The sequence below is a fragment of the Channa argus genome, chromosome 23 (assembly GCF_033026475.1).
Source record: "Channa argus isolate prfri chromosome 23, Channa argus male v1.0, whole genome shotgun sequence".
NCBI classification, from domain to species: domain Eukaryota; kingdom Metazoa; phylum Chordata; class Actinopteri; order Anabantiformes; family Channidae; genus Channa; species Channa argus.
In genome coordinates this window covers 8,179,422-8,251,510 of record NC_090219.1, presented here as the reverse complement: position 1 = coordinate 8,251,510, position 72,089 = coordinate 8,179,422, and the positions used below count along the sequence as shown (strand labels likewise).

The 72,089-nt window shown below is 39.7% G+C and overlaps 2 protein-coding genes across 4 annotated transcripts; both read left to right on the top strand.

Annotated features, from left to right (window-relative positions):
- Positions 1 to 34,708: 34,708 nt before the first annotated feature.
- hsd17b12a (hydroxysteroid (17-beta) dehydrogenase 12a) lies at positions 34,709 to 52,590 on the top strand. Of its 3 annotated transcripts, none has more exons than XM_067492838.1 (11): positions 34,709 to 35,002; positions 44,429 to 44,475; positions 45,276 to 45,351; positions 47,088 to 47,195; positions 47,999 to 48,063; positions 48,335 to 48,379; positions 48,813 to 48,847; positions 49,690 to 49,771; positions 49,926 to 49,991; positions 50,907 to 51,056; positions 51,364 to 52,590. In XM_067492838.1, exons 1-11 carry the CDS (start codon positions 34,825 to 34,827, stop codon positions 51,502 to 51,504), a joined length of 993 nt encoding a protein of 330 aa, XP_067348939.1. In that variant the 5' UTR covers positions 34,709 to 34,824; the 3' UTR covers positions 51,505 to 52,590. The 3 variants fall into 3 exon arrangements, with proteins under 3 accessions (XP_067348939.1, XP_067348940.1, XP_067348941.1); XM_067492839.1 differs by lacking the exon at positions 34,709 to 35,002 and adding an exon at positions 35,218 to 35,362; XM_067492840.1 differs by lacking the exon at positions 34,709 to 35,002 and adding an exon at positions 42,927 to 44,267.
- Positions 52,591 to 53,681: 1,091 nt separating this feature from the next.
- On the top strand, positions 53,682 to 64,459 carry alkbh3 (alkB homolog 3, alpha-ketoglutarate dependent dioxygenase). Its single transcript, XM_067492841.1, has 10 exons — positions 53,682 to 53,793; positions 55,754 to 55,839; positions 56,145 to 56,245; positions 56,351 to 56,385; positions 56,519 to 56,566; positions 57,770 to 57,873; positions 59,439 to 59,527; positions 59,815 to 60,024; positions 60,621 to 60,719; positions 63,331 to 64,459. Exons 2-10 carry the CDS (start codon positions 55,764 to 55,766, stop codon positions 63,454 to 63,456), a joined length of 888 nt encoding a protein of 295 aa, XP_067348942.1. The 5' UTR covers positions 53,682 to 53,793; positions 55,754 to 55,763; the 3' UTR covers positions 63,457 to 64,459.
- The last annotated feature ends 7,630 nt before the right edge of the window (positions 64,460 to 72,089 follow it).

Genomic DNA, 72,089 nt, shown 5'->3' with positions numbered 1-72,089 from the left:
AGACGGTTCAGTCTCAGTTACACTTGTAATAACCTTGTAGTTACTATCACGTGCAGGCCTGCTGTCACAATTCAGGCCAAAGTTTTCAGCACAGTGAAATAACAAAACCCACCTCCCCGTTTCCGTTCAGTACAATTTTTTAAATAGCTGCAGCAATTAGGATGTCCGCTGTAAACCCAAGAGTCACATAAAACTTAAATTGATAGCAAATGTGAACAAGATGAGATACATATGTATAAGTTGTGCTGACTGGATATGGCAGTAAGACTGTTGGAGACATTTTATGGCACCTGTTTTGCATCCTCCTTACAAAGTGTTTGATGGTGCGTTCAGGTGTTTTAAGCCCCTACTCCTTAGAAAAGATGGAGTGATCACAGTGGCTTTGACAATCTTGTGCTCTTGGCTGGGAACAGCAACAAAATGGATGCTGCAGCGGATGTTTTAGCATGTGTGTGTTGTGTGTGTAAAAAAAAAGTCGCAACATGCTCGAGATATGAAATTGCGTGGCAGCAGGTTTGGTTCCTGTTTGTGTTTGGTAAATGATCCAGGCTAAAGTCATGGTAAATGATTTTATGTGACTGTACTTTTACCATGCAGCTGTTTGCATTTTCTTGCTCCAGATTTTTAAATTTACACCTCTGACATTTTTTGCCTTCAATGCAGGTGAATAGTAGTTTGCAGTGATTACACAGCATTGAAAAAAATACATTGACATTGTCCTCAATTGTCTGGTTATTGCAAAAAAACAAAACAAAACAAAACAAACACTGTCACCAGTTTTCCATGGGACCGTTTCTTCTGTAGAAAGTAATTCCTATGAAAAACATCAATGGCGAGGCCTGTTTACTATCCAGAGTAACATTGACGCTGACTTTAGAAAGATATGTTGCTGGTAAATGTCTAAGCGGATGTTCCAATGCTGCGAACACTATAAATTAAACTTCACCTCCACTGGATGTGTCTCAAAACTTGTCCTAATGAATGTGTGTAGCTAAAGTTCACAAGCAGCGCATGAGAAAACATGTTTATTTGGAATTTGTGTAACTTAACCATTTAATTCGACGTAAACCAACAAAGTAGATTCACACTTACATACAAAAGGAGAAGTTACCAGCCTGTATGTGTTTTTGTATTTTTAACAGCACAAAAGTATTTTGTCCAAATAAAGTGATTTATTTATATAGTTCACTATTAGATTGGAAATTTAATTCTTCATTTCTCTGTATTGTTCTCTTATTGCATATTTTTAAACGTGATCAACATGTGGATGCTTCTTTCTTCCGCATCGGGCTCAGCACAGCGAAATTGTCACAATGCTTCAAGTGGGGATGCAAAATGGTCAACCATAAAATCGTTTGAATAGCTTTACGCCGATGCGGCTGCCGTAACACTTTGACATAATTTAACAGGCATCAGATGGACAAAAAAAAACCCCATCCTTCCTTAAATATCTAGTCAAGCTCTACACGTACTCCCCGTATGTATTTGCTGTATCATTGATCAGGAGTATTAGAAGTATTATGCAGTGTGTTTTCCCTGAAACAGTGTGTGAGTGTTAAAAGGTGTTTCTGTCCTCATCTTATGTGGATGAGAAATCCATGCGCGCTCCTAAAAATCCACTGACAGTCGTTTCCTCTCGTTTGAATCAAGCTACCAGTGCAAAGCTATATTTAGGGAGATGACGTCATGGTTAAACCTGAGACCAAGGGGCCTTGAAGACGTAGGCAACACTTGGTGCTAAAAACACAACACACACAACAGTATGTGCTCCATCGTAACTTTAGATTTTTTTTAGCTATGCATTTACACCTACGCCATCACATGGTGAGCAGTATTGATTTGTTTTCAGCTGAGAAACGTCATAGTGTGGTTGAACATTGATGTTCTTGAAGACACGTGGTAGAACTGAGGGACTCATTTTTTCAATTAATGTGATCAATGTAGACAGAGACTCGTTTATGTATGTATTTTTACTAGGAAATGTAACCTGGTTCTTCACCCAAGAGGAGATTAAAAAAAAAAATTAAAAAGTCACATGTCCACTTGACGTCTAACCAATCTGTCTTTAGTTTAGTGTGGAGTGTGTAGCCAAGCTGTGACCCATTTGTTTTTTAGTGCTCAACTACTGCAGAAGTTGCAAAAATTACATTTTCTTCTGCTGCTTTAGTCATTTTACAGAATTTAACTGGTGACATTTTACACTTGCACCATGTTCCTTCATTACAAATATGTTTTTTTTTAAATTCTTTGTTTTTATTATTATTTTTCAGTCAGTCCCACATGCGACATCCTACTGACGTAAATGCTGCAGTGAGCCAGATGTTTATCAATCTGCAACTGAAAATAGCGCTCAACCAATACGCTATCTATGTTGGTTTGAATCCCTTTTGCTAAAATCTACAACGTGGAGGTGTTTTAATAAATCAGTGAGCTTTTTTCAAATGAAGCTGTGTGTTTGTGCAATGCTCACAAACAGGATAGGAGAGACTGACTTATAAAGAAAATATAATAATGCCATTTTTAGAATCATGCAATGACAGTGAAGTGAAATGGTCTTCACTTATATAACGCATTTCTACCTATTGGTACTTAAAGAACTTTACACTGCTTCTCTTTCACCCATTCGCACTCACACTCACACTCACACACACACACACACACACACACACACAAACACACACACACACACACGGGAGTAACTAAGTTGGGGTTCAGTGTCTTGCTCAAGGACACTTCAACATGTGTCCGGAGCATCGCTCTACCTTCCTGCGCCACAGTCGTCTCAGCTTCTTAAGTGACTTTTAAAAAAATAGTAAGCAGTCATCTTGCTAAATGCATTCATATTTCTTATAGTGCAAATTTTCATTATAAAATCTGTACATTTTTCTTGACATGTTTTTTTTAGATCACAGTTTTGGTTCTAAAGTCTACTTTTTTACAAAATGCCCCATTCTTTATATCTTACAGACGGTGAATGTAACTATAAAAGGTCCTAAAATTGTTCATGTAATTTTCACTGGAGTCAGTGATTGGGATTAATATTCAGATACATCATTTTGATTATTGGCATGGACATAATTGTAACTACTTTTCTATAAAATAAGTGCCTCTTTTGAATCACATAGTCTACAATCCTTTGGACAGTTAGTGGCAGAATTAAATCGGTATGAATGTTTTGTCTCATGAAGCTACATCACAACATCCCAACTAGATTGAATCACAAAGCAATTGTTTTTGTATTTGGGCAATCAACCTAAATATATATTCAGAAACGTATTATGCAGGATATAAAAGCAAATATTGTTTTTCAGCATAAACGTTGCTTCTACTGTCCTGTGTATAGTTAGTTGCCCTCAGTTCTTGTTGCTCCTAACTAATCACGGCCTTGTCTGCAGCGTGTCTCCTCTTTAACATATTGTATGCACTCGCCAGCTGCTTCTTTCACGAGACAAAGCTTCGTACGTAAGTTATGCTCCTATTCATGCTGTTGCAGCAGATCCCGCCTTAATGCGTGAAGTCGCTCCAAACAGCCAGTAGGATTGGATGTCCCTCCCTAGCTTCCCACTTGGAAGCCTGGCCAGTTGTGTTTTCTGCAACAAGTCCTGCAAATTTATTTAAACCAAATTCAGTGCTGTCTAACATAATGCGTAAAATGTTTTTCTGGTCTGATGTTTTTTCAATCGCGTTTTGTTGCTCGTCAGTTTGCAGCTTGGATTAGGCTGTTCCTCTGTACCACATACCCCCAAATGCTGTCAAGTAGCTGTTGAAAACACTGCAGCCAGACACACTGATCCACTCAAAGTTATATGTCTTTTCTCAAACACGTGTGGTCAACATTAATAATGTCCAAACTGATGTGAATTGCAACAACTCCATCACAGATGTCCCATGTTTGCAGTTGACCGGAAACAGTACTAGTAAATACAAAGTCTATTCATGTGGGGCCGAGTTTGTTAACAATGTCTCAAAAATATACTACATATATTTATGGGTCTATAATGGAGCCACTTGACATCCTGTTTGCTCCCATCGTAGTTACTGTATTACACTTAAACATTCCTCATGTCAGCTTTGGGGCACTTGCTGAAAGGCCTGATGCTCCAGAGGAAGCCAGAAGTACAGCTGCAGTGGTGAGCTAGGGTTTGTTCCTCCACATCCACCACGATTAAACTTCACCTACATCCCTCGGGACGATGAACAGGATGTGCAAAGTTTGACATCACGAGCATAGTTTCTCTGAGCCCTTTCAGACATGCATATCTGAGCATGATTTGTGACACTGCAAATATTTAGTCAAATATTATAAAGTCTAATAAGCAAGCGTAATATCCAGGATCATATCTTCCAGTGCACCTACAATAAGAACAATTGTCATGGTGAAGTAGGAGACAGTTTTAAAAATAACAATATTTACATATTCAAGAAAGAAAGGAGGTTGATGTGCTTAGGAGTTAATATTTTTCTTACACACAGTGCACTATTCAAAGCCTAGTTATTTTAAATAATAAATATGTCTTAATGCATGACTAGAGGGAACCTCGAAGTAAAAGTACAAAAGCATCATGTAGTAATACTGTTACAAGCTAAAATCATTCATTTAAAGTTTTACTTGAGTGAAAGGGTGAAACATCCAAAAGTACTTACCAATGCAAAGTACCCATTCTAGAAATACATGATGAATGTCAGTGTTTTTTTTTTTTTGGTTTGTTTTATATGGAATTTTATTACGTGTCGTGGTACGTTCATTACCAACTTTCTGCTTCCGCTGAACAATGTGTTTTGCTGTTGTGGCGTGTTTGAGCTTCGCTTTGCAGAGTTCAACTTTAGAAAAAAAGGTATGTAATTGAATTTTAAGGAAGAAGGCGTCTCTGTTGTTTAGCTCAGCCTTGTTGCTGTAAATGTCAGGGGGCAAAATAATGATGAAACATCCGTGAGTACAACGCAATACACTTCAACAGCAGCACAAACTATAGGCTCCAAAATGACCACGGGTTAAAATCTGCATCTCCCTCAAATAGTTTCAACAGAACGTAGCATTATAATCCTCACGACGGGACGATTAATAGCAGGGCCGTTGTATTACACTGCTTTAGTTTTAGTGCTGTAATAACCGATAAACTGTTAGATACAGTGAGAGCTGCTTTTCAAGTTTCTCCACACAAACATTTAATAAATGAGCATAAATGTAACAATTCTGGGGGAAATGTTCAAGCCAGTCACCTAAAAATGTATTTTACAAGCAATAAAATTGCAAAAGCAAATATTTATGATAAAGAAACATAGTACTGACTGTACTATTATTATTTAGATCAATATAATGAGAACAGTTTGTGAAATTCGTGTATGTCTCTCTGCAATGTTAATAATGCACATAACATATTTAGTTTGTCTTCTTCAAGGACCTCAAACTGTAAGGCACAGTATCTAACAAGTACAGTATTATTAAACTCTTTCCGTGTTTGTGTTTAGACTCTCGCAGCTCCTAAAGACCTAAACACCTCCACTGATTTCCAACTTGTTTCTTTTGGTTCCAGTTTGGGTGGTACGTACACATAAATGCCAATAAACGTCCCTCTGACTTCCCCATTTCAAAAATATCTCTCTACTTCTAGCTGTACAAAGCCTCCAGATGACTTTTCTTGGAGGAACCTTCAGTTCAGATGATGTCATCTTGTTGCTCATGCTATGGAGTTTGTAATCATGGTCAACCTGCTTGTCCAGAGCTCCACCACGTGACATCATCCGAACTCCCAATGAGTAAAAACGTATCCAGGCGATGTCACCTGGAGGACTTTTTCAGCTAGAAGCACAGGAACATTTCAATATAGGGAAGTCAGAGGGAAGTTTAAAAGCATCAATGGTTCATTTATACCCTAAACTAAAGCAAGTGCAAAATTGGTGAAGTTGACCTTTATTCGATAGGGAAAGATTAGGGTTTAATACAGAAAACAGAACTAGACAGGACGTATTTATTAACATTTCACCAACAGTACAGGCGTTAACTCTGACCCTAACACAGACAGTGATAACTGTTTAGCGATACAGAAATGTTATTTCTCTTGGACATTTTATATGTAATCTCATATGCTCGTACTGTGTTATCACTGTTACTGCAAGGTACTACAGTCTCTCCTTTCTTCCTGTTGTGATTTCAATGGGCAGGGGTTGGACACAATAAGTGCAACACGTGTGCAATGTGGCATTTTAGGGATAAAGACGGAGCTGCTGTTCTAGTCGATTGTATTATGTCAAGTTGTCTCGTGGTTCACGTGATATTTGCTGCACCTAAACTTCATTGTAGTCAATAGTACCAAAGCCTTTTGATGAACACAGTGGTGGTTGTTGAAAGTGTTTAGTCTGGCACGAGGGCAGTCAGTGCAGCCAATGCACCATTTCAGTCCCACTGACTTAATGTGGTGACGTAGTCAGACAGAGAGATCTCACTGATTTAAAAATGAGTTACATCGACCCTTTACTGTGGCTCCTACGTCCTCCACCCTTCGATTTTCCACAAGCACAGGGCGATGTCATGAACACGCCACTGTAATACAGCAAATCATTCTCTAGCGACTTCAAGACGGTTAACCTTTAGTTTGTCCTACATCCACAATATTACACTGACTAGATTTTCATCATACTGGTTCAGAACATCTTGAGGGAGCTTGAGAAGCTTGGATTAGATGTGCTGGAAGTAAAACTGTTGCATGTGTCACATCTGGACTTCCTTCTGATTTGCTCTTCTGGTAAACACAACGTCTCAACAGGTTTACATCCTTATATTAGATAAGGTTCTTATATCAAGATTGAGTCTTCACATACATTCAGTTAAACTAATTAAATCCAGGTTGGAACCAAACAGTGTTTATTTAAAAAACTTGACTTTTTATCTTGAATTGTGTTATGATGATCACTAATTGAAAACTTATTTCTTGTCTTCTAAAAGGGTAAAACTACTGACATCTACTATATAGACATCAAATTCAGCCCGTTACCCTGATGCTGATTTTGACTGATACACAGGTGAGGTTTGTGTTGGTCTCTGTTTCACCTTCTAACATGTGGTTATATGAAAACCCGCCTTCATCTCTATTTAAAGTTCTCAGACTGTCAATCAGTATGTTTCTTATATCAGTGGATGGAATTTATAGTTTTATTTTGTTGTAAAAAAAACAAATTGGAGAAGATGCAGCATTGTCTTGACATGTTGGACATGAAATGGACGTAAAATGTTTTCACACAGGTAGAAATCATGCTGGTGTCTTTAGAGTAGTTTCTGGTTTGAGACATACATACGTACAAACATGCTGTAGATTTATCTGTCAGAGCAAAATAAAACATAAATTATTCCGGCTTGTGGTGTTTCCCAAGTGCGTTTTTCCCGAACTGGAAGACGGGGCTTGACATTTTTCTTATGAATCTGACAATCCCCGAACCTGGGACCTTGTCCTGCTCAAAACGTTTCAAAATGTCTCACTTTTGTGAAAAGTCCTAAAAGCACCAAAATTTCATGTAAATGCCGAAAAGCTTTACGCCATTCCAACGTTTTCATTTTTACTTTGGATTTTTATTTAGAGTTTTATATTTTACTCACCCAGCTTTAACTAAATTACTGTATCCGTAAACAAACAGTTTCACGTGTCCAGACCGAAGTCGTGTGAGTCGTGTAATGTAATCCGTGCTTCATTTATGAGACAGCCCCCTTGTCTGTCAATGTAACAGCAGACATTCACTGAATGACACTGTGTTAAACCAAGTGGCAATAGAGACTGGCCAAATTAAAAGCAGTATTTTGGTAACACACCAAATCACAGTGTAACATTCCAATTGCACTCATTGTATGACATCATATATTTTCGTCCTTCTGGGTTCATTTCGAGCATGATATGACATGAGCAGTTTGACAGGACACACGCATTGATACAGTAAAAAGTAAATGCATAGAAGTTTTTGTCTTTGTTAAATACAGCAGATCCCCGTTTTGGCTGGTATGTATCTGAGTAATGTGAAAAAGATGTTGCAAAACATGGCAAGAGGATTTAAATCATGTTAAGCTGTGCACTGTGAAGGAAAATGGTTTGTGTCACATTAACGGGACTTCTCGTAAACGTATTCCCCTAAATGCAGATTTAAAACCTAAAATATATTTACATATGCTGCTAAAATGCCATGCAGGTAATATGGTGTTGGTCTGTGTGTTGAAGAGAGTCTTTATCTGGAAGTCTTGATCTCTCTGTGCTGAGATCTGGATGGTACTCTCCCTCTCAGCATTTGAATGGGAAGAAGAAGGTGTGATTGTGTGTGGTGCTGGTGGAGGAGGGGGAAGGGGTGTATCGTCACCACCACTCCTGGTCGTGACTCACAGCGCACAATGCTTTTCGCTCCTCTCCCGAGCCCTTTATTTATTTTTAGCTGAGCAACGCTGAGCAGCTCCAGGCCTGCAAGCAAGATGACACACACACGCACACGCGCGCGTGCACACATGTGATGCCGAACATAAATCTGTTTATACACACACTCATTTCTCTGATACTGTTTCTGTCCATCAGTCATCAGAGGTCGGTCAGACTCTCTGTCTCTGTCATATACACCAAAGTTATTATTTCCAAGATGTCACTCTGTGTGTGTGTGTGTGTGTGTGTGTGTGCAGTTTGTCCCTCTTTGCAATGTTTGCAGATTACTGATGTCAAAACAGATACTGTACTGACTTACGCAGCTTTTCTGCTTTAATGTTTGGTCTATTGATTTTTATTTCAATAATCATGCAAACAGAAAGTGGAGCTTGATTACATTATTGCATGGACAACTGATAAGGCCCATTGGGCCCAAGTCGAGGGGCCTAAGAGAGTATCAGGCCCATGTGCCAGAGAATCTTGCTTTACAAGAGTAATAAAAAAGGCACAAAATGATACCAACTGCAAAAACATGCTAAATGACCCACAAGGACCTAAAACTAACAAAAACCAATGCAAAAGGACCAAAAACAGAAGCAAACTAAAACAGACAATAGCAGCAGTACCACGGTACAAATTTAAAACAATACAAAATGACTACAAAGAAACACGGACAAGGAAACTCAACATTGGGGGACCCTTCCTCTGTCTGAGTCAAGCCAGTTTTCATAATCCGGCCATGTTAACACTGGATAATTTTTGCTGACGCATACAATGGTTTTCTGCAGCACTGCTTAAAAGAATACTTCAGTTGTTTTAGCCCCCGTGACAATTGACCGTGTCGTGTCTTAAAGTGGTTTGCTCAGTTTGAAAGTCAAAAATGTATTTGTTTCCTTTTTGGCTTATTCCTTGAGTTCAGGGTCACCACAGCAGATGTAGATTTGACACGGTTTTTACACCGGACGCCCTTCCCGACACAACCCTCCCCAATTTCTCCCAGGCTTGGGACTGTCACTGTGCAGCTGGGCATGGGGATGGGATGTTGGGGGTTCAGTGTCCTGCCCAGCGACACTTCGGCATGCGGTCGTGAAGATCTGTGATATCTGTAAGTTAAAAAAAGGTTCTGCAGAGATTGTGGAATTTGTCCCCAACCCCTCCCTTTAAAGGTACGTTAAAATAAGCAATGAAGAAGAAGAAAAATCACACAGCCATGGTCTTAGCATTTGGGCAGCTGACTGTTATTTCAAGAGACATTTCAAAAGTTGGGGTTGTGTTCAGATTCGTTCGGACTTCCGTTGTTAAAATCCTGCATGTTTGCATGTTTGATCTGAGCCCTAATATAATCTGAAAACAGGGGACACTGACGCAGTATGAGATGACATGTGCAGCTAAGACCAGTTCAGACTCTCCACCATTCATCAAATTAGTCATGGTCAAATTACTGTTGTAGTCAGACTTTACTTCGATATAAAAGGCTGTTAGAGGGCTACAGCGGCTATAAAAAGAATCCATGCTCTTTGGAATGTTTCACCTTTTATTTTTTTACAGCACTGAATCATGGCAGACTTAATTTGGATTTAGTTTTTTCCACTAACCAACAGAGACTCTTGTCCAAGTCAAACATATCTTACAAATATTAAACTGATTGTATAAGTATTGTAAATGGCCACTTATATAGTGTTTTTATCCAAAGCAGTTTACGATGTTGACTCAATCACACACACCGGTGGCGGTGGGTGCCATGCAAGGTGCTCACCTGACCCACCAGTGCCCACGTGCCCAAGAACACTTTGACACGTAGCCGGGTCTGGGGATCGAACCACTGACCCAGTTGTCTGTGGATGACTTCCTTACCAACTGAGCTACAGCCCAGCTACACTATTCAGTCCCTTCAATTGGTGTTTGGTTTTTGGATGCATCTTTTATTTGCCCCGGTGTGTCTTGATTAGCTTTGAACATCTGGACGCTGCATTTTTGCTCAAACTCTGTCCAGTCGCACTAAAGGTACTTTTCAAGTACAGCTACAAATTATTAGTTGGACTGAAGCCTGGTGTCTGGCTGTATGGTTGGGGTCAGATCCTATCCTGAGTCACAGTTCTCTTCCACACTGCATCGGGTTGTCCTCCAGGATTTCCCTGTGTTTTGCTGGATTCATTTGACCTTACGCTTCACAAGCCTTCCAGGGCCTGCTGCAGACATTCATCCCCACAGCACTGTGCTGCCACCACCATGCTTCACGGTGGCAATGAAGTGTTTGTCATGATGTACAGGGTTTGGTTTCTTCCAGACATAGCATCTAGTCTGATGACCAAAATGCTCAGTTTTGGTCTCATCAGACCAATAGCTGACTACAGGTTCTTCAACATACCTTCCGACAAACGCTAGGTGAGACTTAATATTAGCTATTTTTTTCTTTTCCCCTCTCCCACAAAACTTTGACTAATGGAGACCCTCCAGTCTCTTCCATCTCAGCTACTGAAGCTTGTAACTCTTTCAGAGGATTCAAAGGTGGCATGCACTTCACTTTCTAGACTCCATCATGCCCGCTCACTCGCTTTTTGAGGACAGCCTGGTCTAGGCAGACTTACACATATGCCACATTGCCAGTGGCTTGTAATCCTAGAGTCTGTTGGGGTTTTAGGCAAACATGTATACATCATAAACCCGCTATGATATGGAAAATACAGTAAAATAGACACCACACCGGCCAATAACACAGTAATACACTGTAGTGATTTATAGCACACTTGTAAATTTCTTTGCTTCTAAATTTCGTAACTTAGCATTCATAGCTTGTCAGTCATCTCAGTCAGACACAGCTTTCATCAGTTTACTACAGCAAAGCTGGACACATTATGCTGCTCTGCCAACTTAGTTAGCTGAGTTAACTTGTGGTAAATGTCAAAGTGAGCAAAAGAAACAATGTGACACCAGTTATTCAACTGTCTTCTCACCACAATTACAGCTACACTAGCAGCATTTAGATAAAACTATGTAGTGTTTTATTCACTCGTTTGTATGTGCTCCACTTACCCCTATCTTGCTTTTTTTTCCTCTTCGTCTTTTTTCTTCTTTCTTTTTTCTCTCCCAGATTGATAACTTGTCTTCTTTTTCATCAGCTGGTTTTCGTTGTTCTATTAAACCTGCTTGTTCACACTGAATCTTGCGCTACTTGCAGTCGGGGTCCTCTTAGGGAGGTCTGCAACTGGTAGTGTCATTGCAAACTTTGCGCACAGTCAGTGCACATTTTGGGATATTTTGTGCCAGTTTTGGTCAGACCATGTTTGTTATTGGTCATTTATGGTTGGTCATTTGCCATTGTTTTCTTCCTCTTTCCTTATTTTTGGCTTAATTTGTGTGGTTGTTGTGCTTCTGTGCTTCATGATTTTGCCTCCGGGGTCATTTTATTTCTCTCATTTTGTGTCTTGTAAGCAGGCTCTTTTGAAAAAATTTTTTAAAAAGTAGCTCCATATGGAGGCTCTGGGCCACGGGTCCCCTGACCTCTCGTGCACCTGGGTCTGTGCCGTCTGTGTATCTGTCTATACAGTCGCAGTATGATTGTATTGTCACCATGGTGCTAGTGGTTTTTCCACACAACATCTTTATCCTCGTCTCTCATTCACGCGGTTTCTCTCAGGGGTCTGAGGTGAGGATTGACAGGGGAAATCTTGACTGACTGAAACCCGGCTGAGGACTTCTCCTCTTTCTTCTTTATTTCCTTCCATCTAGTTCTGCCTGTCTTTCTACATACCTTTCTCCTCCTTCTCTACAACCTATGTATCTTCTCCTGCTCATTTTTTTCCCCTTTTGTGCTGATTAAGGTACATTCACACCTCCCCAGCTACTGATCTAGATGCATATATGTGACGTGAGAGACTAAACGTGGCACTATAGCCTCCACTTTTTTAATAAGACACATAATAAAGCCTCAGTCTTGGCTTCATTTCATGTCAGCACACCTTTTAGTCCCATTTGCCTTTTTAAAAAAATGATTTCATAGAACAATGTAGGCTACAATGTATCACAGATATGTTAAAAAGTTTGTGGTGATGCATAGTGTCACGTGAAAATGAGAAGAAATGTTTAAAAAATTTTACACCCATTCTTCTCTGGAGATTGAACCTTTAACAACACCACAGACATGTTTTGTCTGAAGACACGCTGGCAAAATAACGTCACTTTGTACTTGAATATTTTCGACGGGTCATCAAGTATGATCTTTACAAACTGTCAAATAGGGAAATTTCTGTTCAGCCCCTGGCGTTGAAAGATTACGAAGAAATGGGCCTACGTCAAATAATTTGGAGTAATTTTTCATAAACTAATCACGTTATTTTGTTTCTGGCCTTCTAGTCATAGTTTTCATTTTACAGCTTTCTCATGCGGCTCTGTGCCTTTCAAACATCAAATCTGATCACTTCATACAGAAGCTTTGGCCCAGGAACACCTGGTGCAGTCCCGTTCAGTAATCTGTCCATAATGTCTGGGCTCATGAACCAAGTGGGAGTTTAACTTACACAATCCACCTCTTGAGGAAATAAAGACATTATATCTAATAATCCAGCAGGCAAAATTACAACCTGCACTCAGGTTTTCAAATACTGAATATTGTAGGCGTCATAGCGGTAGACTTGGTTATAAACGGCTGTGTTGGATTTAATTTAACTGTACAGGTGTCCAGTACCTAACAAAGTTTCCAATGAATGCGGTGGAAACTTACTTACTTAATATAACTGATTGTTCTACTACCAGTTCTGTTGTTCTAATACCTTGTCCTGCAAATTCCAGTTTTGTTGTCTGGCAACAAGAGACAGGTTTTCAATGTTTTATTAAGACAAAGGATGGTTGTACTGTGTTGGTGTCTGAAGTACTTTTAGGCAAAAATATAATTTACATGGCATCTCAGTTTGAAATGTAAGGCCGGCTGTAGCTCATTCAGTAAGGCAGTCGTCTATGGATGTGGAACCCAGTTGCTCCCAGTGGGCCAGGTGTGGCAGCCACCCCCATTGGTGTGAGAGTGTGTGTGTGAATGGGTGAGTGAGACCCAACATTGTAAAGGGCTTTGGATGAAAGCGCAATAAAGGAAGAGCATTTTTTCCAAATTCTTTTTAAAAACCTTTTTAGAAAAGTCGTTCCGGTGTGTTTGCAGCATTCATGCTCCATCTGCCAAGTTTAAAGCTTGTTAAAATGAATTAGAATGGGATCCTAAGGTGGGGTGGAGTTTTGAATAGTAAATATTTAAACTTCAAATTGACTTTAAATTCTTTTTAGGTGTCAGAAATGCGTTCAGCTCCTGTGGAGTAGATGGAGGTTGTGGTTTTGGACGTGGTGGACTTTTGTAGACTTTTTGTAGACTTTTGCATGTAAAACTTGGATTGCTGAAGCAAGTTAACTCAAATGCACTGTGATCTTCAAAACAAACGAGTGAACTGAAGCTGTTCCATCCAACAAGAAATTATTACAAATAGACAGAAAACCATATTTGTTAGGATAGTGAGCTGGTTGATAGCCACATAAGTCATTACTCAGCAAGCAAACATGAACAGTGTGTTTTACTGGTGTGCATTTTGTGATTAAGAGCTGCTTAAAACAACGGAATATTATTTTTTGATAGTGATAGACAGATAGCGATCATTTTAGTCATTTGTTAAGCAAAAATACCAAACATTTGCACAACTTAACTTCCCACAAGTGATGATTTTCAGTTTTTCTTTGTGTGTGTGTTTTGCACTGTTGCTTGGACAAAACACGACATCTTGGGCTCTTTCTTGAAAATTAAGAAAATCAGTAAAAATGAAAATAGTTATTATTTGCAGCCCTACTAAGCAGGTTGAGCTCTAACAATGGAAACAAGAACATCCGTGCGTCTTGGTTTAATTTAACCAGCTAGAACATGCATTTTAACACAGACTTAGCAGCTCCCTTAAGCTTGAATGTCTCGTTCGGTCGGCTTTGAATAACCAAATATTATGTTTTTTCAAAAAGAATACACATGTAAAACAAACAAAAAAACAAACAAACAAACAAAAAAAATATATATATTGTTTTTGGCCTGCATATCACACTTGTTTAAGTTGCTAATTAGGCTGCAATTAACTTTGTGGTGTCACAAATCATGTTTCTATGTGAACTTTTTTTAAAATTAACTCTGAGAAAGTTTCTTTGTACTATTATCCTCATCCACTCACCATAGGAAAGCTAAATTCATAGGAAGAGGAATTCAGAGGAATTCATGTTTTGATTTGTCCTCCGCAATCTTCTGCATATACAGTACACGACCAAAAGAAGTTTCCCTGTTCACTCCTAACTCTGTTTTCTGTTGATTTTGTATATTTATTTTGCAATTCCTTGATTTGGTAACGTTGATGTGGATCAGTTTAAAACCAAATGTTCCTTTTTATTTCTTTTTATTCTTTTTACGTAGGGTTTGGAGTAGGCAGCCCCACGACCCTGAGGTGGCCAAACACTTGGTGGATGATGGACAAGAGCGTCTCCTTTTCATGACTGCAGGTACGACAGTGGTGATACAGGTGTGACATAAAACAAAAGGTTTTTGTCCTTGCTGATTTCCATCTTCATTCTAGTGCTTTGGTGATTAGTCCATGGATCAGATAACAGAAAATGAATCAACTTTTCAGTTGTTAGATTAACAATATTTGTATTTTCTTCATAAAATGTCATAGTAAACGTATTCGATTTTGGAGCAGACATAAGACGTCACATTTGACAGACCAGCTGATTAAAGGGTAAATCAAGAAAATTATTAGTAGAATAACTGATAATGAAAATTATTACAAGCAGCAACTCTGCTACTGCTTCATTCAATTTCAAGTAACAAAGTGAGGAGGAGGAAAGAAGAGGTTAGTGGGGAATATTCTTCTGCTGCAGTGTTTCTCATCACAGACGTATGGGTGTCTCCGATAGATAATGACCTATGTTACAGTCAGCAGATACTCGGTCCAACTAACTCTACAGTCACCAAAAGAAACACTGCAGAGCCCACGAGGATCATTGTTGTGGAGACTGTACTAGGAAGGCATAATGAGAGTTTATTGAAAGTGTTTTTAGATGGATTTATCAAATAAATTCAGAATTTGAAAATGTATCCATTCAAGCTGCTTGATGGATGACACACACACACACACACACACACACACATACACACACACACACACACACACATAGTCATTTTAAATCTTTAGGGTTTATTTTTATTCAACTTGTGTTTCGGGTCTTTTACTTTAGACTTTTATCAATGAATCAAAGGTTTTTCAATGAAGTTGCTCATTTATGTCCCACCAGGATTTAAATGGGCCGGTATAATCCTCCTCTCGCTGTTTTTACGTCTTGACTTGACGTTGTTTGTCTCTTTTCACATGAACAACAGAGTGCAACCTGTTTTGTTTAGTTTTTTTCCAGGAGATCTGGAATTGTGCTGTTTGACATTATTCTCACTTTTAGTGACATCACATCCCCGCTCTCCTTCTCTGTGTACCTTCAATGTTCCACCCTTCCAGTGCAGCGATACATACTTTTAAGTTGTGAAATGGCAACAGACGCAAAATCGTCACGATGTGCACAAATGAACCGGGTTTTTAGTCCTGGGAACGTGCATGTATGAAGCAGGTAATATTCAAACATAAAGGAGCACAGCAGTTGAAAAAAAAAAAAAACACGGTGCAAAAGAGCAAAAAGTTGTGAGTTTTTTCGTAATTGGTAATTTCCTCCAACACTCCTGTCACATATCAAGGTGTGCAGAGACTTTGTTTGTTTTGTGGACACAGTAGTTAAAAGGATCAACTAGTTAATAGAAGCAGCTGCTTTTATACTGGTGACCTGTCTGGCCAGCAAATTAGTTTATGAGCTTGATATGGCCTCACAAATCAAACATGATAAAAGAGATTAGTCATCCATTTAAACATGTAAAACGATCAATGCTTACGTTTACGAGACGAGCACCTCGGGCTGCCCTGTGAGTTATAACTCACGTTTTTCAGAATCAAAAGCAGAGGTATCAGTTTGGTGTTAAAGTAGTGTTAAAAGCTCTTAGCAAGGAGCTTCGTTCATTTCTCACTCTCAGTTCTTACTATAACCACAACCTCAGTCTTTCTCTCTGATCAGGACGTTAAACATAAGGCTACAACCAGCAGCTAGTTAGCTTAGCTTATAGCATAAAGACCTGAACCTGATGGAAGCAGCTAGCCTGTATCAGTCAGAAGACACCTGTAGCCAACATTACTAATTAACACCACATGGTTTGTCAGTGGTTCGGGTTCTGCTTTTCTTTCCACTGCCCTCAGCTTGCTTCAGAGCTGAATTCCCCGGGTTTCAGATTGAGTTCCAGGAAGTTTGAGGGAGAAGGCGGAGGTGCTTGTGCGGCCGTCACTTATGATTGGTTATTGGTAGTAGAGCTGTTGCCTCTCCAGCATTAGCATAGCATGCACGGTGTGAACAAACTGACAATTACCCTACACGTTCAGGTAATGTGAAGCCACGCTTCAGTTAAGTTCATGCAATAAAAACCCACCTGAAGACATGTTATGTTAAATGTCTGGTCCTGCTTTAGCCGCAAAGTACCTACACAGATTCTTCTCACTTAAAACAAGTTGGTAAAATCACAAAAGGTTTAGTTTTTCAAAGTTGATCCTGTTACTCAGTGGTTTAGTTGCTGTTACAGTTCGGTGTCACTTTGTACCTACAGTACAGTAGTTGAGCCACCTGCCACAAGTTCACTAGTTACACCTTTATTATATGTTAGATATTCAGTTTTAACTCCTGCTACGTATTTATTACATTTCCTTTTATGTTGCACACCTCCTGTGTATAGACTGTGTGTAAGACTCTTTCATCCAGTGCCACCAGATTTAGGTATCGAACCTTTCGTGCTGCGATTTCTTTATTAAACCAACGGATGGTTTTAAAGTTGTGTTTGATTTTGTTCACATTACTTGAATAGTTGACGCCTGCCGATTCTTTCATGCTCTCATTTAGTCACCAACATGTTTTTAAGTCCCAGTCACTTGTGTAGTAGTTGTCTTACGTGTTACTGACATCATGTCCTGTGGTTGTCTGATGCAGAATGTGCAGCTCGTGCCTTCATTTTAAGAATCAATACACGCTAGGAGTTTCATTCCGTCTCTGTTCGTCATCATACTCGTTAATGTTTGAGAAGAAGCCTCTAACCCCTCCACAAACACAGCAACCACATCTGCCTTTTCACGTCATCGTGTCATCAATTCATTTAATTATTACCAGGTTGTTTGCTTAATCACTGACACCAGACCTTTTGCTGTACGCTGAAGACGTTTGGGTCCGAGATCAAAAAGTTATTTGACAGTATTCACAACTGGATGCATTAAGAAAGCACCTTGTGTCAGATTACTCAGTTTTCCAAGGAAGCAAAAGTATTGGAACAATTTAAGTGGAAAAAAAACATCGGCTGCAGATCCCAACTGCATGACGCCTGAGACTCGGTGCCATCACCAAATGTTTTGATATGTTTTTCCAGGATCATTGTCCTCCAGCATGATGAAGCTCCAGGATGAATTTCTCTAAAAACTTGCAGACAAAAGGGGTCTGTACACCTTTGAATTCATTCTGCTGCTACTATCATCAGTTATATCATCAATAAAGATCAGTGAGCCTGTTCCAGAAGCAGCCATGCAGCCCAAGCCATGGCACTACCTCCACTGTGCTTCACAGTTCCTTCATTTCTCCACACTTTGGCCTTTCTACCACTTCGGTAGAGGTAAATTATGGTCTCACCAGTCCTCAAAACTTTGTTGCAGTACTTTTGTGCACTTTTTCTAATCTCTTTGCATATTGTGTTCTGTCCTCGGTATTTCTGTTCCTGAAGCTTTCTTCAGTGGGTGGATTATGATACCCTCACCCCTGCTCTGTGGAGGCTGTAGTTGATGTCACTGACTGTTTTTTTTTCTTTACAGCTGTCATGATGCGTCTTTCCTGACATTGTGTGTATGTTGCTCAGTACACCGGTGGTTTCTTTCTTTTTCAGGGCATTAAACATTATTGTATTCCCTATGTTTACTGTAACATTTGTGCAATGCTTTTGATTGTTTCCCCTGTGAAGTCTTATTTATCCCTTTTTAAACATCAAATGCAGTCTTCACAGGTGAAACCCGAGGCTAAAACCAATAGTATCTGTTTGAACAATTAATCTTACAGGACAGGTCTGACGAAAAACCCCTGTTGGTCACACGTTCCAATACTTTTACTCACTTTTTTGCTCACTCAAATTTTGGGTGATCTGATACAGAAGGTGCTATGCTTACATTGGTCTGATTCAAGTCTTCACCTTAAACACAAATGATGTCTGTGTACAACACACACACGTGAACTGTCCCTACTGTTCCAATACTTTTGGAGGTGTCAATAAATAGCTTTATATAAAGCACAGAGGTCCATCAGACACTCATCTGCTCTCATCTGCTGAATCCCTTGGGGACCCTTCACATGTAGAAAGAATAGTTGTGTATTGTCATCAAATGGCTGATGCCACTTTGTATTGGACTGAGAGGTAACGGCAGTAAACCAGGTAATGCTTTATTTTACAGGTCCGCAAATTTCCTGCTTAAAAAACTGCTTTGAAATAATAGACCTGTAAAGTACAGTGTTACTGGCATCTATATCGCATTTGCTTGAGGTTTTTATACACTGTTTGAAATATTACATTTTGTAAAATCTACAGTTAAACTGTATTTTGGATCGTGATCCACTGAGAAATTTCACTGCAGATTTTCAATGTTCCCAACTTGGAGGATGAACAGTTATATCACTCAGTGTTTCAATATAGTGATTAAATGAGCAAAAATATTTCCTATTTTCAAACAAACAAAAGCCTAAAAAACAAATTTACATGGTATTTTGCTGAGCTCTGCACCAAAATTTGAAGCTGTACGGTGTGGTGGGGGGGACGCTTCCAGATCGAAGCATGTTGCTGTGTGTGTGAGTGTGTGTGTGTGTGTGTGTGTGTGTGTGTGTGTGTGCTACCAGAGGGGAAAATGCCACGTCAGTTTGGATTGGAGGTTCCTGCTCTCTGCCAGAATGTCCTGTAGCAGACTCCATGCCCCTGACCATGGCAGCATTGTTGTTTAGTTCCTCCCAGATTTACAGTATACAGCATATGATGTTGAATTCCATCCTCGTGCAGCATGTGTCATTTAAGGTTCTCTAACTGACACACGCACACACACACACACACACACTTTATAGTGCATGAGTCAAAAGAAAGCAGCAATTTTGTCCCATAGGTGGTAGTGGAAAATGATCAAGGTAAAAGGTAACTCTGTAGCCCCTGATGTGGAAACGCACACACACACACAAACACACACACAGTGGCGATAAATAGACACACATTTACACTGAGAAATCACACACTGAGCAGGGTATATCCAGACGTCATCGGTGCTGCGTCTGTGGCTCCTTAGACGTAGGTGAAAGAAACTTTACAGCATACAGTCCATTTAAATCACACACACACACACCTACACACACACCCACACACACACACACACAAGTAAGATGTTGGACTAATAATAGTTTTTCCTGTTTTGTGGCTGTAACATCAAGTACAAGGCCATTAAAACTGAAAAAATTGCTTCCAGTTAAGTTAAGTTGACTATTAATTTAATCCATTTAGACAATAACATAAAATTATTTGGATTATGTTCAAATATTTTTGTTTTTTTTTCTTCGTTTTCATTTTTTTCAACAAGATTTTTTCATGCACAAGTTGAGTCAAAAGTGATTTCAAACTCTTTGTTTCTCACTTTGTCTTAACAGTTAATGGACTAACACATCTCTCTCTCTCTCTCTCACACACACACACACACTCACATACACTTGCATATGTCAAGAATACACAATTTCGCAAGTAAATTCTCACTCGTATGCTGACGCACTCATGCTGACACTGACTCACGCTCACACTCTGTCTTCGTCTTTGATTTCTTTAAAGTCTGTCATGAACTGACACACACACACACACACACACACACACACACACACACACACACACACACACACACACACACACACACACACTGTACTGATGAACTAGTCAAACACAGCTTTATCCAACTTTGTCCAATCACTGATTTGCCTTTTTCCATCATTTTAACTTTAAATAGTGTTAGTATACATGAACAGAGACACAAATAATTTCAGAATAATTTCATCAAAATCTTCTGTAAACAACATAAAATGTAATTCTGCTCCTTCAGCATTCGTCACATTTTATCTATTTTAGTTCCAAATAACACGAGAGATTTATTTAACCAATTACATGTACCCTTGTACTTTCATCTGCTTTCTTTCCCAGTCTGAATTAAAAATAATTTTTTAATCTGATTTTGTTTTTGTTTTTTCATTTTGGACATGTACATTTTCCCCAGACCAATTTGATTCCCCTTCACTTTTCAAATAATTGGTGTGGAAATGCTGCTTTCTGTACAGTATAACATTATATGATAATCCTGTGAAAGAGCTAACTCAGATTTGATGCACATTTTAGATGCTGAATCACAGTAAACTGCTCATAAAGATAAACACAGTTTATTCACTCTGGTAAAACAGTAGAAAGCATCTGTAGCATTTTAGTAACAAAGCAGCTCAGGTCTGAATAAGCTCTGCAGTTGGGTTTTGTTTTTTTGTAGATTAATATTTCCTTTAGACCTCCTTGATTCTCTTCTTCTACTTTTAAATGTGTCTACCTCTCTCAAAATGCTGTATTTGAATTAAATAACATTATCTCATAATTGTAGAGGTGAAACACATGTAAAGATGATTCAACATAGTTAGAACACCAGTGAAAAGCATGGTACAGCTTTCAGAAAACATGAATGAAATGATAACGTTGGGCTAAAAATGCTCAAATCAAGGAAAAGCACATCTTCCCATTTATCACTGAGTGGGTTGTTGCATGATAAAGAAACAAAAAAATATCACATCTTTCTCTCCATGATGCCTCTTTTAAACAAGTTTAAAGCAGATGTGAAAACATAAGTCCGGAATTTGTTATGAAAACATTTATTAACACTCTTTAAATGACTCTGGTGGTTTAAATGAACTCAAACACACAAATATGAAGCAAAATAAGTCACTTAAACGAAACAAACAAAAGTCCACCAGTGCTTCATCCCTAATCCTTGTGCTGCTTTATATTAACAAATATGAATTATGTTTCATTTAATGGGGCAACAAATTGAGGTCACATTTGGCCTGTTTAAGAACAAAAAGTCTCTTAACTTAAAGGGTAAAACTGCCAGTGACTGCCACAAGATAGTTTTCATAAATTAATACCTCTCCTATTGTCACGGTACTTCAGAAAAATATGTTTTTCTGTTTAGGATTCATGCTGTAGGTTATTTAAGGAAATCTGTCCCAATGACATTTTTGCATGACAAAAAAAAAACCTGTGGTCTTTCCTGTAGATTTTGAATAATGCTTACACCAGCTGTTTTCTACCTTTATTTCATATTCAAGGCGCTTCATCATGTAGACAACTAAATAAAAGGAAGCAAATCCCCCTGTTGGAGTTGGCTGAAACTTTAAAGTTCCATTATGTGTTTTAATGTGCACCACATGTAATAGGGTTTAATCCCTTGAGTTGAAGACCATTAAGCCAAAAAAGCAACAAATATATAGCTTGTAAAGAAAATGTAAGGAAATTAATATAAGAAGAACTATTATTTAAGGGTTTCCTGTATTCATCACCATACTATGTGGTGTTGACTGAGTAATCTACTGATTTGTCAGTGTAAACCCTATGTCATCACGCATTATGGCTTTTAAAAAAATAATGCAGGTAAACAATTTTTTTTAACCAGGGTATAGTCTCCTACAGAGTGAATGTCACCATTTCAAAACATGATATCTCAAATTTGGAAAATTCAAACACTTCTGTTTAGAAGGAAAGTGATCACGCTATGTTTTTAATAGCAGCCTATTCATTTCTGTTAGTGGGACTGAATGTTTTTCTGAGTAGACCTCCGTGAAAAACTGTGAGGCAGCTGATGTTTAAGATTTAATGATTTGTCCCTGAGTCCTGCTGGACTCTAAACAGATTCTAGCTGTTGTTATTTGCTGAAGTTATAAAATACATAACACAGTGTGAATTATGTAAAACTCAACGACTTTAACAAATTATGTGATAAAGAAGCTTCTCATAAAGAAGCACCGGTACAAATTCAAAACATTCCTGCAGCATTTTATCGGAGTATTGAATCATTTCCTGTGTGTCTGACACGACACAGTGTTAGTTTAATCTCTAGGACACTTTTAAACATCTTAAAACAAGTCAGACAACAATTATAAAGTAGAAACTTAGTGTCATGTTTGATTCCAGCCACAAAATCACATACACATCTGTCCCAAGTTTAACTTAATAGATGTTGCTCATTCTGATAATATCTATATTTTTTTGTTTCTAGTTTCCCACGGAATGCACCAAGAACTAAAAAATAATAATTCACACAAAATCACAGGCGCAACAAAAGGTATAAGATGCAGCAAATGATAGTCAGATAATTCATTGATAAACTATACAAACATAAAACACAACGTCTCTAAAAATCAGAGTATAAGTCAAACAGTAATGTTTGTAATGTTGTGCAACATCCATACACACTTTTACTACAGTCCAAACAATCTTTATTAGGAACACTTAAGTTAAAAGTGTTAAAAGTTAATCTCGTGGTAGCAGCTGGACACACAAACTCACTCTGAGTCTGTCTGACCGACAGATGTTGATCTCTCAGCAACATTTTAGGCTGCACCATTAAAAACTGAAGCTCAAACACTGGCCGCAGGTCTCTGCCTAAATATTTTCAGCCTGTGTCTCGTCACTGTTCTGGAGATTGATGATGTAAATGACCAGTAACCCACTGTGGTTACTGCAAACATGTAAACTCTCGGCTAATTTAAAGAAAAATATTTTATTTTTCTCACTACTCGTGCATTCATAAGTAATAATTTGAATTTCTACAAAGTGTTTGTGTTTTGCAGCGTAAATTGTTCCGATACTAACTGATGAATTAACATTAATTTGATTTGAAGTTTACACACATTAAAGATGAGGTCCTATAAAACTTTACACGCTACGTTAACACACACTTTGCTGTGCATTCATGCAAAGTCCATAAGAGATGAATTGTGAAACAAACTGTTTATATCGCAGTGTTTTAACCTTTCCTGCCCCATGACTTAGTTTTTAGTCTAGTTTATCATCTTCACTGCAACAAATATCAACGAATAAAGTTGTTTAAATTGTTTGACAGATGTTTATAACAATGATGACGCAGAAATAGATCTGTTTTTTAACAACACACATTCACCTGCACAGAGTCCAAGCAGAAACGTGAATCCTTCATTTTAACAGCATACAAGACAAGTAAGGAATCATTTAAATACACGTCTAGTTCCAGGTGTGTGTTCTAGACTAGGACACATTCATTTTGCTCCGGATTCTTTCCTCTTCTCTCCTCTTTAAACATCTTTTCCTGTTTCCACTGTTGCACATCTCTAGGAAACAGATTAGAGTTGAGCATATGAACAACATGCCCGTTGATATTCTACAGCATATGCTGTATCAAGATGTCTTGTTTCAAACACAGGGTCCCTTTTAGAAGACATTTTAGTCAGAGGATGTCTTCGATCTGGTAAAATGAGAAAGGCAGTTTGTTGAACTTCTTGGGGTTTATGACAGGAGCCATGTTGAATTTAAAATGGTCTGAAATTCTAAAACCAAATGCACAAATATGACATGTTAGAGAGTGAATAGTTCTCCCCTGATTGTGTTGATTAAATAATATCTTTACTATTACTGGGACTGTGTAAGCTTGATAGCTTGTACTTTTCCAGTATTTAATACTATTTATCAGATTAAAATATTTATAAATGTAAGTTTGATTTGATAAACTGTTAACAAAAGATGTCGAGTTTTAGATCCTAGACATTCTGCGTGTGTGTGTATGTGTGTGTGTGTGAGAGAGAGAGAGAGAGAGAGAGAGAGTTTTTGAGAAAGTCTTACCTAGACGCACATTAGAGGCACATCAATTTATGTAGTTTCGTAGTTAAAGTCTTTATTTTATTTAAATGTATTTATTTATTTCCACTGGTGAGTTTGAGGTACTTTTGTCCTCAGTGAAGAGAAGATGAAGGAGGAAAACCTTTACACATTATACAGAAAAACCATCTTTTATAGACATAACTTGTTTTGATTGAAAACATATAAAGTAAGTATTTAACACCTTTTGTTGGAGTTTGATAAATTAACAAATTGCATGTGAGCTGTTTTGGGATCTTTAATCTATGTCAGTGCAGGAGTCAACAGTGTTAAAATGTTGTTAATGTGTGACATTGTTGATGATGCACAGCAGCAGTTTTATTTCTTTCTTTGTTTGCTTTACTTTGCCACATGGATAAGAATCAGTGTGTGTAGACAAACAAAAGATGAATTAGTTAAGTGTGTTTGTCTGCACGGAGGTGGGGATATGCAGTCAGTAACATACTCAGTATATGACAATATTGATCTCAGTAAATGTATTTTCCAAACACAAGTTCATTAAGTTCATGACAGAGAACACAATCATGGTCGAAACAGAAGGAAAGAATCCTGCAGATTCATACAAAGAGTTGCTTAAAAAGAATATTGTGCAAATATGCAAATAATTTACTTTAAGTCCCTTCTCTCAAATTTTAAATCCTATACATAATGGAACCCCAGACACAGAGACAAACTTTCTCTTTCCTTCTTTCTTTTTATATTTAAACTTGAATAATCAAACAATCACGGACTGAATCCATCTAAAACTGCATCTGCATGTTCGGCTCTCACTCAGACATGACTCTGTGACTTTGTGGTCAGGAGTCTTTGTGAAACTCGTGTTTTCAGTGGCTGATTCTAAACTGGTGCAGTAAACAGGTTTAATGGACTGTGTGTGTGTGTGTGTGTGTGTGTGTGTGTGTGTGTGTGTGTGTGTGTGTTTGTACGTGCAGCTGTGGCCAAATGTTTTTATGCTTTTACAGGCGGGCAAAGTTCGGTCAACCTGTAAACAATGTTTTTAACCCTGCTGTTATCCAGGGTTACTTTGGACATGCCAAACTTTTATATCAGCATGAAGTCAAACGTTTGCAGTTTCACACTATGTGCAATATAACAAGATGACAGACATTCAAATGTTTTTCATCCAAAACCAGTAATTTAATATTTATACATCAAATATGTTTGCTTTAACAGAATCATTCTTAGTTATGCTTGTTAGACTCTAGATGAAGCTTCACCAATACTTTAGTTTTAATAAATGTAGTATTTTAACTGTTTAAGGTGTAAAATACTGGAGCTGCCAAAGTAACTTTGCAGGTTAAGAATAAAACGTGTAAAATCATGGGAAAAACTATGTGTGTCTCCCCCTCATGTGTATTCAGTCCAACACCAGCGGTTAAGTTGAAACCATGTCTAAACTTTATCAATATTTAACAGGTGGCAGTTCAAAGCTGATGAACAAAAGCATTGCACATGAAATGCTTTAAACGTGCCAAATTGTGGGGATTTTCAACAATTTATGAACATGAAAATCAACTATAAATTTCACAAAGTGAAATTTTCACTTTCTCATCAAGACCCAGAAGTTAGTCTCTACTAATAATGCTTTTTTAAAATCCTATCACTCTGCTATTGCCCACAATAAAGGCTGTTTTAAATTGTCCAGTGGCCACGTTTTGTTCGATCTTGATCTTTTTCTAATATTGCAAGAACAAAATAGTGCTTCACAGTCCCCCTCCTCAAAATAAAACAAACAGTCCAGCCGTCTCACAATTAGCTGCATGTATGGAATGGAAGTGAAATTAGTTTATTTGTGTTTATAATGTACTTCTCAGTTGTGTATTTAAAAGTACATATGCAGTTATCCTTAAAGATGCAGGTCAGCCATTTTGTTGTGACCACTCAGGCAGTCGGTAGTCTGGCACATGAGCGTTTCTGCTGAGGAACAATTGGAAGATAAAAGCCTCTTTTGGCATCATTAGAGCTGTTGTTTAAACCAGCTACATGTGATTTCCACATTGTCTGCTTATGGGAGTGTTTTTTTTTTAAGAGAAAGTGGTTACAAAAGCCCTGGTTTCATAACCACTGCAGCCTCAGTGAAGCCTCCTCATGTCTGACAGAAAATGGCTGACTGTGGAGCAGAAGGCACAGAGCTGCACTCTTGCATCTCAGAAACATAACACTAAATAAGTTCATGTCACTTTCGTATGAGATAAAATTTATGATATTATAGACAATTCATGCTATAAAAGAAGGAACCAGACAAAAGAAAATTAATTCGAACAAAGATTAGGGAAACATATATTTGTTAAAGTGAATCAGAATTGTGATAATGATATAGTGGCAATAATATTTATGCAGTGCCTGTTGGTTATAAGAGACATTAACATGCATCACATTTAAACACCTACAGAAACAAGTAGCTTGTACACAACAACAAATGAAATGCAGGGAAAGATGAGAAGAGGGAAAAAAAAACACAAGCTCACCTACTGTAAAAACAAAAGAGATATTGGGCTGATGCATGAAATTCAAGTTGTATAGGAAAATCTTGCCAGTTAATACTTAAAATATCAGATGTATTCAAGTGCACAAGAAATTAATATGGGTGCAGGTGTCAGAGCAGCACAATGGTTTTTGTTTTGTTTTTTAAAAAGGGAAAAAAAGATTGGACAGGTGGAAAACAAGTGTACTACAACAACCGCACGTTAATATAAATGTTACACAGTAATATAAAAATGCACAATTTGAAAAAGGTGATATATACAACTAGTTTACAGTGGATATTCTGTGTGATGTGTATAGTGTAGATAGTGGTAAATTTGCCAGATGAGCCCAGTGAATTAATGTTTAGAGAAATACAAAGTTCATATTAACATAATGTGCTGTATGTCCGTTACAGTTTTTTAACTACCATTTATTTTACTGCACCACTCTTATGTGTTTTTCACAGTAACGAAACAAAAACGAACTCGTATGGGTGTGTTTATGTGTGTGTTGACTTCCTTTCATGTCTGTGACATTACCTCTGTTCTTTTTCTACGTTCGTGTGCGTGCTTACAAGCAACACTGTGTCTTTTATCCTTATTAAAGGTGTGTGAGTGTGTGCATCCCGCCGTAACCCAGCAGCAGATGCAGAGTCAGTCTGGCCAAAAAGGTAAAATTGTGAGCAGTCTGTTCTAAAGGCTGCAGGGCTTGAAAAAAGCAGGACACCCTCCACTGTTGTTCCACCCAAAAGGGGAGTCAATCCCTTGTTTACTGTACATACTTTTTTACAGGCTCCAAACACCTTTCACACCTCTTCATATGCATTTTTAAGAGCCTTATTGTTGCATGCAATTGTTTGCTATTGATATTGTCTCTCTCTCTTTTTTTTTTTTTTTGTTGGACTCTTAGGATGAAAATGATGATTGTAAGAACAAAGAAAATGGAAAATAACACAGGATATAAAAGCAGCAGAAGAAAGGAACAATAAAGGTCCTGAAGCGAGGGCGGCGGCAACGAGACAGCTTGGATTAACCATCACTGTTTTTTTCCTGAACGTCGAACTGGTTTGATTGAGACACACCTGTGCAGGGAGAGCCAGGTAAGTGGGTGTGTTATAACTTAATAGTTTTCAGCTAAAAAAAAAAAAAAAAAAGCTACACATTATGACAAATCCCTCACATGTTTCTCCTAGCAGAATCAATAAACAATATTTTTTGTTTGATACTTGTAGCTCCTAAAACTGACTCTACAATGTTCAAACAAAATTCTCTGACCCAGTCTGTGTGTGTCCACAAAAATGTTAAGTTAGAGCTGAATTACATTTTTCTTGGATTTGAAAACCAGTGCATCTACAGGTGAAGAACAGAAAAATAGGTGGGAAAGACAAGCAGAAAGGTGGAGCGAGGAAAGGACGAAGGATGGTCCAACAAGCACAGCACAGAGGCAGTAATGATTTCAAAACACGCTTGCTTGAGCCAGGTTTAAACCACCTGGTAAACCTTGTCAGGACATATAACATTTGTCAGTTGAGTTGCATTTGAGGGAATTAGTAAATTCACAAACTGTTTAGCGATTAAACCAATTGAACAGCACAGGTTGGATTGATTGTTCTCACCCAGACTTTTGCTGGATTCATTAATTTCATCAGGTGATGATGTTTGGCTGTGTACAGTAGCACTGGCTTTATCTTAAAGCACCATAGTTCTCAGATCCGGAGTCATCAGGGGGTCTTTAAGGGACTCTAGGAGGTCTACTCTCCTTCCCAGATCTCTGATAAGTGGATGGGACATAAAAGCAACGTGTGAGTCCTCTTCTTAACGATTAGGGCGCCTTAACTTTCCCAAAAGAAAGCACCACACATTCCAAACACACATTAAATCCTTACTCTACAGTATCAGTTAGCGTTTAGCCGAATGTCTGATTTTGTCTGACAGTCAGTGCCAGTGCTAGTATGTGTGAATTAAAGCTGCTTACGCCCAGTTTATTAGGTACACCTAGCTAAAACAAATGCAGTACAATAGCGCTGCCATACGTCCGCCCTTTATGAAGGCGACGATGTTCAGTTTTGTTTCAGCGATGTGTTGATTCAGCTGTATCGACATTTTGGAGACCGTAGTTTGTGTTGCTGTGTTCAGCTGTACCACCTTATAACGCAAGATGTTTCTGTCGTTTAGCTTAAACTCACTAATTGAAATGTGAGGGCAGAAATAATAGAAACGCCTCTCAGTCTGACACAAGCTAAAACTGACACCTGACGCCTCGGTTTCAATCACACTTTATAACCTAAGAAAGGAGCATTTATGAAACAGTGGAGTAACTACGCACAGGGTTTGTTCAATCATTTAAATCAGTTCCTGTAAATAGTAAAATCCTTTATTTGAGAGTAAGATTAAATTAGCTCCATGTGTGTTTGATAGCAGGTTGTGATAAAAAAAAAAAAAAACTCCATCACATATGTGGGTTAAATTACACTGAGGCTACACGATTCAGATTACATCTAATGTTGATGTCAGACACTTTAGGGCAGCACGTGTGTGTGTGTGTGTGTGTGTGTGTGTGTGTGTGTGTGTGTGTGTGTGTGTGTGTGTGTGTGTGTGTGTGTTAGAAGATTGTGTTGGCTGACATGTGAGGGAAGGGTGAAGGGGTTTCACTGCAATGTGCATCATTTAAGATGTTTCCCACAGTAACTACAGTGGGGGGAGATGATGCACTTACAGGCTCCTGTACATGAAATGTCAAACTGCAAACCAAATGTACAACATCATATAAAATGTAAACAGGGCACAAATTTGAAATTTGCAAAAAAACAAAAAACAAAAAAACAACAATTTTCTAAATATAAATTTTGGAAAAAGTAGGACATTTTACGACCTAAACTAGTGCTGGTTTTCATGTTTAATTTAGCAGTTTTACTACGAGTGTGAGTGACTGTCCGTGTGTGTGTGTTTCTGTGCATCAATGTGCATAGGAACACTGCATGAGTAATGTGCTGATTTTAAAACATGCAGTGAAATAATGGGGGTAACACACACACACACACACACTCTCTGTGACACGTCATTTAAAGTGTTCTAAAATCAGATGCAGAAGTTCAGGTAATTATGAAAGAAACAAACACTGTCATGCAAGCAACACACTTCTTCCATGTGGTCCCATGAGTCACTAGAGTCACACGACTGGAGCCGTGTGTGTGTGTGTGTGTGTGTGTGTGTGTGTGTGTGTGTGTGTGCGCGCATGTGTTTCTGAGCATCGATGTATGTGGATACTGAACGTGTGTATTGCTGACTTTATATGTGTTGGTGGGGGGTTTATGCTATTTTATTATGGGTGTGCGATACGTTGGTATATTTTAAAAGATGCAGGGAAATAATGGGCACAACGCACACGTACACACACACACCCAACGATATGTTATTTAAAATGCTACAAATGTAGATTTGAAAACTACAGATAATTATGAAAGAAACACACGGCGTCATGCAGGCAACACACTTCTGCATGCGCTTTCGTGGGTCACACACTGTGTGTGTGTGGGTGTGTGTGTGTGTGTGTGTGTGTGTGTGTGTGTGTGTGTGTGTGTGCCACGCTCAGTAGTAAAACCTGAGACACAAACTTGTCTTAACACACAGCAACTTTTCAAGACATATTTTATTACATTATAACTGATTCAATTAGTTCTGCTTCAAATTCTAGAGCTTGTTTAACAGTAATTTTATCTTTGTGTTACAGAATGTGGCGTTAATTCTATCAAACCCACTCTTAAAATGTAAGACCACATCTCTCGTTTTATTTGATATCAGGGACAAACCTGCACGCTGATGAAACTCACATTTAGGTAGAAAGACCCCCTTGTTTAAAAGTCAGCAGGCTATAACAAAAGACATGTTTGACTCATTTTTATTTGAGAGGACTTTATATGTTGCTCATGTGTTCAGATGCTTTTTGAATAAAATTCAAGTTTTGTGTGTTAAAAGTTCAGTGTGTGTGAGTGAGTGTTTGTGGGTGTCTGTCTAAATTTGTGTGTCTTCACAATTTTGATCAAGAGTGTGACATTATCAGTTATCATCTGGAGGCGTGTGTGTGTATGTGTGGGTGTGTGTGTGTGTGCATGTGCTCACCAGCTCTTTTATTTCCAAGTCAGCACAAGGCGGAGTGTGTGTTTCTTCCGTCACTGTGTTCATAAATGGCATCTCTTTATTTTCTTGATGTTGCGGAAGCTCCCATGTAATGCAGCTGTCTGCTCAGCTGGATTTAACACACACACACACACACACACACACACACACACACACACACACACACACACACACACACAGCTAACTACGTATATATTGTATGTTTTATGTAAATTACTGCAAAAAAGAAAAACAGCAATATTGTGTCAGGCTGCATGTAACACAGATGCCACCTACATTTTATGCCTGAATTATTTAAAAAAAAATCTGTAACATGTAATTTGATGAGGCCACAGCTGAAGTGAAACTTTTTTAGTCTATTTTTTATATAGAAACTAATGTAAAGGCTAAAATTGAAATTACTATATACAGTGGAAATTACTGCATATAATTCATCTGCTCACAGTTTATTAAATGCATTTTGAAGTGTAAAAATTGAAGTAGCTGGACTTGTAGCTGTCCCATCCCAGACAATTACTGATATGCTTCAGTCATCTTCATCACTCACATTCTTAGACGCTACACACATGAAAATAAAAAAATGAAATGGCTCATTTTGTTTCTGTGTATCCGCAGATGCAGCTGCTGGGAGGTCCCTGACGGTGCAGGATGAAATGTATGTAAAAACGACAATAACCGTCTACACCTACTGTCTACGGTCTATAGTTTATCTCTCAAATGTCAGATACTTTAAAGGCTTTGGATTTGACTCACTGAGCACATATTTGTCATATTTCGGTGTTTAGAAAGTAAAGTTCGAAGGGACTTTACTACTGCTGGACCTGCTGGTCTCCGCTTTTTCTCCGGCATGTTTCGGCAGACATTTGAATGTGTAAAAGGGGGAATTGTGCTGTCTGTTTGATGCATCGACGTTGGGGACATAAATTTTATTCTTGGAGAGCACTTTTTTTGGCTGATGCAAGCCCGTTGTGTCACAGAGGTTAACGGTGATTATTATGAGCTAGGCCCAGAGTTGTCACTGTAGTCTGTGTGGAAAACAGAGCAGGAGTGCACTGAGGTGTGTGTGTGTGTGTGTGTGTGTGTGTGTGTGTGTGTGTGTGTGTGGAAACTGCGTTGAAATCGATCAGTTGACTCTTGAGAAGTGTGTGTGTTTACGGGAGGTCTTCTGTGTGTCGCTGTCCACTTCTGCAGTGCTGAAACGAGCGGCGCAGCACCACTGAGGCGCAAAGCCACGCGTAAAAGGCACAGAACAATCTCACTGTCCTGTACATTTTGTCAAAGCCTGTATGTGAGATACTAAATTGCCAACAATAGTTCAGCTTATGTTAATGTAATTTTCGAAAGGAAACTTGTTGACATGCGTGATGGCGGACGGGATGTTTCTATCACTAAGAAATTAATCAGCACAAAGGACACATTTGTCCTGAGCGCTGCCCAGATGTGACACACTTATAGCCGCTTAAGCACAGCTTTGAAATTGTTTGTAATTATTAGTAAAATCAATAAAATACACAATGAAATCTGAACCCACTGAGGTGAAAGGCTGGACAGAGAACGTGCCAGTGGCGCAGTGTGTTGCGGTGTCAAAGTGGACGATCGGATTTGCATGTGTGAGGAGGATATTAGGGATTAGTGTGGACTCTAATAATGAGGTTTAAGAAAGTGTGTGTGTGTGTGTGTGTGTGTGTTTTGAGAAGAGGGTGGCAGGAACGTCAGTATAAGAAAAGCTTTGTGCTGCAGGATATAGGGGGAGATGGTGTGTGTGAGTGTGTGTATGTGACTTGGCCTATCGATACTGGGGTGAGGGGGTGGGGGTTAGAAAAATGTACTTTTCGTGTACACAAAACAAAAAGTAAATACTAGAAAAGCACGGAAGCTTGAGTGTGTGGTATCCTTGTCGGACACGCCGGTAATAAAAAGTACAGAGCTAAATTTGACAAAGTTTGAAAATAAAATGTGCCATAAAAATCCAACGCTGTGTGTATTCAAATTGTGCAAAATTGTGAGATAGGATGATGTTTTGCCAGGTTTGTGCACTTGTTCAAAGTCTTGCAGATTAACAGACATGTGTAAAGACTTTCACAGGGAAGTGTGCTCCACTAAATTCACATTTTCTCTCCTGTTTTCAGCTGTTGGCCTGCGAGAACCCGACCGACACATGAAGGTGGACCCTCAATACACCTGATAGGAGTGTGTTTGTGTGTGTGTGTGTGTGTGTGTGTGTGTGTGTGTGTGTGTGTGTGTGTGTGTGTGTGAAATACTATGATATGTCATGTTTAAAAAGTGTGTTTAAACATTGTATTTTGTGGAAAATGACATATTTTTATCCTGAATGTAACTTGAGCAATGAGACACATCTGGACAGTAATGCATTTGATTTCATCTCGTTTTAAACTGTTACACAACTTCCTCCTCTTGTCACGTTGACTTCGGTTCCTCCACTTATGTCAAAAAATATGAGCACCTGCATGATGCCAGTGAGCCTGCAGACACATTTTTATACTCCTGTCCCTCTGCTGAGTACATGACGGGCTTTGCTTTGTGCCACTCAGCCCCAGTTTGTCTGAATTTCATGTTTAGTTTGTTTCTCTGTGTGTGTGTGAGACTGAGTGAGTGAGAGAGAGCATGGCGGCTTGAGGGAGTGTATTGGAGGCTAAAATGCTGTTGCAAGTAGCCTTTCTGGGTCGGAGAGGGGAAGAGAGAGCACAATGTTTGGGGAGAACATCGTGACAACACTCTGCGCTTAAACATCGAGCGTCTGTGAACATGACGAGTTTATTCATGTGCTTGGAAATGTTGCAAACAGTGAAATAAAGCGATAGAAACCCACATGCATGTCTCAGTGTTTATATAACGCGCACATCTCATCCCATTTCCCCCTCCTCAATGTTTTGGACGGAGAACTTACTATGAGGCAATCTCGCGAGATTCTAAAAAGGCGAGAGTCGGGCTGGGCATTGTAGTTTTTCTTTTCGGGAGCCCTCTACGTGACCACAGTGCAGCCTAAGCGGGAGTGGGAGAGTTATCTAGTGCACCACGAGTGAATTCGTGCACCACGATGGCTCACTGCACCTGTTTCCACATCTTCCAGTAGTTTTCAGCAGTATGATGCAGACAGAATACTTAAAATAGACGAGTGACTCATGTCTAGGTGGGATCAGATTGACCTCACAGACCGGCATCACTTTAGCCAATAAACTGCCTGCGTGCGCTCTCCAAGGGGCGGGAGGGCACCTACATTTTTCACCAATGAGAGCACCCTTTCATTCATAAAGTGGTGTGGGCAGATTTTTTTTTTCCAAAGCGTGGGTTTGGAGGGTTTCATAATCCTGACTGAAACCGACAAACCTGTTCTGGTGAGAGCCAATGACGAACTCCGGATGGGAGCTGCCGTAATGTTTCACCAATCCTTGCTCATCCCGGTTTTCTTTTGGACCCGCCCTGCTTCATACAGAAAATCGAATGAATGGGGTGGGGGGAAAGCTCTGGAGTTGACTGGCGTGTAAATGCACAAACCGACGGCGTGGATCGGGCGAGCGACAGCAACTGCAGCCAGTGAGGAGCAGCGGTGGGCGGTGCACTTTAAATCAGGCTAGACAAGTGTTGGGGGAGTGTGTGTGATGCTACAACCTCCGTATAAAGGGACTCTCTCTCACGTTGTGGCTTGGAAATTAGAGCACATTGCCTAAAATTGAGGTCTCCACGTACACACACTCTCACACACGCCGAGTCACCGAGAGCCGCTGCCATGAACTGGATGAACGTGGATGCGATGCTCCGCAGGGCCGAGACGCCTCTCTTCTGGGTCGGCGCGTTCACTGTGGCCTCCCTGGCGCTGTGGCTGCTCTACAGGATGCTCTCAGGGTTTAGGATCTGGGTCTTAGGAAATGGGCAGCTGCTCTCCCCGAAGCTGGGCAAATGGGCAGGTGAGTTGGGTCACGTCAGTTTTCACGCCACCGACATCACGGTCACGAAGAGGGCAGCTCAGAAGAAGGCAGGTGGACTCGATTTGCAGTCACCAGAGCGAGGTTATTGGGCTCAAACTTCACTTTGACGCTGCATTCTGGTGCGTTTTTTTTGTTTGTTTGTTTTAATTCAAGGGGAAGTTGGTGTTGCGTAACAGGCGCAGGTAAGCACCTGATTGACTGACTAGATAATGGCCCTTTTAGCTCAATTTCGCTTTTTTCGTTCCCCCCTTCTCGCGGAAGACGCAGCACCGTCTGCAGCCGGTGGCTCCAATCAGCGTTTTCACCCACATTCGGAGCAGCAGGGGATGCCCCACATTGGTGAGCCAGGAGCCAAATTGCGCAGGCTATGCGCACTTTTCAGAGAGCCGTTTTATGTGGGTGAGCTCTCAGCCAGCGCACTACTGAACCACATTAGCCCATCCGCATGATGTAGGACAAACCCATATGCTCAATTAAAACGTGATCTTCATCTAAATAATATTTTATAGCTTTTAACTTCACAATATGTGTCACACTGTGTCGTCAATAAGTATTTAAGCTGGTATGTCAATTATAGTTTACCTCACTTTATATAGAAATCTATTCAGTCCATGTTTTGTCTTGCGCTTGCTCGTGTCGACGTCTCCTTGTCACATTACCTTTCCCGCTGTTTGCCCTACATATTGTCAAATGACAATTTAAAAATCCCTTTAATTGGATTGGACTTTCTTTATTGCGCATTTTGACAAATTCTTGGGCAAATGAGAACGAATTACCCTTCAGATGTAATGTTGTTGTGGTTTATGTTATTATTTTTTTTTGTTGTTGTTGTTTTTTGGAGAGACTAGTCTCATAGGAATCGCCCTGCCATGGCTTGACCCACTTCTCCAGTCTCCTGTTTGGAGAAGGCTGCTGTGTCGGGTGCCTCTCGCTTGCTGCGCCATTTGCCGAGCGCTTTCCTTTCGTTTTTTTAATCCCCACAGCTCTAGATTTCTTGTACCATATTATAAAGATGAAGAAGGGACCATTGGATGGATTGTGTGGTTTGTTTGTTTTTTTTTAGTTTTTTATAACCTAGATCTTTCTCCACACCGGGACGCCTCTAAATCACCGTTTTGTTTATGAATGGGGTGTTTAATTGATAACCTGTGCGCCATAGGAAGGGAATGGAACGCGTGACGCAAAGGTAGGATGCCTTTAGGAATGACTAATGTGCGTTCCCCCCCCCAAGATTCTGCTGGAATATGCGGAGGAATACCGGTGCACACCAATGAGTCATTCGCTTCTCCATCTCGTCGTCATCCATTGGTCATATAGAAAATTTCGATCGCCCCCACCCCCACCCCCACCCAATATCTTCTACCACCGGTATCTCGTCAAATGGAGCTTCAGCATCGCACTACAGGTTTTCTGCAGGAACTTTTAGCAACCAAAAGCGCTTTTTCAGGCTTGGAACGCATGCGTGCTGTAGTAAAGAACGTTCTTCAAGGTTTTCTACGTCACGTATAATGGGTCAAATGTGTCACAGTTGTTAGTTTAAATGTAGATGATGCTCTGTCAGCAGTTTTCAAGAAACATTTTTACAATGTTTATTTGACTTAACTGAGGGTTAATGAATAGGAACTTAAACTACCACAGTATTATTATTATTATTATTATTATTATTCATGTCCCATTTCTTAAGATGCGAACGTGCCACTCCTTGAAACCAGTTGCTGCCACCAGTCCGACAAGTCACTCAAGCTCATTTTCAACCACACGCAGGTGGAGGGGGTGGTGGTGGATGTGTGCTAAAGGATGAGGTGTCCTCTGCAGCTGGTAGTACCAGGTGTGCAGGTCTGTCCAGGTTCTATAGACTTTATGTACTGGGAAATGTCGGTGTAAACCAACTGTATGTTAGTTATGATAATGTGACTTGTTAGTCAAACGCCTGCATTTTACAATAATCTTTGTAGGGATACGATCAGCCTTTCATGTTACTGAATCAGTTTTTTTTTTTTATTTATGTATTTAAATGTATTAATGACTACTCCTTAATGCACATGGCTGTTAACTTCAGGAAACAACTGGTATGTCACTTGTCAGATCTGTTTGTGGTGGCTGAGACCGATCTGGTCTGACTCGTTGTTAAACCTGGGTTTTTAAATGTCTGATTCACGGAAACTCCATTTTAGCACTGGAGCTGAGGATCTCGACACATCTACATGTAGAGCAGGGATTTACTCTGGAGTTCCACTGCAAGGCACTGGCCTTCCCCCTAGTGAATGGGACTCCTAGTGGCGCAACAGGAGCACTGCAGCATGAGTCAAGGCGGCTTCCCCAGCCACTCTACTGCACCGTGCACTATCCGTGTCTAATGTGGAGCTTTTCTCTTCCAGTTCTTTTCAACACGAAGAATTGTTTTTTTTTTTGGGGGGGGGGGTTGTTAAATATTTTAGCACATTTTGAAATGGACGAATGTTGCAAGAAATGACGGGGGGGGGGGGGGGGGGGGGGATTCCTGAACATTTCTAGAACTGTGCTGCATTGGGTTTAACAAATGCATGTAGTTTTTTTGAGTTAGGGTTTTGAAAGACTTCTAATCATATTCGATGATTTTTATTTTTTTTAAAGAAGATTTGATGATGCACTGTGCAACATTTATTTCCACTGGAGCAGATTTTTGCTGTAATGTGTGCAATACTCAGCCCCCCCCTCCACTCTTCACTCTCAGTCCCCAGTATGTCATGTTATATAAGGGAGCCTGTGTGTATTGGTGTTGAGTAAAACTCCATTATAAAGAAGGAAATTAGACCAGAGCTTTAAGCAAGGGTGGGGAGGGGGTAGTGACATGTGCCTTAGAAGCGCTCCCTTTGACATTAGAGTTTATTGAGAAAATGGTCCCATTACATAAGAAGGATGCAGCCATTCATCAGCACAGCTCGGGAGTGAAAGACTTGGGTCAGCACTTGTGCAATGATTTTGTTGAATTTGATTTGGCTCCAGGAATAAACATTTTGTGGCGTGTGCAAGTTTACCAACACAAGCTATAGGCGAATCACAGTGACAGGGCGACGTTAATTATCGCGACAGAATCATTCTATGAAAAAGGCTCCATTCATGGTAAAGAGGATGCACATGTGAATGAAATTTATCAGTGTGCTTCAATTGAGGCAGAGTTCTTCCTTCTTGTGAATGTGCTTCTCCCTAGGTGGTGTGTCTGTGTGTGGGGGTGGAGGGAGAAAGGGAGCACTGCTGTTCATTTGGTGAACACGCTCTGTGACACGTGCCAGAACCAGGGATGCTGGGTAAAAAAAAAAAAAAAAGGGAGGGGAAGGAAAAAAATCCTCTGCATCTTCCTCATTTCAAGCACTTCTCAATCCCTCCCTCCCTCGCTTCATCTCACCCAACTCCCCATGTAGCCTGTGTGAGTGGACTTGCACTTCTTTGGTTATGTGGACAAATTTTGGTCCAAAACCATCAAAGTGAGAAAATTTTGACTGGTCCTCACAAGCTCAAATGGCAGATGCTGGGAATGATTGTCCTCACAGCTCTAGAATGACAAACATGCACATTTTAGTGCCATCGGAGTTTTATTTTTGCTCCCCTTCTCCATCTTCTTCCTTTTATTCATTTCCTTTCGACTAACTTCTTCTCACTTTTTGCGGTTTACTTTAGTATTTCCTAAATGTTAAATACTCAAATGGGTTTTCCACCAAGACCAGGACTGGTGTTATCAGTAGAGCATAACACACATTAAAAGATACAGATTACACTGGATTTTCTTGCCACTCCTGAGACCTTTAAGTCAAACGTTCTGTATGTAGAAACTACTTGTTGGGCATGAACTTAAACACTTAAAGCCTAAAGTGTCAGTTTGACATCGTCTGTGTTTCCATCCAGCTGTCCAACACCTAAAGATGATTAAGTATACTGTGTTTTTTTTTTTTTTTTAAGTTTCTTTATTGAATACCAAAGCATAGTAAAGATGAATAATTGTAGCTTTAAATAATTAATTTGAAGCCCTGACAAAGCAAACGCAAATGCCTCCAAATAAAACTCACACACTGACATTATCTGGATTTGCAGTTTACACAAACTGGGACTTCATAAAAACCGGGCCAGCAGCACACAGGAGACTTATTGTTGTCACTGACGCTCTCCACCTTATGTTGGCCTCAATCGAACATGCCAGAAAGGCGGTTATTTCAACTGTGGTTATCTGTTGAAATATTTCAGATTTTTGGCAGGCTCACGAGGAAAAAAAAACCCAAGCAGAAGAATGTATAGCATGAAGCAAAGTTATGACAAACCCAAGTCATGTGTGCAAGCAATTTACTGTTTTTAATCATTGTAGATGATCTTGCTGATTAACTACACAAAGCTCTTAAGAGTGATTCCATACATTTGAGTTGCTGTGTCTTGTATGCAGAGAATGATAATAATGCTATGTATATTTTGTTTTGTTTAGTTTTTTTCCTCCAGCCCTGCTCCGCTGAGGGCTGAGTGCATTCAGGTTCTCCTGTCTGCTGCCAAAGACGGGTGATTTCATTGATTAACACACCCTTCACCCTTCAGAGAGGACAGACTGAAGTAAAAAAAAAAAATGCAGCTGCAGCGTCAGTTTAAAATGACAACCTTTGCATAGTACAGTCTGTTCCCCCCCCCTCCCTTTTTTTTGAAATTTATAGATAGACAAATAGATAGCAAAGTTTGTTTCCTGCTTAAAAACCCTCTTGTCTCAGTTCAACTAGTTGTGGAGAAGGAAACTATTGATTTTTAAACACAGCATGTGTCTGGAGGAGGGAGGGGGACAGAACTATTTTTTGCTCGGTACCCAAATATAGATGCTGCTGCTTCTATCTTGGGAAGCTCTGAAGTACATGTTCTCTCTCTTTCTGTCTCTCACCCTCCCTCCCCCGGCCTGATCAAGCGTTATTTTTGTCGACTTTTATATTACCCATGTGACTTTTCTCCTCTGCTATTTAAAGCTGTTTGTGTGTATAGAAGGTGGGAGGATGGAGAATTGTGTGTGTGTGTGTGTGTTGGGGGGGGGGGGGGGGCTGTATTTGGATCTTCTGCTGCATCCCTCTCTCCCATCCAAGCATTTTTGTTTCTCATCTGCCTCTGTGAGGTAGGAGGGGCATCTCGTTGATAGGCGAGTTTGCGGTGCGACAGATTACATAACGGTACGTAATGAGAGCGGGGCATACAAGGACCGCAGTTTCTCCTCACTGAGAATCTTAATTGGGGATTTGGTGGTTATTGGAAGGGTTGAGGCGTGGGGGGACATTTTAGTTCTGTCTTTGCATAGAAATAAAGCCTCCCCCCCCTCCCAAAAAAAAAAAATCCTTCCCTGTGGGTAAGTGATAGTCAAGCCTGTGGCTTTCTTCCCTCTACAGGTACCACATTGTTGTTTTACTTATCAGCACACCTTCATCATGAAGGAACAGTCGGTGAATTAATAGAAATCTGAATCTGTATTCATAAAGATTGGAGCTTTTCTTTCCTGTAATAGGAGCTGTTCATCCTTGCACACCTGCCTCCTCATGCAGTCCACATTAATTTCAAATCAGTGATGCCTAAGTATCAGCAGATTGGGCTTTGTCATCGCAATGTTCTTTTTATTTCTGTAGAATTACTTTCCTTTCCCGTGTCTGCAGTACTCATGCTGGCATCGAGTCTTTACATGAAAGGCTGCACCTAAAGACTTGATGCCAGTGGTGGTGGGGGGATCTTGTTGGTATTCAGGTGCTGCGGCAGGCAGGCAGCTCCCAGACGAGGCAGTGCAGGCGCTGCTATTTTTACTCCTGCTGCTGCTTTTTTTAGACCCTCGGAATAGTGAGCAGGCAGCGGCAGGGGCTGCTCCACTGCTGAAGAGGGAGGGAGGCAGAGAGGGAGACAGAGAAGGCTGGGGGATGTCAATACCTCTAGATGTGATGTGCAGCACTAAGAGCAGCAGAGCTGTGGTGCAAACGCGCCCCCGTCAGGGATCTTCAGAGTCAGCATGGTGGATCGCTTTTCTCCGAGGCGATGGAATGGGGGTAACTGGGTTCAGAGCAGTGATGCTGGGAATGAATAAGAGGAAGAAGTGCACACATCCTCTGTTTGTGGAGTCACACATCTCTCTTTGCTGGACTCTCCTACACCCCCCCCAGTGCAGGCATCGCTCATAGGAGAGGTATGAGCTCACGTGACGGGAATTAACATCATGTTGGGGGGAGTAGTCGCAACTGAACTGAACAATGGGTTTTCTTTTTTTTTTTTTTTCTTTTTTTTTTTTTTTAGTCAGTGTTCTGCTGGTGGAGGAATTGAATAGGTGACACCTTTGTGTCCAGTGCAGGTCCTTCATTGAACGGTCAACAATTATAGGTCGAACAACTGGCATCAATATTCTTTGTGTAGTGCATCTTCTCTGTAAATCCATAATTCTATTTTAAGTTACTTTGGTTATAAGATCTCAAGTGTTTTTTATTTTATTTTTTATTGCATTAACAGATGATAGCAATTCAAAGGGAAAAAGTGCTCTAAGACTCAGAGGAACTCTGTGTCCTCACCCCACTGTACTAGTCCCCTGTCTCTCTTGCTAACACACACTCACTCACTCTCACACACACACACACACACACACACACACACACACACACACACACACACACACACACACACACACACACACACTCAACGTTTATTGAGAGAATGGTACTATTATATAATGGGTGGGAGGAGTGTAGTCATTCAAAAGTACAGCACGAGGATTTGGGGTCTGTTGGGAGGGGGCATTAGGGCTGAGGACCTGGGGAGGTTAGTAGCAAAGTGCACAGTGGAAAAATCACAATTTAGAAAGCTTCCTTTTTAAAGAAGTGAGTGACAAAATCTCTTTAGCTTTTTGTTTTTTATGGAATAGATGGAAAATTATCCACCATATTTTAGTCTTATGAACCTGAATAGTCAGTTCTTTTTTGTTCAACTTTAGTTAACTCAAAGAAATGTGTGATGATTAGCTCGACAGGGCAGAGGTGGACATTCTTGGTGACCTAAAAGCAGCACATTCTTTTTATAACTTCAGTTTCCAAATTCCCGCATTCACATTCCTGGCTAGTTCAGCAAAACGGTTAACTTTCGGAGAAAAGCTGTTTTTAAATTCACCCTGATGGGTTCAGAGCACCACCCAACTGATTGAAATGACATCAGTCTGTCACTTAGTTACCAGGGAGTGGGTTCCCTCACACTACATAACACAATTTACAAAATTCTCCGAAAACGTGTGGCGCGTACGGCATGTATAGCCTGAACACGTGCTGTGTGACGCGTAGCGGCCAGATGCTGCACGTTCTTTACCGTCAGAAGTTCAGATTCTCGTGCCTTTCGGGGTAAAGTTCAAGCAGCGATGCTCTGCGTGTGTTTTTGTGCATGAGATGTTCTTACATCCTCAGTCGTGCAGGTGGACAACGTGGACCCCAGATGCTCTTCGGAGGGGACTTTCTTTCTCTCTCCCCATTCTGACGTCCAGCCGACGCAGCCTGTCATTTCTCACAGTTATCATAGGCCTAGTTCAGGAAGAATACATTAACCCATCAGTGGGGACTTTTGTGCCCTTGATGGTTTTAGAAATGGGAGCCTTGCTGTTAAGTACCTAGCAACCTTGTCAATCCAGTTGGGTTGGTTCTTTAATATCTAAATAATTGAATGCACATTATCTCCTTGTGTTCATCATATTGCAGCACGTCAGAATAACTCCTAATCTGCCAGCCATGAGGTGTAATGGTTCCAGAGTTGTATGTAAAACGTGAACACTGGAGTTCAATGAACCTTCTTTACTTTATTAGATGAGATTTTTTTTGTCCCCTGCATCCCAAGCCTCTCCCTGTCCCCCCCCCCCACTCCACCTGCATCTGCAGCCGGATTTGGTACAGCCTGTGCCCATTGAGGCTTTTCTGCCTCAGAGTGTTTCATTCTTAACATGGGGAGGTTTAAAAATAACTAGGGATTCTGCTCTCTTCTTACTTTTGACTTTGTGCTACTCTCTCTCTCACTTGCTTTCCGTCCCGTTCTCTCATTCACCCCCCCATCGCTCTTTCATCAGTCTCTGTTCTGTCTCTTTCTCCTTCACTCATTTGTTCTCTTGCTTCGCTCGCTCCACTTCTATTTTTAGCTGCCCCTAGGAACCCCCCCCCCACATCTCCTCCACCCTCCCTACCCCACTTCACCCTCTCGTTTTTCCTACTCCATGTTCGTCATCACTCCCTCCTCTCTGCATCCCCTCTCATCTTGTCTCTCTTCCCTGCTCTCCAGCTCTTTGCCAAAGAACGACCTCTACCTCGATTAATCGTTCGTCAAAACCTGCACATTTTAATACATTCATGATTCCCAAATATGTGTTTACTTGTGATTTACCCTCAATTCGCTCCTCCTGTCCAGTTCTTGCTTCCATAAGCTGGGGTTGATGGGCAGTGAATGTTTAAAAATAGCTCTGCTTGCTTGACAATGTGAGGAGAACTCTGAACCCAAGAACATCAGCTTCTGTCTTTCTGTCTCCTCATGCTTCAGCTTCTATGAAGGTTCACTCTTCTTACCATATTGCTCCCCTGGTTTTGTCACAAATCCACTTTCTCCACCTTTTGTCTAAAGATGTACTTAAATTTAATCTCAGGTTTGTCCATATCCTATGCAGACAAGTGATTTAAAGCCTACATTCATGTACAGGAGCTTCCCATGGGAAGATATCTGTGGATGTTGAGGTCTTAAGTCAAAAATCTTATTGCCACCTTGATACCATCAAGTCTTTGATGGGCTCACCTCTTTATCACCTTCGGTTTGCTTATATGCACCTCTGTTCCAGAATTGCCTTGTAAGCAGCTTATTCAAAAGAAACATTGGACTGATGAAAAAGTTATCTCAGACCTTGGAGACGTGTTTCATAAATGGCAGGTAAATGGTATTTTAGGGTGTGTCAAGCAGCAGATTTGCTTTCTGAGACTACCCTCGCTCACCTCTGGGCTTGCCTTCGCGTCAGGGCTCAGAGCCGTCAGATTACCAGAAGTGGTTAAACCTGATGTAAAGGTGTGTCATAATCCTCCGAACAAACTGCACCAGAGAACAAACTGCAACAGATTTGTGCGCATGCTTTAGTGTGATTGTCATAAGATACTAAGATGACAAACACGGCGTGGAGGAATGAGTTGTTGCTGATGTAACGTGGCTGAGGCCATTTGACGGGGTCGGAGCAAGTTTAATCAAGAAGTGGAAATGTGGTTACAACAAGGTGACTCATGAATTATTCTGAATGTTTTGGTTACTTTTAACAATCATCTACACCTTTTTTATTTAGTTCAGCAGAAGCTGACCTGAACCCTGCTCTGCTATAAAAGAACCTATACTGACCCCCCCCCCTTCCTTTTTTTTCTGCTTTTTGTCTCTCTCCAGTTGTGACAGGAGCCACAGATGGAATCGGAAAATCCTATGCGGAGGAGGTGAGGCTTCTGGGCCCTTATTTATTTCATTTCTTTCACAGGAAATCTGTGACTCATACACGCACACGTGCACACATACACACCGTGTTCACTCATAGGCCACGGTAGGGGAAGAGCTCTTACACACATTAACCTGGAAGAGAGTCCTCACACAAACACACACACTTCAGCTGAGGTTCACCAACAAGCGCTCATACGGAGGTAACAAGCACACGTTGAAAAAGGACTATCCTGCCACGTGTTTGGCCCAATTAGTGTGGGCGAGCTGGGTCTATATTGTAGTCATGTAGGGCCTTTCACTCATACTGCTGCTGTTGGTGCTACAGTGGGGCTGGCAGCTTGTCACGCACTCACTGGACATAGTTTTACTAAATGTCTCAGGCTATACAGGGTAAAGGGCTGGTCAACTGTGGCTGTCACACAGAATATGATAAATTTACCTCTGCGCTCTAACAAACATCACTTCAAAGCATTTTGAATACGAGCAGGTTTGCTCACTGTGTTCGTCAACATCCCCACATAACCAAATAAACCTGGCTGAACTTTGGATCTCATGTTGATTGAGTCTATGTTTGAAAGTGTATTTGAATCACACAGTAGTCTCTCTTCTGGGAGATTTTTACAATTAAAGGAGCACAATAACTGGCATACATTTGTTTTCCCATCTCGTTTATATATAAATAGGATTTAGGGCACTGCAGCTTTACATTTTCTGTCTCCTCTACCTCTAATCTGTAGTTGGTACAAATTGTTGCTTAAGATACAAAACAGATTGTCAAACTGTTTTTCTTGTCCTTCAGCTGGCTCGTCGAGGATTTGCAATGATGCTGATCAGTCGCTCTCAGGACAAGCTGAATGATGTGGCCAAGTCACTTGGTAAGTGTGTGTGTGTGTGTGTGTGTGTCTGCTCATCACTGAAACCTGTTCAGTGTTCAGCACAGTGAGGGGTTGATGGGGACGTTTGTGTGAGCAGGTGGTGACTTGAAACCTCCACTGTTGCCTGAAGGGTTTCCCACGTCTTGATGAGAAGATGTACAGTATCCCTGACGTGAGTCGGCTCATAGTCAAAGAAGAAGGGGTTTGCGTTTCAACACATCTATTTTGGAGACCAAATGTCTGTTGATGTAAAGTTATTGTTTGAAACAATAAGCAGTGAGACCTCAAGGTTTCGCACATTTGTGATTCAGCAGACCCCAACCGTCTCACAGTGGCACTTGGTAAATTCTCAGCTTAATCCTGCAGACTGTTTCGCAGAAAGGCGTTTGTGTCGTAGCCCTTGATGTAAAAACTGTGAATATTTGGACCCAACCTTCTTACACGGTCGGTCAAGAAATGGCCAAAAATTTGAAGCACCTGCAAGAGCTTGAAGTAGCTCATTCTGGGGTGAAGAGAAATGTCACAGTGAATGTTCTTGCAGCTGAAGAAAGCCTGGACACAGTGCGAGAGGGCTGTAGCACGGCTCCTTAGACTGAAGGATACTCTTCTAACTTTGTCCAGAAAGAGAAAGGAGCTATTGGAAAGTATTGCCCCAAATGAAAAGGACGAATGCTGAACTACAGAACAACTCTTGTTAAGAAAAACCTCACTGGATGAACTCAAGGAAGCAGAGGCAGGAGGAAATCTGTACTGCTAAAGGGAGAACTAGTGAAACAGGTGTTGCTTGCTTTGGACCTTTTGACATTAAATCAGGAAGAACAACTGCAAAAAGTGATGGTGTCATATTTACATTTCTGGCTACCTGAGCCGTCCCCATACATTAGAGGTGGCAGCGTCATTGGACATGGACTCGTTTATTAATTCCCTTCGAGGCTTCATTGCAAGAAGAGGTCAGGTTTTAGAATTTTTTATTTATTTTTTTTAAATTCCATCTTGATTACTGGCCCGTCTCTAGATTTTTAAGAGGCTGAATGGCGAGTGTCCTCTCCTATTCAAATGGTGCCCTCTCCCCATCTCACTATTTCCATCTGTGTTTGACATCTCCCACAGCGCAATTTCCCCTGTCGTGCTTCCAGTCCACAGAGTGGGCTGATGGGTAGTCACGAGCGGGGTGCAGCATGCCAAGCTCTGCCACTACTCCCTCACGATCATTCTGACAGAGGCACCCTCCTTAGCATGTAACTGGAAAACCCATTCCATCTATAACTTAATTGTCCTAAACGGTTCTCCCTCCTCTTATGCAACCACATCATCTGACTCTTGATTGCATAAACAGAACCTGGCAACAAATTGCTCATCCAGCCAAGGCTTGGCTGGTTTGTTGGTATGCAGTGCCCTCTTTAGTTCCAGTGTGACAGTGGCTGGTTTCAAGCTCTGCTCATCTGATTGGAGACTGGGTTTTGAAACGGGGAATTGCTCTGTTGTTGGGCCATGTAATGAGCTCCTGCACAATGCGCTGCCTAACCTGCCGCACATGAATGCATGGTATGAGTGGGATTTGATGGCATAATGGCTCACAAGACGAATGATCGAAAATGAGCGTCCTTCTGCGCCGTCTTATCATTATAAATGCAGAGTGTAACTGTAATTAATACAGTTTAAAACACTTTCTGTTCATTGTCATATTTATGAGTGTTGTCTTCATAATTAATTGACAGTGGTCTCTCCCTTAACAGAGGAGCAGTATAAAGTGGAAACAAAGACCATTGCAGTCGACTTTGGCAAGCCTGACATATACTCAAAGATCCACCTCGGTCTGGAAGGCCTACAAATTGGAGTTCTTGGTAAGAGCCAACCTTACTGTCTATAATAGTTCAACAGAAAGTCTCTACAATCACACTTTTACCCCATCCAGTGACTATTTACACGCACATTTTACACACTGAAATATTTTCAAATGTTGCCTTTTATTGTTAACTTTTTGTATTCCACTGGGACACAAGAGTTTAATTTTGTACAGTCTTCAAAACTTAACACTTACACATGGTGATGTCATATGTTGATTTAAGGGATATGAGGAAGGTTTTTGAAGTACGAGGTGAGTCTGTAGGATTGTTGTAGGGTTAAGAATCCAGCCTCTTCCTAGCTGCTGGTTGTGCATTTCACTATAGAAATTAGCCGTGTTGCCTAAATCACAAATGCAGCTTGTTGTAATTGTCTGAACAGTAATGTGATTTAACATGTTCACTTGTTAATGACAGGAGTTGTGTTTAAGATTGACCAGTGAAACTGGTAAATGACACAACAACTACTCATTATTTTGATACTGAGAAAGTATCATTACATTTACATTTAGTAATTTAGCAGACGCTTTTATCCAAAGCGACTTACAAGGCAGCAAGAATCTAAGTCAAGGAGAAAACATCAAAGCCAAGTCGTATCATCATGAAGGCTTCATGCTACACTAAAAGTTCAGCTTTAAGGAAGTTTTTCTTTGTTCGTGCTTGTATTTTTATTTTTAAGCAAATTGTGCTTCACTAGTTGAAAGGTGTAGCTGTGTCTAGTATCCGGGCTGCTTTTGCTGCCACCTTGTGGTCGGTCAGAAGTTCTACAATAACTGCTGTTTTCCCCCCTTTTTAATCAACAGTCAACAATGTTGGTGTGTCTTACCCCTACCCTGAGTACTACCTCCATGTTCCCGATCTGGAAAATGTGAGTGTTATTTCATCCTCATTTGAAGATTGATATCCTATTGATTTCCTGTTTTCTCCTGTGAAAGAATCTCAATAATTGGAAAAGCAAACCTATTACCAAGTTTTTTTTTTTTCTCCTGTTCTTAAGTTTTGTCTGTCTGTCTTGCATCAATGTGACCAAAATCAGCTACCTTCTTTGTATATTATTTTTCTGTTAAGTCTGCTCTGTACTGCATAAACACAATCTTGCCTGTTATTGTTTTGCTGACTGGTGGTTTTCTGTGTTTCAGTTCATCACCAACATGATTAACGTCAACATGACCTCCGTGTGTCAGGTAAGTTTTAACTAAGTGACTTTACACACTTTCTTAAATGTTCCAAAAGCCCAGTGGTTGCAAACTACATCTTTACATCACCTCTTAAGTGTTTAAAGTTGATTGATTGGCATCCCCCCCCCCATTTTTTTGTTTATTTTTTGTTCTCCTTTTTTCTCCTCCTCTTCTGCTGTTTCCATCATGGTACCTGCAGTGTCTCAGTTGTTCCCAAAGCAACGGTGGACCACACCAACGCTGTCTGTACTCGCCACCCACGCAACTCTCCCTCTCTGTCGGTCTCTGCCTGTCTCTTTCTCCCTCCCTGCTACTTTTAGTCTCTTTTTATTTTTTGAAACTCTTTCCATTCTCTCCCAGGTGCCTTGTTCTTCTTGAGTAGGACATTGTTTCAGTGTAATGGTGGATTTTAACTGAGTTTGTGTTGATGTTCTTTTAGATGACCCGTCTGGTGCTGCCCAGAATGGTTGAACGGTGAGTTAAATGATAGGCTTCCATGTTTTGCAACATGACTGCAGTCAAATATCAGTGTTGTGCATGAGACAGTGTGGCACAGAAAATGACCAAATTATAAACCTAATTTCTGGGAAACAGTACAGTTGAGTGGTGACACTTCATAAAGGTGACTCTTATCTGGACTGGGCACAAGACATCCTTACCAAACCCTTTCTATCACTGCATCTATTTCCCTCTCCTCCTTTGTTCGCAATGCTGACAAGCTTTCAATTCGCACAAAGTGCTCTTCCCACCTTATTGGCTACTCCACTCCCATGTGACTCCTGCTGGCCAATAGCAGTGTAGGCACATTTGGTGCCGTGTGAGGCTCCAGCGTCGCTCCACTACATCACTGCAGCAACAGGCTGCCATGGCAACGCACACGGCCACTACCACACTGTGTGTGTGTGTGTGTACCATGACTTTGTGAGTTTGTCAGTGTGCTGAATGTGTATAGACACAGGGTTCCCACAGGCCTGAAAAATCACAAAGTTTGTGCTATTAAAGAAGAAATTAGGACTTAGAAACACAAATGAGGATGCAGTTATTGCAGCGTTCTGGGATTAGTGCTCCACATGTTGAAGGAAAGCCCTGTGATCTAGACTTGTTAATGCAGCAGCATTGAGACTGGGTGTTTCACAAGGCCTATTTGATCTGACAATCTCCAAGTGAACAATGAGGCCCATTTTGACCAAATCCCAATCACTGCAGCACAATGGTTCCTTAAACACTGACATTTGAATGTGGCAGACTGTAGTGTTCTCCTGGCATCTCAGCCAACAAACCAGTTTCTAGTCCTAAGTCCATCTTGTGTCTTTCAGATCCAAAGGTGTTATCCTAAACATCTCCTCTGCCAGTGGCATGTACCCCGTTCCTCTGCTCACAGTGTACTCTGCCACGAAGGTATATGTACTTGAATAAGCACTTGTGTAATTGTTTCCTTATTATTGGCTTGTTTTTTAAAGACAGTCCTTACTTTTGTCCAATTTGGTTATAACAGGCCAATATTTTACATACTGACTTTGAATGGCTTTTGTTTTTCTTTCTGTGTGTACAGGCCTTTGTTGATTTCTTCTCTCGTGGCCTTCAGGAGGAGTATAGGCGTCAGGGCATCATCATTCAGGTGAGTTTGTTTCTTGTCTGATTGTTGGAGATTTTTTTTTTTTATATACATACTGTAAATGGGCTCAAAATACTATTTAACAGATTTATAATCTGGGCTTTTTATTTAATGCCTTTTCTGTACTTTAAATTAAATATTACATCCACTGTTTATAATCTTTGTGGTTTGCTAACAGTCTGTGTGAACATGGGAATGATTTATTTCGGTTTCTCGCAGTAAAACAAACTTGGCTTTGGCTGAAACAGCAGCTGTGGCTACAGCACTGGGATAGTGTCACAGCCACAGTGGTTACCGGCGTGTGCTGTGGCTGTAGTTACTATCTGACCTCAGCCCTCCTCCTAAACTCTGTGCCTGTGAAGGTTCCTAATCCAGCCACAAAAGCCATCTTGTTGCTCTTTGCCAGTCCTGCCTAATAAATACTTAAAACATAATTATGAATAACAACCCTCCCCACCATCACATACAAACACAGACACCATTTTTAGCCTTTTTCAGCAGAGGCATTTTGACATGTTGTTCCACATATGGCTTGCTGGTTCTGTTTTTAGCACCCTCTGTGGTATTCATTGTAGTGTTCGTGTGCCACCCTGTGGTTGGAGTGCGCTCGGCACAGCTTCACAATAGCAAACCGTGACTGTAATTTTTTTTCCCCCTGCACTTATTGGACCAGCTTACAGGAAATATTTAAGTAAGTTAACATATAAGTGCCACTGCATAGCTTCACAGGAGGATACATGATTTTATCCCCCTTTAAATGCTTGACTTTAAAACTTTATCCTGTAAAGTCTAATTGAACTGTGAAGGCTTCAAGTAATTTGACTTAGATGTTTCAAGGAATTTATTTTGTTCTGACTGAAGTGTTTTAAATGTTCTTGTTGTTTAGGGTCATTTCATCTATTTATATCTTCCTTGCAGAGTGTGTTGCCTTTCTTTGTGGCCACTAAGATGACTCGTATCAGGAAGCCCACCCTGGACAAACCCACCCCAGAGCGTTACGTGGCAGCTGAGCTCAGCACTGTGGGTCTGCAGAGCCAGACCAATGGCTATTTCCCCCATGCTGTCATGGTAAGAAAACTTCAAACACTTCATCAAATAAACCTGAATGTTGCTCTTAGTTTATTCTCTAATTCCAGAACCATCAGGCTCAGTAGGCTACGTTTTGTCTTAATAGAAAACATTCTGGAAACTGTTTGAATGTTTTAAACTAATGGAATGAGGAGCATGACTTTTTTTGAATTGTTGACGTAAAACTTTTTTTTTTTTTTTTAAGCCCCTATATTTTATTATCAAAACCTGAAAGCTACTATTTTAAACATGATGGGTTTTTTTTTCATATAAACTAATGCATCTTTTTGTTTTTTTCCTTTTGCAGGGTTGGGTGACTACCAAGCTGGTGCCAAACAACATGGTCATCTTCTTGGGAGCCAGCATGAACCGTGTGCAGCGCACTGGATACCTGCAGAGGAGGAAACTGCGGGAGCAGAAGAACGGAACAAATTTGAAGAGTGACTAGGACGATTATGGACGGGTTTTTCTTCAGTTGGCCACTAAGCACTGACCCGGGAGTGCATTTGGATTATCTGGGAATTGCCTGATATTTCACCTTTTGTACCTTCAGTAAATGGAAATGAATCTGCAACCTGCCTTTTGATATGGTTTATCGTGAGAGGCCATTTATATATTTTGCTACTGACACTGATGGTGAAAATTATACAACCAAAAAATAATTAAAATATTAGTGTTTGTTAACCCTGCTGTTGTAAGCAGAGGAAATGGTGGTGGGCATTTTTTTAGAAATATGTATAACTATTTATTTTTATGTCCATTCATACAGGAGCCAGTCTGACTTTGAAGATGAGCTTTCAAGCTAGTCCTGTTTACAAATTATTGCACCAGTTTAGGAATGGCAAATTCTACTCGTCAGTTATTATCCAGTGGCTCTTTTTTTTTGTCTTTTTTTTTTTTCAATTAATCTGTGTGTGTCCTGACTAAAGTGTTCCTTTTTTGTGGTGGGTCATTGTTGCAATGGATCACTTGACATTTATTTTTGCATTAAAGCGCAAGTGCCTTTCTACAGACATTATTGCTGGAAGTAGTCAGACTCAATGAACGGGTATTTAGTAGTTAAAAATGTTAAGTATGCAATTCAACAGGTGCTATCTCAATGTGACCCACAAAGTTGCTCACTTATGCCTTGTTGAACGATATGAACCTATCAAAGGGAGACTTTTTTTGCAGCACAATCTCAGTACAGTGGTTTCTACCAGTGAGTTATGACAGTATTTAAAATGCACTGAGAGTTTCCATGTGCCGCAAATATTTTCCAGGTGAAATTTTAGAAATTACTTTCATAAGGTTTTATAAATGTTTTCTGTAAAAAAGAGGAACTGCTCATCTTTACAGTTATGCCAAATAGCATAGTCAAATAACCCATATGACTTGGTCTGACCTGTGGCTCAACTTAAGTGACCTTTGCTTTGTAGAGTGTTGTGCTGGGAGGGAGGGGGGTTGTTTCTACATGTGATATTCACTGCACATGGCAACTAATGTTTTACACTGGCATTTTTTTTGTATGTTGAATAAAAGCAATAACAAAGTACCACATTTGGAAAAAGTTCTTAATTACGGTAAGGTGGGGACAGTTATAAAAAGTTGCAGAAACCGCTTGACTAATGGAAGAATCTTAATATACCAATATATTTTGGCACAGAGCCTTCATCGGTGTACACCGTTAAACTGTGTTGCCAAGTTATTTATTTATTTTTATTTTTTCTTGACTACTTATCAATCTAATACAACTTGAGTAGTGACAGCACACCCCCTGCTAAGATGGGGAGAGTTGCAACACTTTGTTTTATGCCATTGCTTTGCTATTATATTAGACAAACACAATTTTGACATAAAATCTTATCTGTCTGCTCATTACCTACATCTTTCAAACTTGTCTACATTTGATAATGAACTCAGAATTTGCAGCAAAATATTTTTTAGCTGTCATTAGTCTAAATGTTTGTTAAACTAAAAATTGCAGTTAATTTTGTTTTGTAAGTGTATTGAGATTGCCTGCCCTTTGGGGACAGTCGCTCCCATACACGTCATCCATGATAAAACTCATTATTCTAACTTGATGCAATGACCTTGACACACCATAGCTATGCTATTTAAAAGTCAGCAAAGCAAACCCATGCAAGCAGTCAGGACACTATAAGAACTGTGACCCTTTTCATTCCCCAGAAACACTCTTTGACAAAAGATACAAAAGGAAAGTTTGCATTTACAGTATTTGCTGTATTCCTAGTACAGGGCTAAATACATGTATAGAATGGGTTTCATGGTTTTAGCACAGTTCTGATTGGAGGAATAAAGACACTGTTGCCACTATCACTATCTTAACACACATAATTTAATTTAATTAACGTTCAATTAATGTTTTCATTTACTCAACTCACAGAATCTCACGTTTCAACTTTAAAAGTATTTCTTAGGATATTTTAACTATCTAATACGAAGCGCAGTATTTCATAGTGAAATGTAGTCAGCTATAAAGGTAAAGCATCATAAATTGAATGTAGTCCATTTTCCTTACCTCACACTTTAACCTGAATAAACTATATTAAATAATACATGCACTTACTGTAGTTAGTTAGAGCTGTTAATACTGATTTTATGGGGGCGCGGAACCAATGTTTGACATTTCATTTCCGGGTAGAATTTATTTGTTTGTAACACGCCAGCCATGGCAGCTGCCATGACATTTTCTCATTCTTGCTAGCTGTACTGTTGCGTTTTATCAACTGTTTTGGTAAGTTCTTTAATAAATATATATTCTGTGTTTATTCTACACTTTATGTTACTAAGAACAAGTGACGCTAACGAATCTTTCCAAAGGACGATTTCTTGCAATTAGACTTACGCTAGATGGATTTGGGTGCTGGCAGTTCGTTCTGGTGATTACTTCTTTAATTGTAGGAATAACCACTGTTAACTGTGCTGGAGAGGAGTTTGTCACTGTTCTAACCTCTGCCATGATTTCCTTCTCTTTTTGTGGGGGAAATATAATTGCATGGTACAGCTCCACTTAAGATTACAGCACAACTAAGTGCTTTATTTATATGGCATTTTTCACAGATATAATAACTAATCACAAGGTGCAGTGAAATAAAATAAAACAACACAGAATCCAAATACAATAGTTAAAATCTAAAAGCTCAGTCAACTGAAAGCCTTTCTAAATAAGAGTGTCTTCAGCTGCTTTTTGAAACATCAACAGATTCAGCCATATGCAGTGACAGGGGGAGGGTACCCTGTTCCAGAGTTTGGGGGCTACCGCTTGAAGAGCCTGGTCCCCCCGGAGTTTTCAAAAAGGTTTTGGGAACCAGTAGGATGGTTTGACTTGAGGAAAGGAGAGGACGCTTTAAAGAGTACATGTTCAAGACGTCTGCAATGTACTGAGGAGCCTGTCTGTTTAGTGCTCTGAATGTTAGCGCTACAATTTTCAAAATCTATTCTGGACTCGACAGGCAACCAGTGAAGTGGAAATAAAACTGGAGTAATATGGGCTGTTCTACGGGTTCCTGTTAAAAGCCTCGAACAATCTGGAGTCTATTTAATGTTGACTTATTACAACAAGTAAAAACAGAATCATAGTAATCAAGACAAGAAGAAATAAAAGCACGAAAAATAATTTCCAGTTCGGCTTTTGATAACAGTTCAGAGATGTTCCTCGATTGATAAAAACAGTTCTTGACTAACTGTCGAGTGAAAATCGAGAGACATAGACTGGTCCAACAGAACACCTAGGTTTTTGAGGCTCGACTGGACAGAGTAGCCCAGGAAACCAAGGTTTTGTTTGATTAAACCAATCTTTTTGTCAGATGCAATGATCAGAGCTTCAGTCTTGTTTGAGTTTATGTGGTGGTAGTTAGTGTTAACCCAGGTCTTGATGGATGACAAGCTCGCTAACAACATTGATTAAAAAAAAAAATTTAACTCTGTATCATTAAAGGAGCAATCAAATTCAACATCATCGGCAAAAACACGATAAGACACATTTTTAAAACAACAAATCATCTGGCTAAAAAGAAATGGGTACAACAAGAATAAAACTGGACCTAAAACTGAGCCCTGTGGGACTCCACGTGTCAGAATAGCCACTTCAGATATGATGTTGTTCATAGCAATATTGAAAGTTCAATCACTGAGATAAGAAGAAAACCACTGGAGGACAGACCCAGAAAATCCTAGTTCAGACAGAAGCCGATTTTTTTCAAGATTCTATGATCCACAGTATCAAAAGCCGATGTTAAATCAAGTAAAACCAGGACTGTATAGCGGCCAGAGTCTGCAGCCATTAATGTGTCCTTTGAGACCATAATTAGAGCAGTCTCAGTGGAATGCATTTTGCAAAAACCTGACTAAAATTTATCAAACAGTTAAATCTGCTTCGTAAAAGGAGTTAGTGGTCATTCTACCACTTTTTCCAAGATTTTTGACATAAAAAGAAGCTTTTTTTTATTGGCCTGTAATTTTTAGGTGAGAATAGCCCAAGTCTCTGACAACTTTACTTAATGGCGCTACCTCCTGTCATGAAGTCTGTTCTGTTGTTAAATGAAATCCATAACTTAGATTAATATTTGTATGTTATCAGTTACCAGCTGTTGTGAAGAGTCCCATGCATTCGCAGTCAGTGCCAATGGTTACATATATACTGTGTGTGTGGAGAATTTGTTTACAGGAAAAATTTCTTCTTTGACTTCCTGCAGATGTAATGTGATGTCGGATAAGCGACAGCGTGCCAGAGTCCAGGGTTCCTGGGCCAAACAGCTGCCAAAACACTCAGGACCAAAAGGTTAATTGTACAGTATACTGTTGTAAAACAATGAGAGTTAATAAAATCACTCAAACAAATGTAATATGACAGCAGTGTGTATGTTTAAAACAAAAAGGAAGAACAGAAAACAGATGTGTTTCTTTTATAGGAATTAATTTGTGGAAAATGCTCAGTAATGACTTGAGGATGTGTGACTTATTTTTTTAGACTTAAAAGAATCATTAAAAACACATCATTAAAAAGACATTTTAAGTGTGTTAACCTGCCTGATATGTAGAAAACACGGTCTTGCTTTTTTTTTTTTTTTTTTTTTTTTTTTACAGGTGTAGTCCCAACCAACTGTCAACCCAAAAATGCCAACCCAGCCTCTGGTTCTTGGGGATGTGGGTCACAGGACACATTTGAGTTTCACCAGCCCACCAAGGTAGATAATGAGTGTGCAAAAAAAAAAAAAAAAAATTTTTAATAAATTAGCAAATGTGTCAAAACTGCATTGTAGGAAAGTGCTTAGTGTCCCTTTTCTTCACAGCCAGTTAGAGATGTTCCTCCAGAGAAGGTGATAGAGTAAGTCACATATTTACATCTACCCTGGATATACTTCTTCTTGATGTCTCCTTAATTAGTTTTTTTATCACGTGGTATGTTGTTAGTATTTTATGACCAGCTGGATTAACATACAGTGTTGTGCTCTGAACAGACAGGCAGGTGTTTATGAAATCAGCCATGGACCCTCAGGAGTGTCGAGGTGAGTACAGTGTAAAGCAGAAGAACTCTTGCTCTTATACAGTATGTGGAAAACTGTAGAGTCAACAGTGATAAGACAGCAATAAAGATTGTGTTTACTAATTATGATAAGTCTGTGATGGAGTCTTAAATCCACTAGATGGCAGCAATTCCACAAATAGTTGATCCAGCTTTCGGTATGAATATCATGACTACCATTACCACTTTGTGCTTGCCTATTGGTGATTTGTTGGATTTTTTTACTACATAAAGTGTGACAGGTAAAAAATGTGGAAAACTAAAGCTCAAGTTGCTCCAGATGTGAATTAGGTTCTCAATTATAAGTTGTCTTGGACTGAAGTATCTACCGGATGAACACATATAAAAACCTTTATAAGTGAATATTTCTTCAGTGCCCTTAGAGGTATTCAAGGAGTCTATGTCACTGGAAATTGACAGCCATCTTTTACAATTAAATATGTTTTGGATCTTTTCTTGTAAAAGAAAAACGAAACAAAAAGAACATGTTAGAAAAAGAATACACCCTTTGTCTTTAATGTGGGAAAAATACAGGTGACATACGCCTGATATGCAAATCATCAAAAAGCATCAACTTTAATTAGCCAGCATCATTCTTTTTCTGTAAATGCTTATGACAGTTTTCAGACCTCAATTCATCATCACTCCAGAACCGAGAACATAAGCTGACCAATGGCACCAGGCACCAGTACGTCAACTTTGTATATGTCTTAAGATAATTACTGTAGTATTGGCCACCTTTGTGTCACCTTTCATTACATCAACAAGTGGGAGATGGCAGAGCAGGTGGTTTGCCCATTAAATGGAACAGCACATACCGCGAAATTACAGATAAACTCAGACTAGCTTGAAACAAGCCCTGGTTAAATACAAACTGGATGAGCTGACCTCACGTCATCTACAAAACCATCCTCCAAATCAATGTGATGCTTACATTAGTAAATTAACGGGACAGCAAGCAGACTGGCTTGGAAACAAAGTGAGAGAAGCAAGACTTTAAAGGTTCGGGCATGTGCAAAGGAAGGATGGAGGGTATATTGGGAAGAACACGGAGGATAGAGTTGCTGGTAAAAATGATGCTCACAAATAATCTTTTTAAAAGTGGATGAACCCTTTGTGCGGTGGTTTAGTTTCCCTCTCTCTCTTTTCGGCGTTTATATATGTGTGTTGTCCTCCATCTCTCTAGACTGCGACTGCTGTCTGGGTTTCTTCCCCCAGGAGAGGCTGACTGGATATTCAGTAAGCTGCTAGCAGAGCTTCCCTGGTCCCAGAAGACCAACTACAGACAGGGTGGGTACCAGGGCCTTAAGAAAAAGCAGTATGGAGGATGTAAAATGTGGACGTATAATGTAAGCTGGAGGGTAAGCAGGGTTTCCCCTCTGTGGCCATTTTGTTGTTGGGTTGATGTTGTTTTTGTACTTCTCCTTCCACCCTCTACATCTTTTATTTTAACAACATGTTGTTTATGTTTAGAAATATTGATTATTTGCTAAAAAATACACAGTGATTGGTAATTTAATAAAAGGTTAATACCGGAGATCCTGACAGGATTGCATACTTTTCCAAATAAAGAATTCTGTTTCTATTTCCCTGCATGTCCATAAGTTGCATACAAGCATCAAAATTTGGCATTTTTTATTTTTATATTTAAAGTGGGATTCTCACATTATAACCAGATTAACTATATTCAGTGAGCCTTTTGAGATGTAGCCTGACTTTGCCCCAGAAGTTAGCCTTTCCCACAGCTGGCTTTTGTCCATCTTGTGCATTATTCTGCGATAGCTTCGTAGCACACAAACAGCATGAGGAAGAAAAGTGACTGAGATGATTTCTAAACATTGACCTCAGATACATTTTGTCCAGTGCTTAATCCATCACTCCTATGACTTTGTCAACAGAGTCCACGTGATGTCAAAGTTAAAGAGGAAGTTTTGGAAAACTGGTGTTAACACTTCACCAGTCATTTCTTCTACGTCAACTCCTACATTACCCTAAAACATTCTACAGTCCATTGAGTCAGTTTCTCCAACTGCTGCTCTGACTCCAAACTGTGACTAAGAAAACTTTGTGTTAATCTTTTCCCTCTGATGGCATCTAGAAAAGACTAAAGGTTTTAAGAATTGTTAAATGACCACAGAAAACAGAGTAATCTACCTCCATAAAAACCGATGGCTGAAGGAGCGGAGCAGCTGTTTTAGTTTATCCGTGATCTAGTACCAATGGGCCGGCCAAAATACACTAATGGCAAATAATTGGTACTTGGAAGGATTCTGGTTGTTCCCAGCAAAAGAGAGATGCACTAAGAGGCAGACAGAGAGAAATAAGATTTAGCTGTTTACTTTATCTTCTGTGCATTTTAACATTAGAAAGGAACACATTACAAAACTATGTCATCTTGCTGCCCTACTTAGGGTTATCATTCAGCAAAAAAGTCATAGCTGTGAAAACGGAGGAAATCCATTCTCTGCTGGAGCTGAAATTACCCTGACCCAATTACTGGTGCTGCATAGAGAACTTTTATTCTGTGAGGAAAACGGTGTGAAGCCACTGTTGTCTGCAAAAGCAAAACATTTTGACCTAGGTTTGAAGCCCCCAGAGTGTGGTACTCAAAAAAGGATGTATTGAGTGATGTATCAGTTGAAAGGGATGAAAGAAGTAGACAATCACCAGTATGACCTATGTGTACTGTACTGTACTGTATATCACCTTTATAATTACCTATAAAAAGGTTATTATGGGTTTATATTTGTGAACAAAATACTATTAGAGATGAGGGCACAAAATGTTCAGAATTTGTTTCTTTTAAAGTAAGTGTGTGTGTGTGTGTGTGTGTGTGTGTGTGGTGTTTGGTTTAGGTGAGGCATACGAGGAGCCCAGGCTGACCTGTTGGTATGGAGAGTTACCCTACACATACTCACAGTCCACCATGGCTGCCAATACACAGGTTAAAAGAAATTCATGATTTTAGCAGGAGTCACAACAAAGTCCCACATTTTAATTTCAGACCAGTATATGTTTATTTGATCCCCGGTTGTTTCTTCTTTTATTGACTTTATTTTTATATTTCTGTAATTTTACATCGTCTTTGTTATGTTCTCCATGATCAAATAATGGAAGAAGAATGCAGACAACAAGAGGATATGTTAGACCCAGTTTCTATCTTTTTAGATTGTGTCTTGTGATTGTTCAGTTTCTTCCGTTTATATTTTCTGTTGAACTTTTTTTTTGTAGTGGCATCCGCTGCTATTAACCCTTCGTGAGGCAGTGGAGCAGGTGAGCGGATGCAGCTTCAACTCCCTACTGTGCAACTTGTATCGCGACGGTCATGACAGCATCGGCTGGCACAGTGACGATGAGGCCTCTTTGGGGGCAAAGCCCACCATCGCCTCCCTGAGTCTGGGTGACACCAGAGTATTCAGCCTCCGCAAGCAGCCTCCGCCGGTGAGAGGATCGTAGAGCATGGGAATAGGTTTAAATCTTTGACGTTGTTGTAATTGAGTTGTTTTCAAAGCTGTCAAGTTTATTATGCGTCTGTACACTCAATGTGTTGGTCATTTCCTTATGCTGCTCTTATACTTTTTAGCCGAAGAAACTTTTCTTGCTTTTTAATTTTTGTTGTTCCATTCTTGAATCTCATTTCACCCTGAAATCCAACTCCCATTGTTTATTAAAGTGGCCCTAAGCAGGCTTGCTAAAACCTGTAAACTGTTTTTTTTTTTTTATGATTTTTGCAATCACACTAATTTGGTAGTAAAACTTTGCTCATAGTCAAGTATCTCCTGTTTTTACTGCACACTACTCGATAAAGCAGAACTGCTGGACAAATCGTAATTTAAAGCCAATAAAACATGTGAGCGAGTGTAGTACAGCGCAGGACAACAGTCAAAACTGGACACGGATTCAGTATTGAGAGACCTGTGTGTGTTATTTTAGGCAAAGAAGTTTTGTTTTTTAATTCTCTTCCAGTTCTAATGTTGAAGTGCCCTTGGGCAAGACACTGTAGATACACTGTGCTCTACTGTGTGTTTATTTGTTAGGAGAATATGGGTGACTACACTTACGTGGAGCGGATTCGGATTCCCCTGAGTCACGGGACACTACTGCTGATGGAAGGAGCAACACAGGATGATTGGCAGGTAAGTCCACATGCGAGTGTCCGTGCAGGTGAAATCGCACGGACAAAACTATTAATGGTCAGACTATATGTAGAATCTTGAACGGTACTGTACATCTTCTTTGAGTTTTTCGGCACCATTATTACTGGATTTTTCAGTAGACAGTCACCCAAGTAACGCCTCAACTCTTTGCCACCAATAATTATTAAAACCGTAAACGCCACACGAACAAGTCACCTCATTTAAACATGCCCATTTCAAGTAAATAGACCTGCAATAAAAGCGTATTCTTCAGGCAGGTGAGTTCATGTGAAGACGGACCTCACCTGCCCATGTTTCTATGAGTGTGTATGTGTTGTTGAGCAAGTGGTTCTGATTGAACACACTAAGAGAATAGAACTGTGTTGAAGGGGCTCTAGTTCCTCCCCTGACTGACAAGCTGCAACGATTGATGGAGTGGCCTGGAGAGAAGAGCTGAGCTTTAACATAATGGGAGTCATTTGTTTTACAATCGGGTACAGCGACTGGGTTTGTATGAGTGCATGAGAGAAGTTGGAAAGTCCTGGTGTGAGAGTGTGTTAAAAAGAACCAGGTCATAATCTACAGTGACAATATGTTTTATTAATTAGAATTTTGTGATGAAATACTGTTTTCCGCCTTTACGAGAGTAAACTCCCGACTAAAATGTGCCGTGCTCTTTATTCATCTCTACAGTGCATCCAAAAACACGTTATGTTATGTTACAGCCTTATTCCAAAATGGATTAAAGTCATTATTTCCCTCAATATTCTACAAACAATACTCCATATTGACAACATTAAAGAAGTTAGTTTGAAATCTTTGCCAATTTATTAAAAATAAAAATGAAAAGAAATCACATGGATTTAAAAACTGGGACAGGAAACCTCAGCACACTTTGGTGGAAAATCGGTGAAATAACTGATTGTGCATTAATGATAACCATACTCCTCTATGCCACATGGGAAATTGTCACTGGGAGGAAAAAGTGTGATATTTGCACATCTGTTGCTTAACAACTGATAAAAACAGTCCCACAGCTTAGAACAGTAGCACTGTCCGTGTGTAGCAGTAGCAGAGTTCATGGCCCTAGAAAAGAAAATATAGGTTTACTATGTCTCCGTTTTACACAGATTCACTCAAATGTTATCCTGTCAAAGATACTTTTAGTTTTGGCTTTTTTAATTTTATACGCTGCTTTAACGATCTGAAGCAAATCACACTGAAAATAATTGGAAATTCAAAGGAGCGTGAGAAAAAACAAGGCGACACAAGAATAGAAAGGGGGGCAGTGAGAAAGGTTGAAGCTTACAAGAAGAAAGGTCACAGGTGTTTTATGGCAACACCTGCCTGAGTTTCTTAACCAAAGATGAATCTCTCCTTTAAAGATCTTGCCAGAGAGTAAAGATCACACCACCATTAATTCTCCTTCAGTCTCTTTTAGTCTGCCTAACAAAAACTCCTGGCTCAGCCAGAGATGAAGTGAGAGCTAAATATTTAACTGAACCTGTCATTCCTGCTAAAGTACTTTGATTGTTTGACAAAGTATGCAGTATTATTTCGACATGTTCTGGACTCTTTCATTTAAAACACTTTTATGAATAAGAAGCCTTTCAGAATAAGGAGGTCAAACCTTTGTACCCAACTGTAGGTGAGGGAGCATGTTTGAGGACAGAAGATGCACAAATGGGAAAACAAGGCAAAAACATTCTGTCGACACTGTTTCCGCAAATGGAAAATAAGTCTGACTTTTAACCCAAATATGAAATTGTAAGAAAATGGTGTTTGTTTCATGTTGTCACTAGCGGGCTGATGTGTAAATGTGGTAGATAGGTCACTTGCAAAACAAAGTAGTCATGTGTTTCAGAAACTCCTGAAAATATTCAGCTCCTTTCCTTGTCTGGTCGTATTCGTTCTGTAATCTCAGGCTCATGCCTGGCTCAGGCTGTAGTTACAAAGGTAATGGGACCACTAGTGGAAAGTAACTGTCTTATATAATCGTTGCTTTTCCAATTAAAACTAAACTTGAAAACTTTGTGAAGTTGGTTTTCAACAAAAATCAGTTGACTAGGACCCAATACAGATGAGTTGTGATTTTTTTTGATTTACACTCTAAATGTGTCACAAAACAGAAAGTGTGATAATAGAGTTCAAACATTAGTTTAACTATATAATTTTATATCCATCGCATGGAATATTTTACTATAAAATGGGTACTATTAACTTTTATACTTTAGGTACATTTTGTTTAGAATAATTATGCACAGTACTTATACTTATTAAGTGTGTTACAATTGTGCTGTCATATGTGAAGAAAACAAGCACGTCATACCAATTAAAAACCTAGAAAGTGTAGTTGGTTGTTGTTCGTAGACTAAATAATCAAGGACCTAAAAAAAATTGTAAATGATCAGTGAAGACACCAATAAACCTTCTGCTGTTCACATGGTCGACAAACTGACGAATCATTTCCGCATCTAATACTCAAAAGCACCTTCTGTGCCCAAAGTTGTCTTTGAGCAAGACTCCAAACCCTGTGGATGAACAAAGCGCTGTGCATAAATGTTTCAAAAATGAATTAAATCGAATGAAACATTTCTTTTTGTCCCACCAGCATCAAGTGGCCAAAGAGTACCATGACCGAGGCCCACGCATCAACTTGACCTTTAGAACTATCCACCCAGAACCGGAGGGCCACAGGCCGGGGATACAACATCGCTTCACTGTGACGCAACACTAAACATCCCTCAGAGGCTCAGGAAACTGTCTATATCCAGTGGTTGTGCAGTTTGAACACAGATCGATACTATGTTAGATTGGAGGTTTGCGGTAAAGGGTTTTAGTTGAACATGGTCTGGTAGCCTGTGAACATCATTGTCCTTGTCAGCAAGCTTGCAATCAGTTGTTAGAAACAAACACATCCCTGAGCTACAGGACTCAGCTTCCTCCACCTTAAACAGGAACATGTGCAGTCCTGCCAGAATGTACCTGTTACATAAGTGAACGATATTAACACCACAGTCGTGACTAGTGGTGATTATCCGATATCATTGTTTTCAGACAAGCTAAGCAGAAGAATGGGTTATAATAAGGGCTTTAGGGCTTGACTGAAATGTCAGCTGAATATTATTTTGACTTTATTTGTTCACCTCAGACAGATAATGTTAGACATAACATAAGCTGATTGCATGGCTATTGACTCTATATTTGCCATGGTGAGTCACTTATTGTTTGTTAGCTTTTTCTTCTTCTTCTTTTTTTTTTTTTTGGCCAAACTGTCGTTTTGACAATATATGAAAAATATCTTCTATAGCGCTCACAATGCAGAGCCCCACAATGTATCTGATTTTCCACCTGCAAAGTGTGATATATTCTGCTTTTTCAAATTTTTTTGTTGTATCTTAATTGTATTGATGATGGGCGTCTATAATTAATAGCACCAGTTCTAAAGGTAGAGCTGAAATTAAGCAGAGGAAATCACACAAAAACAAAAGCCGGTGTCTCTGTCTGCTCTATTGATTCGATCCGACTTTCCTGCTGCTCCCAGAAACTTTCTCTGCACCTGCAAAAACCTATTCAACAGCACGATGTACGAAAGTCGCCAGTCAATAAACTGACTTACATTTGGTCCTCACAACCCAGTTACATCCACGGCTCACTTCTCTGTTCTGCCACCTACAGGTTTCCTCAAGCTGGCCAATCAGAACAAAGTGGACCCGAGGGGAGCTTAAAGAGTAAAGAGCTGAAACAAAGCGTTTCATATAGAGCTGAAGAAGTACAACTTAATGACCCATTATAAGAAAAGAAACAGTTTTTCAACTCTAAATTGTCCAAAAAACTTTAACACCTGAAATATTGCTTGTCTAAAGTTAATATAAGATTTGCTTATGTTTGCTTAGATTCGGAGCATCTACTGTACATTTAATTTATTTGTTGTGTTAACATATAACTTTGTTGCATTTTAAATAACTCTACACAGTTTGACTGAGGAGCATACGACAGAAGCCCGGAAAGCTGAAATAAAAATGCCTAAAATCAAGATGTAGCAGTTAAACAGTAAACAGTTTTAGGGCCATTAGCCCAGTCATAAACCCAAGGCACCTATTCTGTGATGTTTGTGTTCAGACAAGGGGGGAAACACAGACTAGTTTAATGGCACGACACTAAAGAGACGGGTGAGGGGTTCTTTGTTATTGCTGGTCTGTTTATCGGTGGTCTGTTTATTGGTGGTCTCTTGCTCTGAAATAAGACAATAAAACATGTTTTGCTTAGATAAACTGAAATCTGAGCTTATTGTTATAAAAACATAGCAAGCATTAAAGTTCTGTTTCAGGGTTACGAGATCAGAGAGGTTATGTAATTACAGTGATGTAATCCAGAAGATTAGATTGTTTAAATTGAAAGCAACATTTTATTTTGACCAGGTAATAGTGTGATTACATTAAATAATGTGCTACATTTATCCAACAGCTTCTAAAGTGACCAGTGAGCTGGAACAATGAGGTACTGATGGTCTTAGTTTAATTTTACAATGTAAAGAGATGAAACTTTGCAAGAATTAAATATTGTGTACACGGCATCATTACAGAAGATACAGTGACGCTGTTCAGTCATATTGCAAATTGTTTTGCAGCATGATTTTGCAGTATGGTGAATTAGTTTAATGAATTTTTTACCACTAAATTGGGGAATTGTATGATAAAATGATTCGACTGCAAATCATGTTGTGCAGTATGGCTGCAAACATCCTCATATTGAAGCTTGTGAGTCAGAACCTTGTATTCATAGACACTGTTTTTTTATTTTTTTATTAAACCTAAAGGGGGATAGAGAATAATACAACTTGTAAACTGTTGCTGAATAGTAAAGTTTTTCTTCCCCTACCATCTAATTTTTGTCATAATTTGTTAGTTTTAAAATGACCTTTTATACCAAAAATATTTAGTCTATTGGATTTGGTGAACTCCCCTTTTTCCACACACATGCAAATGATTTAAACCCCACAACGCGCACTCTTAAAAGAACCATGTATGGTGAAGAAGTGGTCATAGGCCAATTGTAATATGAGGCAGGCACAGTTTACTGCTCTACTTTTTGAAAAAACTATTTTGACAAGAACAGGACATGACACCAAGGCTTCATATGACTTCACCTTTTTTTTTCATCAGAGTTCTATTAAGAGACGCATTAAACTTTCATTTTTTTGTCACAGACATTTGCTCACAGATTGAACCACATGTCAGCCACCCTTTTGGGTGATTCCTGGGGATATGTTATAGTGTAGTATTTTTAGACATTAAGTCACTGGCAATGTATCATCAACTTGCTGGTGCGAGTCCAGTCATACCAGTTATGCTCTATGTAGTTTATTAATAGTGGTTGTGTGGTATGGATTGCCCCAGTCTGAGGGCTCATCATGTAACAATGATCCCTTGGTAAATCCATAGATAGGCCTGACTCAACTTTTTCCTTCCCAACCACTTGAAAATAGGAATATATTTTTCTGATGATAGAGATGCGTTATAGCACTGTGATAGTACTGATAACAGTATCCCTCCGAAGTGAAGAGCTGACTAAAACAAAATGTCCCACAGTTGCAATGAAAGCTAAATATGTTGGTGCTCTAACAACCCATACTGGTGCAGAAAGGTTTATTAGAACCAAAAGAAGGAGGATACAATTAAATGGACTAAAGACTGAAGACTGGTCCATATCAATAAAAGCCCTCCAGCAGAGTAGTGTCACTCTATACCAGTTAAACCAGTCAGTGGAACTGACGAAGCCTCTTGAGGTCTGGTAATGGTTTCTGCTTCGATCCCAATCAGATCCAAGCAGAAACTTTACTTTACTTTGACACAACCCACACGTGAAGGCGACCTTCTGACAGCATGTTCCATGTTTGTTGAATTTAAAGGTGCAGCTTAAAAAACAAATTGAATTCAATTTTGATTTCTGACATTGTCGGCACATCCTTCTGTTCAACCCCGTCCCGACTGCTGACATTATGAATATCTAGAGTTCAACCATCACAGTTGCACAGCACAGACCGATTTTAATTTATCATAGTGGTAAAGTGAGTTTGTGGTCCTCTTATAATAAGTGTGGTCTTCTTTGTGGGAGGCAATATACTCAGAGGTGGTAAGCACCTAAAAACGTTTCCACAAGAAGTGTACTTTACTTCAGTTATGGGTTGCTTTCGCTTTACTGCACTATTTCTATTTTATGTAACACATACTCTACTACAACTCAGATAAATACAGTCAGTAGGCTTTTTATTAGGTGCCCCTGTACAATCTAATGCAGTCCAGTAAACTGAGAAATTATAACCTTGTAAAAGTTGAATTCATGGCAGAGCTGCTAAATTTGAATTCTATTAGATTGTGCAGCTCTATCTGATTAAGTGGCCTGTGATTGTACAGTAGATTGTACTTTTACTCCACTATTATTTAATCAAATAATTGCTCTTTAAAGTTGGCAGATGTTATAAATGTGTGTAGAAGTATAACATTTTTAAATGTAGATGCAACGTCTACTACACACTACTCCGCTTTTCATCCTGTATTTTCTTAAAGACCAACCGAAAAGTCTTAGTTTAAATAAGACACCCTTCACAAATTTATAGAACCATAGTGACATAATACATCTTTTTATCATGTTTACATGGTGTGTGTAATGTAAATAATTTTTCAACAACAAAAGCAGTAACAGTAACTTAAGTTCTGATGGCCAAGATGCTGGTTGAGAGCAGTTGTTATTTTTCTAATTAGTTTAACATGCTACAGTAGCTCAGCAGCACTACAACAGACACAGTAAAGGAAATGGAGGGTGAGAGTGCCCAAGAGATGTGAATCAGTGCAGTCAGTACACTGAACAACATAGTGAGCCACTAGCTGACAAGTACTTTTTTTTTTTTTTTTTTGTCTAAACAGCAGCATTTTTGAGTTTTACTGGTAAAAGGAAAAACTTCTGTGTCAAAGCAAAGAACACTGTAGCCTGGATCAGGATGAGCTGCGCAGTGTACTGTTCTGACGTTGTAGCACATGATGACTCCATAATATGGCCACCAAGGTGTCCTGTTCAAGCTAAACACCACTCAGCTCAGCTTTCCATGGACCTTTCTATCAGAACAGAAGTGACTGTGACAATGACAGTGTCTCCCATTTCCCCATATGATTGTTGCCTTATTTAGCTGATGTTCGTAATTCTGGCATGAAATCTTTAATATGTTTCCCGAACCCCCCCGCTGGGTGAAAAACTCACAAGAGATTTCTGTACCCCTCCCACCGCTCCATTAGCAAACAGTTTCGGTGACACAACAGAAGAATAGCAATAATCACCCTTTCTCTCTCAAGGACTCTGTGTGTGCAAGAAGTGAGTTAATGCAGAAGACCAACAGCGAGTACAGCAGCTTGAGTCATAGGTCTTAAGTCGTTTTTTCGGTGCAGTGCAGGTGAGAAATGCATCGTGCCATGTACAACATTTATCAGTTCCTTAATGATGGGGCTCCAGAGGTGCAGTTTGGCACCATTTGTACTGAATGAGGACATCACACCTGTGAATGTGAAACAGGACTGGACACCTGGAGCAGTGTGTTCATTTTTTGTAGGTGTTAGGATTCATAACTATCATAATCATTGACAGCAAGGGAAATGTCTGCATGTCCTAAAAAAAAAAAAAAAATCACTGCACACTACTCTGTCATAGCTACAGCTCATCTCACCACGTTCAATACCACAGCTCCTCTCTCTGCATCCTGTCATACGCTTTCTCTAAATCTACAAAGACACAATGCAACTCCCTCTGACCTTCTCTGTACTTCTCCATCAGCATCCTCAAAGCAAATACTGCATCTGTTGGACTCTTTCTACGCATGAAACCATATTGCTGCTCACAAATGTTCACCTCTGCCCTTAGCCGAGCTTCCACTACTCTTTCCCACAACTTCATTGTTTGGCTCATCAGCTTTATTCCTCTGTAGTTGCCACAGCTCTGCACATCTCCCTTGTTCTTAAAAATGGGCAGCAGTACACTTCTCCTCCAGTCTTCAGCATCCTCTCACTCTCCAAGATCTTGTTAAACAAACTAGTCAGAAGAGTGGGATACTGTGCACACCCACACACAGGTGCTTTGGTTATAGGGCGAACTTAGGGATCACACATTCAATACTTTGGCTACTTTGCTGTACTTTTACTCTGTGCCTCTACTTTTTTCTGTACCCATACTTTTACTTCATTAGAATTTTGAATGTAAAACTTGCTACGTTACTTTTTAAGAAAAATGGTCTGCGTGCCCTCCTGAAACTGTGTTTTGAGCTTTTCTTAATTTATTTATATATAAGAATTTGATAATGCAGCATATCTGGCCATCTTCACTCCCACTACATATTCAGAAATAGGTTGTGTCTTCCCGTATCTGCAGGACTTTCCCACTCCTGAGTTGTTATTGTTATCTTCCAGTCAGCCTGCAAAGGAACTTGTGACATGATATCTAACTCACAAGCTGCCAGTCATTCCTGTTAGCCACTGTTTGCTTGTTCCCAATCCTGGCACCTGTTTTGCAGAGCTGGAAACGTTTGAGTTAGCGGAAACGGGACAAGAGCTGTGGTTGTTACTAACTCCTTTGAGCTCTCTTTTTAGCTACTGGAGCCACTGAGTCGATCTCACCCAATTAGGCCTCAGTCCCGGGACATTCTTGTTCAAGCTGTTCAGCCAACAGTTTTACATTAGCACACAATGAAACCTAAATTGCTGGATATCTTCCAGAGCAATATGGACTTATAATTAACAATCAAACCCATCTCAGATGTTGGGATTCGGGCTTATTAAGTACAGTCTCACAGAAATACTGCATCATTGATGTTGCCATTTTTTTTAAGTTCGATGTGAAAAAGACAATGTGCGGAATTTTGCAGTCGAGGATGATGCTAATGTGCCAAAGTAATCAGGAGATCTTTACACTTCGATTACAGCCTGTTGTGGTGGAAATGACTGTATGTAAATGCCAACTTTAACCAAGCAATATTGTTTAGATTATGTGGAAGCAGGGGTTTGAACCATAATATTGTATATAAAGGGTGCAGCTATAACTCACGTTCCTTGAAAGGCCTATATCCCATAAAAACACTGTGAACAAGTTAAAATGCAGGGGGTCCATATCGAGGACAACAGTACAGGAGCTATTGGAAGTCGCTTTGGATGAAAGCGTCTGCTAAATGACTAAATGTAAATGTAAGTTGTTGTGGAGATTGGAAAGCTCTTTAGGCCAAATTTGTGGTTTTTATATTGGGATATATAAATTATTATTATTACTGACATAGGAGTATTCTAAAGTCATGCTGAGATTTGCTGGGAAGCTGCTCTGGGAACGAGCTGACCGATTAACATCACCCTGCCAGCTCCTTCCCCCTCCCCACCCTGAGCTTCATTGCTTCATGCATCTCCCTACTGAAATATGCCTCCACCTCCTCCTCTGTCTCAGCCCGGTCCTCCATTAGCGTCCTCATCTTCCACCTCTCCATCCCTTTGCTTCTGTCACCTTTTCTGCTCCCTTTTATCGAGCTTGGTCAGGTTGGCTCCTTGTGTGGGTCATACTGCAGCTGCCTCTTTCTGGTCAAGCTCTGAGAGAGATAAATAGATTTGTGTTTCTCTATTTAAATATGTTCACTTGAGGTTGGCCGATGAACTTGACAAACGTCACAGTCTTTGCCTAGGTTTGTTTAGACTTACAAGCAATTAGTTTAAACAAAGGCTGAGAACTTTTTCTGACTATATGTATTTGATTACACGAGGACAAGTACATCTTCTTCCTTTTTTCCATTACAAATCTTACTTTAGTGCAGACATGTACACATTTTTAATGGACTAAAAGAAAAAAAGAATTAGTTACATGTGCTTTTTTAACGTTGCCCAATGCTGTTCTTGCAGTGTAATGGTAGTGACACAAATGTTCTGCATTTGGAACATGCACCTTCTGACACCACATGCACACATTTGCATGTGCATCTGTTGCTGTGCATGTGAGAGACAGGCTGTCTTCTGTGTTGGGTTTGCCAACAGCAGCATGAGAAAGGAACAGGGTGGAGGTAGATGATAAATGGAATACAAGCCATCAAAACTAATAAGCAGTAAAAATATTCTTCAGAAGATAAAGCAGTAACATTTCATGTGTCAGTCTTTTATGTTTTCACTTCGGTGGCTTGTTTTTTTTCAATCATGGAAAACATGACCTCAGCTGGTCTTAATGCATCTCCTCCGCTGCTTACGATATCCCCCTGTCCTGTGAGTTTCGGTAGCTGGCACTACTTTTATGTCAGCAGACACGTCACTGCTTTCATCTTAAGAACATTTCATGATCATAATCAATGTAATAACACAAAGTGATTTAGGAGGGAGGCAGTCATTGTATTATTTTTCCAGTATAGATTCGTTGTAACCTAAATTTCTATCTTTTGGTTAGAGAGATTTTCTGGTAATGTCTGTGATACACATCACTATCATTTATGTTTCTTTTACTAAAAACTTGTAGGAATCGGTTGTAGAGACACAAGGACATTAAGTCATATGGTTTTCCCACTTGCAAAAATTGAAGTGCGGCCACCAGGATATAAATCCCTGGTCTATGCTGTGGTGGAAAATCAATATTTTCTCTGTGAAAACTTTGCAATATCAGTTAACTTAAGTCGCACTTGACCATGCTGTATAAACAGACACAGTGTACCAGGGTGGGAGTACTTGCTACTCTCCCAGTCTCAGACTAAAAATAACTGTTCTCCCTGTCATGTCTAAGTGATTCAGTCTCGAGAGAGAGAGGGAAGGGGAACCGGGCTGATCCCCAGACGATGACGTGTATTGATTTCTATCAGCATTGCCTCAACTGTTGCGTTTTGTAGTTTTTAACAGAACTAAAGCTACTACTCTGTTTAAACTACGCCAGCAAGTCAAAGGTTTCTCATTTATCATGTTTAACAAAGCTGTATAAAACTAAACCGTCATATTTAATGAAATATGTGATGATTTTTGGTTTTTTAGCCAGAAAGCCAATGCTAACCAAGTTAGCAAGAGAATTCCACAGATAATACTTTCATTATTTAGAAAATATTAGATCTTTCAAATACATGATCAAGGGTGTTATAATGTAGAATCAAAACCAGTAGTTTTACCTACTTAATGACAGGCACAGCCTTGGAAAAACCTTAATCCTTTTTGAAAAGTTAGCTGCACATTTGTAACTTGAAAAGTCGTCTTACCTAATATAACATGTAAGAGAGTACGTTAAGAATCAATAATATCCGGTTCGCCTTGCTTAGCGTAAAGAGTGAGGGCACGGCAAATAGTCTGGCACTGCCCAAGGTTCAAAAATAGATTCAGGTATCAA

Coding starts and splice junctions, on each gene's coding strand:
- hsd17b12a (XM_067492838.1), top strand. CDS start 34,825: ATGAACTGGATGAACGTGGATGCGATGCTCCGCAGGGCCGAGACGCCT. Junction 45,352..47,087: donor TGATGTGGCCAAGTCACTTG/GTAAGTGTGTGT, acceptor CTCCCTTAACAG/AGGAGCAGTATAAAGTGGAA. Junction 47,196..47,998: donor CCTACAAATTGGAGTTCTTG/GTAAGAGCCAAC, acceptor TTTAATCAACAG/TCAACAATGTTGGTGTGTCT.
- alkbh3 (XM_067492841.1), top strand. CDS start 55,764: ATGTCGGATAAGCGACAGCGTGCCAGAGTCCAGGGTTCCTGGGCCAAA. Junction 56,567..57,769: donor GGACCCTCAGGAGTGTCGAG/GTGAGTACAGTG, acceptor CCATCTCTCTAG/ACTGCGACTGCTGTCTGGGT. Junction 60,025..60,620: donor TCCGCAAGCAGCCTCCGCCG/GTGAGAGGATCG, acceptor TTTATTTGTTAG/GAGAATATGGGTGACTACAC.